The sequence below is a fragment of the Xenopus laevis genome, chromosome 5S (assembly GCF_017654675.1).
Source record: "Xenopus laevis strain J_2021 chromosome 5S, Xenopus_laevis_v10.1, whole genome shotgun sequence".
Classification (NCBI taxonomy): Eukaryota; Metazoa; Chordata; class Amphibia; order Anura; family Pipidae; genus Xenopus; species Xenopus laevis.
In genome coordinates, this window is record NC_054380.1 from 70,572,952 (window position 1) to 70,645,040 (window position 72,089).

Sequence of the window (72,089 nt, forward strand, 5' to 3'; positions counted from 1 at the left end):
TTTGTTATAGTTCTACAAGAGCAGTGACCAGCTCGATGTTGTAGCTCCCACCCCCTCCAACTATAGTCAGGTGATCCCACTGGTGTCTAATAAAAGGGCAGCCAAGTTTGGGAGTTTTACTTTGAAAGCAGCTAGTAAGTTGCAGGTAAAACGTATTCGTCCCTTTTATAAAATGTATAATTAAACCATAGAATTCTTAATGAATCAGATGAAAATTGAGCATAGGACTGGCCAGATATGGGATGACTTTGACGTAGTTGGCCAGCTTAAATATATTGCAATATATGGACAAACAATCCCTGTTTTGTTTAAAGGGTAAGGCATTTTTCAGTAGCAGTATGCACAAAATGTCTCTGTCTTAAATATATTGATAATGGGTTGAGTGCAGAGGAATCTTGTATTTGTCTATATGTATTTTGTGGTCACACCCTCATTGCACCCCCGCCTAATGTTTTTAAAAACTAGTGGTGAGCACAACTTTCCCTTGTTTGTTATAGTTCTACAAGAGCAGTGACCAGCTCGATGTTGTAGCTCCCACCCCCTCCAACTATAGTCAGGTGATCCCACTGGTGTCTAATAAAAGGGCAGCCAAGTTTGGGAGTTTTACTTTGAAAGCAGCTAGTAAGTTGCAGGTAAAACGTATTCGTCCCTTTTATAAAATGTATAATTAAACCATAGAATTCTTAATGAATCAGATGAAAATTGAGCATAGGACTGGCCAGATATGGGATGACTTTGACGTAGTTGGCCAGCTTAAATATATTGCAATATATGGACAAACAATCCCTGTTTTGTTTAAAGGGTAAGGCATTTTTCAGTAGCAGTATGCACAAAATGTCTCTGTCTTAAATATATTGATAATGGGTTGAGTGCAGAGGAATCTTGTATTTGTCTATATGTATTTTGTGGTCACACCCTCATTGCACCCCCGCCTAATGTTTTTAAAAACTAGTGGTGAGCACAACTTTCCCTTGTTTGTTATAGTTCTACAAGAGCAGTGACCAGCTCGATGTTGTAGCTCCCACCCCCTCCAACTATAGTCAGGTGATCCCACTGGTGTCTAATAAAAGGGCAGCCAAGTTTGGGAGTTTTACTTTGAAAGCAGCTAGTAAGTTGCAGGTAAAACGTATTCGTCCCTTTTATAAAATGTATAATTAAACCATAGAATTCTTAATGAATCAGATGAAAATTGAGCATAGGACTGGCCAGATATGGGATGACTTTGACGTAGTTGGCCAGCTTAAATATATTGCAATATATGGACAAACAATCCCTGTTTTGTTTAAAGGGTAAGGCATTTTTCAGTAGCAGTATGCACAAAATGTCTCTGTCTTAAATATATTGATAATGGGTTGAGTGCAGAGGAATCTTGTATTTGTCTATATGTATTTTGTGGTCACACCCTCATTGCACCCCCGCCTAATGTTTTTAAAAACTAGTGGTGAGCACAACTTTCCCTTGTTTGTTATAGTTCTACAAGAGCAGTGACCAGCTCGATGTTGTAGCTCCCACCCCCTCCAACTATAGTCAGGTGATCCCACTGGTGTCTAATAAAAGGGCAGCCAAGTTTGGGAGTTTTACTTTGAAAGCAGCTAGTAAGTTGCAGGTAAAACGTATTCGTCCCTTTTATAAAATGTATAATTAAACCATAGAATTCTTAATGAATCAGATGAAAATTGAGCATAGGACTGGCCAGATATGGGATGACTTTGACGTAGTTGGCCAGCTTAAATATATTGCAATATATGGACAAACAATCCCTGTTTTGTTTAAAGGGTAAGGCATTTTTCAGTAGCAGTATGCACAAAATGTCTCTGTCTTAAATATATTGATAATGGGTTGAGTGCAGAGGAATCTTGTATTTGTCTATATGTATTTTGTGGTCACACCCTCATTGCACCCCCGCCTAATGTTTTTAAAAACTAGTGGTGAGCACAACTTTCCCTTGTTTTTTATATATATATATATATATATATATATATATATATATATATATATATATATATATATATAGTACACATAAATAAATAAATGACATTTTAACTGTAAATCTTAAGATTATTGCTGCTTTAGATATTATGATTATCCAGTAGGTCATACAAGCCACTTATAAAGGAATTATTCCATAACCTCACTATGAAGAACAAGTGAAATTCAACTTCTCAAGACCTTTTTTCTTTTCTAAATGAAGAAAGTTCATCTGCTATCTGTCTATAATGCCCACATATTTGTAAAGAATAATTATATCCCCTCCAGAGAAAACAGCCCCAACTTTGATAGATTTTCCGCATAGTTTGATTGTTCTATTTCTCATAACAATCATATGCTTCTTAAGGACTGTGCATCAAAACTGTTGTGCATACTCAGGGTGTGACCTTAACAAGGATCTTTAAAGAAGAGAAATGTTTATGTGCTTTATTTAATAAAAAAAAAAAAACTTGCCAGCTCATAGCTCACCACTCTGGGAAAGGGAACTGTATGATCCTTCAGTGTTCCCAAATAGTGATGGGTGAATTTGACTCGTTTTGCTTTGCCAAAAATTCACACATTCGCAAATTCGCAAAACTGGAAAGATTGGCTGTAATGCATTAAAGTCTATGGGCAACAATTTTTTGGACATGTAAAAAAAAAATGGCAAAACTTAGTGAAAAATTTAGCTCATCACTATTCCCAAGCTCTCACACAGCAACCCATGGAATAAAAGTCAGGAGCACCATTCTCCATTAAAATCAAGATTCTTTACTTTGCTCTGCTAACGGAATAAAGTTCAGAGCCTTAAATGTTTGAAGTGCACCATCGGCTCACTTATTTCTCTCAAACTTTCTTCAGTCTGACCTTTGCTAGCTACTCTAAGCAATGTGTATTGTATCTCTAAAATACAAAAGTTATATTTTTAACACATTTTTTTAACTATACCAATGTTGGTACTTTTGATTGCTGTGTTCTATTTTTAAACCCCACATCAGGATTCATGATATAGCAATTACATTGTCTGAAGTTAACACAATTTCACACATCTATTTAAGTTTTATGTATGTATGTATCTATAGATAGGAAACTGTAGTACTACCCTGCAATTAGCTGCTTAGTATTATTTGCACGCTCTACATAGCCTATATAGAAATTCAGGTTATACCAGACAACGACCAAAGTCTTGAACTCAATTAAATCCCGAAGAAGGTGGGAGATGAGTTTGGTGCTATTGGAGCATTGTGACATGGAAAACTGCCTTTGCAGTAGTTAGGAACCTATTCATGTGCTTTAATTCCATTTAATAAGCAAGCACTTAGTTAACCTTACTCCTTCTTTTACCTAGTGGTAATGCATTTTGCCACACAACTAATGCCAACAGGTACATTTAATTGGATCGTTACAGATCTAGAGAAGGTGTACTGTAGCGGTCTAACCTCAATCAACTTAGATGGAAATTGAACACAGGTTGCTATGTGTTGAAGGCAGTTGCTGTAACTACTACTCTGCCCGCTGGCCTCCCTTTTGTTGAGACTTATAGAGATTTAATAGTGTAGTGATTAGATGGGCAGTTTTTTAACAAGAATGTTTACAGTGTTGTTTATAAGGGTGAACATTAAGCAGGTGTGGAGGGTTCAGGTCCAGCTTCTTCCTTTGTCAAAGGTTTGGTTACAGTTGTATTGGTTCTTCATGAAGAACTACTTGCCAGCAAATTTACCAAGCCAAGCATAGGACTTCAACAGTGTTGTGCTTAGGGGAACTATTTTTTAAGGTAGAGGGTTCAGTTCCAGCATCTTCCTTTGTCACAGGTTTAGTTACAGTTGCCTTAATTCTTTTTGAAGGATCACCACCAAAGTTGACTACCCAAGCATACATTTTTTACAGTATAGTGGTTAGAGGAATGCTTTATAAGAAGAAGAAGAAGAATGTCAAAATGTCACTTGCAGCATCTGGCATTTTTGATTGGATTTCAATAGTGACAATTCTCACTCCTTTTTACATTTATTTAGCTTGGTTTCCTTAAAGAGCCTTGGTTAACAATGAAGTGCCATCTGCCTCCAAATTTGTTTCTTCAGATGTAGTAAGAAAAATCAGAGAGCCTTACAGGGACTGATAGGGATTGATACGGTGGTATTGATTGTATGTTTCAAAAATTAAACACCCTCCTACTAACACTTTTGAAAATGTGGTTTGCTTTTACCCCTAGCATTCTGGAACTCTCTCCCCACCACCTGTATCTTTCCTTGAGTAACTTCTCCTGTTCTTACAGTCCCCAACTTTGTTCTACCACAGCTTCATACAGGGGGTACTTGATTTCTTCACACCAACTTGAATGAACTACTCTCCCAGGCCTCTACTTAGCACCCATTCCCTGTTCTGCTCATTGTCAGATGAGAAAGCTTTGCCTGCTTTTGGAGTCTCCCCTCATCAGCCACTTATTCAATTCAGCATATGTTTCTCAAATGCTTTAACACTTTTTACTTGCGTTATTTTCTCCCCCTAATGCTCAACGATCTCCCTACTTTCCATGGATCGGAACTGCAAGAACAACATCACACTTACTGTACTCCTGTAGAATTGGGTAGTGAGTCTGACTGCCTGGATTTGCAAGGAATTTTAGAAACATATCAGAATATTTAAAAACAGTTGGTAGGCATGGAAAATAATATTTTATATTAAAAACAAAATACATTTTTAGCAAAATGAAAACACATTTAGAATATTCAAAATATGCATTTGCATCCCATTCTTAATACTACATTAAGGGGCACATTTACTTAGCTCGAGTGAAGGAATAGAAGAAAAAATACTAAGAATTTCGATTCGTTCGATTCGAAGGATTTAATTGCTCGATCAAACGATTTTTCCTTTGATCGTTTGATCTTAGGAAATGCGGTAAATCCTTCGACTTCGATATTCCAAGACGAAGGATTTTACTTTGACAGTCGAAGATATTCGACCCTAAGTAAATGTGCCCCTTATGTGTGCATTTTAGTTCAGTAGTCTTATGTACTAAAGGCAGTAGAGTTTAAGTTAGAAAGCTACTGACCTTTTTAGCATTAAAATAAAATTCTATAAACAATTAGATTACTTCATCTGCTTCAGATATAGTCCATGAAACAGTGAAGTAAAGGAATTCAATAAACTCATATCCTCTGCAGGCATTTTTACATTTTAGTCTGTCAGGAAACCATACAGTAGATGTATGTTTGTATAAAATGAACTCATTTTGTTATTGATTTAAAAAAAAAGTTTTACTCACAATATTTCTTTATATTACTTATGACAATAAAATGAAAACTTTTGCTAACTTTTAAGTATTCATTTTTAGCAAATATTTTTCTCACTATATTCTGTAAAATATGTTTTATTCACTGCCTCTTTTTTTTTTAAGCACAATCTACAAACAAATTTGGCTAATGGCTCAGTGGCAATCATCTGAATAATGATCATCAGTCATTTGGGCAGAAATCTCATCTTGGAAGAGGCTCCTCTTACAGGTGGTGAACTGATAGTCCTGGTGAGCTATTGTAAAGCTTTACAGTATCAAGCAATGTTGCTTAAAGATTTAAACTCTGATGTTGCTGGATTAAAGGTCCTAGATGCTTTAAGCCTAGATAATTGTTGGTGTATGTAAAGAGTTGTAGCCTAAATAAACCAGCGTAAAGGAACACTCTTTAGAAACAATGAAGAGGCTTGTGCAGAATGGGCCCATCCTTTTCTGCCCTATTAGGAACAAACAGCTCTATTATTTCAGTATTTAGAAAGATGATCTGAAAACACATACAAGTCCCACCATTGGTCACTGCAGGAAGTTATACCTTCTTACCTTGGGGCGGTAGAACAACTTTGAACTGGCGCTTGCTTTATAATGTACATTAGCATATTGGAAAATCCTCTCCATTGTCAGTATTCTGACAATCACAAAGTACATTCTACTAATATCTGTTTCATCCTGTACTTTGTTTCAGACTGCGCTGGTGTCAGGTTTGGCCAAAGGTGAATGACTGGCAGGTAGGAGCTTGTGTACTTTGTAACAAGGGCAATACAAGAATGGGGCTTGAAGATAAGCAGATTACATATTATAAAGAAAGATGATTTATTAGTAAAGCGGGTTCAATGCAAGGTAACAAAATACACAAGTCCTCATACCAGGTCAGTGGTCAGAGGCAGGGGCTAACAAGAGTCTGTTAAACAGGCTGAAGGTCTGGACAGGCAGCAAACAAGGAAAGTCCAATAGGCAGGCCAAGGTCAGGGGCGACCTGAAGACAAAGGATAGTAAAGAAAACAGGCTGAGGTCATTAGCAGGAGGATCAGGAACAAAGGCACAGGAACATGGCAAGGACTAGGAGCTCAGGAACAGGAATCAAGGCAGGAACAAAACAGGACCATGTGGGGAACAGGCAGGAACATATAGCAGGTTGGATCTGGCTTGTGAGCATCTGTGAAGTTGGAGGAAGTTGGAGGAAGCAGGCTTATAAAGCCAGGTAGGCAAAATTGAGAGTGCAGCAAGGTGAGGTAACAAAGCCATCAAGATGACTGACCCATAAAAAATTCAGAAAGCCCCCAGTGGCTCAGTGGATTAGTGAAGGTACGACTCAAGACAAAGGGGTATATTTATCAAAAGGTGACGTTAGAGGTTGCCCTTGTTCTCTAGAGTGAAATTCCGCCACTCTCCATTAATTTCTATGGGATTTTTAAAAGAGTATTTATCAATGGGTGAAAGTGAAATTTATCCTTTGATAAATAGAGTGACGGAATTTCACTCTAGAGGACTGTGGCGACCTCTAACTTCACTCTTTAAATAAATGTACCCCAAAGGCAGGAATTCAATTCTAGACTGTTCCTGATGCCAGAAGACTGGTTCCTTTCTACCTGTCAGGGCATTAGTCCCCAGGGCTGTGCATTAATGCATGGAAATGCGTTGTTCTGAAGAATGACATTATGTCAGACATACTTGATTGATTTTTATGATGAGTCTAGTAAGAAGTTGGACAGTAGGGTTGCAATAGATGTGATCTATTCAGATTTTGCCAAAGCATTTGAAACACTGGCCCGCAAACCACTGCTTTCTAAACTAAGGGCTGTTGGGCTTAAAAAGGACTTTTGCACATGGATAGGAAATTGGCTACAGGATTAGGTACAGAGGGTGGTTATTAATGGTACATTATTTACTTGGATTAAGGTTTTTAGTGGAGTCCGAGAGTCTGACTAGGAGAATAGAGGTTGAGTGAGGAGGAATAATAGTACTGGAAGTGGGCCATTTTCTGCACCAAATATGAAAATAAAAACCATTGCTTGGTCCATTTTCTTTTGCCAAGCCAGTGTTGTTCCTTTATAAACTCTTGTTCCTGTTTTGATCTCCTGGTTACTGACTCTGTGTCTGTTTCCTGCCCATGATTGTTTCCTGCCTGCCGTGAATATGATTTTTTTTAATCCTTGTCTGTACTGTGCATTAGATCAAACTTAACCACATTCAGGTTATCCCTGTTGGCTTTGTACAACTAGAAGCTCAATAATGTTATATCCAACCTGCTAATCTCTTTCTCCCTATATGTTTTTTAAAAAAAATATTAATCTTAAACATTTAATATGTTTTACATTACATTAAGATATGTGACTTGCATATATGCATAACCTTGCTTTCTGTGATCAACAAGTTTGTGTGGCTCACACAAGAAAGACACGTGAGTAATTAAAATTGGCTCCTTTCAGTTTGGGAAATTTCGACAAATATATACAGGTGTGGGATCTATTAATTAGAACTGGGAACTGGGAATAAATTATCTTTCTGTAACTTGGATTACAATATCTAAGTCTTTAAAAATAAATTTGAACATTAAATAAACCCAGTAGGATTATTTGCTGCCAATATGGATCATGCAGCTTAGTTGCCATAAGGTACAAGGTTCTGTTATATTATTACAGTGAAAAAAGGAAATCATTTATAGGAATTGGAATTATTTGCTTAAAATCAACCCCATGGGAGATGGCCTTCTCATAACTCAGTGCTTTCCATATAACAGGTTTCCAAATAAGGAATTTAATTGTTGAATTTTTTTATTGTTTACATAACTCCCAACTGGTCATATGAACTGCAAGCGTCATACAGCCCTCCCACATTTAAACTATGCAACAGAATTGCCAAGTAACCTGCTCTACACATAAGCCTTTGATAAAGTTGTAGACAAATAAAAAATGTATGTTAGCAAGGGTTTAGGCAATTTCTGTTAATATAGATGACGCCAAAAGAAAAATTTACAGCTCTGCTGGACTATAAAAGGGGTGTTATTTGGAATATTGTGTTGTTTTTTGACTTTGGATTTCCGCAGTCCTGATTTTCTTAACACATTTACAAAGAAAGAAATTACTGCGTTACTTGAGAAGTGGAAAGACACAGGCCATGCGTACTTAAAAAAAAAAAAAAAAATGTTCTATACTAAAAAAAACAATTCTCAAACAAAACAAAAATAATAAAAAGAGATAGAAAAATATGTATAAAATCTGTGCTTATAAACAATACATATGTAAAACAAATAATTAATTAATTAGTCAGGTGCACAAGTTTAAAATGAATTTGCACCCATCAATCAAAAATATATATATATAAAAAAAACCATCCCACCTTTGGTCTGTTCAAGATTAATTAGCACACTCCTTTGTTAGTTAACACAGCCAGTAATCACCCTGTTAATGAGTTTCTCGATCTCACAACTTTTCCTCTGTAGCAGTTACTCTTGATTTGCAGCGGCACACACCTACAGTACCAATTTCCCTTAAAGCAAAAGATAGCACCAATGCTACCAATGACACAAACCAAATTGCACTTTCAGATTATACTTAGAAGTGCATCATAAGTCTATGCCTTTAAAGTTGTTCCACTTTCCCTTGTCCATACCCCCCAATTTAGACCAATGCTGCCTCCTGTTCTGTGGTCCTGTAGGGTTTCTGTTGCTTTCTTCTTCCTCATCCATGTTGCCTCTACTGGTCCCCTCACTGGATACACACAAAGGCAATCACTGCAGGCTTGCTCCTGCCAGGGCTGGATTTACAAAGTGGGCGCCCCTAGGCCCACTGCTGTTCGTCGCCCCTCTCCCCTCCAGGGGGACAGGAGCAATGGGGATTGGCGCATGGGAAATTTAAAAAATGGTTGTATCTCCAGCGCATCCCCAGTGTTTTTGAACCAATGTGGGTGTGGTTGGGCAGCATGCCGCCCCCCTAAAATCCTGCCACCCTAGGCCCGGGCCTAGGTGGCCTTTCCACAAATCCGGGCCTGGCTCCTGCTCCAAACACCACCAGACAGTACAAATATGGAAATGTTTTTAAGTTTATACTACAGTAAACTTCTGCCTCCACCTATTATTTTAAGTAGGGTTGATCTATATATATAATATGCTTATAACCATATAATTGTTACCTGAAGTAGGGTTAGACTACAAGCCCCTATCTTAACCTATTTGGAGTATAAGACTTTGCCTCCACCTAATTATCTAAAGTCAGGTTAAACTATAAAACTCCACTTTGATCCATTTAACTAATTGTTATCCTAAGTAGCGTTGAACTATAAAACTCTGTTTCAACCCAGTTATTTAAAGAGGGTTTAATTAAAGGACCTCCGTTTATTGAATTGTTACCTGAATTTGGTTTGGACTATAAGACTCTGCCTCTGCCTCCACCTATTTATTGATTTATGGTTGTCTAATTTCTATATTTTTCATGAAGTAAACATTCCCATTTTTGTACTGCCTGCCTATTCTGTGGTGTATGGAGCAGAAGCAAGCTTGCAGTGATTGCCTTGGGGTGTGTCTAGTAGGGGACCAGTAGAGGCAACGTGGGAAAAAGAAGTAGCAAGCAGCAGGAATCATATAGGACCACAGAACAGGAGACAGCATTGGTCTGAATTGGGGAGTGTGGCCAGAGGAGACAAGAACAACTGAAATCACAATTTGGTGTCATTGGTAACACACACTTGGTGCTATCTTTTGCTTTAAGGGCCAGTGCTAGGTGTGTGCTGCTGCAAACCAGTAACTACAACAGAGCAGAAGTTCTGAGATTTGAGTAATTTGACTTACTACCATTAAGCGGGTGATTACTGACTGTGTTCATTAACCAAGGAGCGTGCCAATTAATCCTAAACAGACTAAAAGCGGGTGAATGTCTAGGAGTGTTGTAGGAGTGTAGTTGTTTTGTTTTTTTATATTTTGAGAGAGAAAAAAAGACTTAACATCTTAATCTATGTATAAAGATTGTTTCAGTTTACTTTAAAGAAAATAAAGGCTTCTCTGCTACTTTTCAATAGACATGCATTTTTTATACCATTATAAACATTTAAGGGGTAATTAACAAAGGCCCGGGGAAGAAGGGCAAGAGCACTAAGTGATAAATTTGGATAGAGGGACTCTTACATGGCTCCTCATAAATACAGCACTGCCAAATGTAGGCATGTATTCATGGGAGCAGCCTCAGGTCTCTGTGCCCTGAAACACTGTGCAGAGAGCAGTGGGAACGAGAAAAACAGTGTTATAAGTGGACACAACCTGCCATAGACCTCTATACTCTTTTGTATTTGCATCTGTCTGTCCCATCTGCAATCCTCTTGAAATCCACACTTGCTCCTTTTTGCAATGGGATCCCACTGGAAAAAGAATACATGGCACATAAGATAACTGTGGGTGCTTGTTTCTGTGTGTGTGTGTATCTGATCAAAACACTCTTTTTCTAATGCCTGTGTTATGTGATTGTACGTATTTATGTTTGTATTCTTTAATAGAGATCAAATGTATTAAATATCAGTGTAGGCAACTACTTTACGCAATTGTATCATTCAAGAAAAAAATATATAATCCTGAAGATGTATCTCTACTGAATATTCCTTACTTTTGTAGAAGTCAGTTTTGTAATTTTGTTTAAAAGACTCTGCAAATTAAAAGAAACACATCAATGTATTATTAGCACCTTGAATGCCAAAACAGAGCTGCCTCAAAACAATAAATCAGTATAGGCTGAAATATTTTGGATCAGTTTGCTGCAGATACTGTATTAGGCAAAGCGTGTTGCTTCTTAAATGCGAACATCATAAAATGAGAATAACCTTGCTTGTGAAAAGCAGGACATTGCTGAAGGAGGTCACAAAGACACAGTGCAGACGAAAAAACAATAAGTAGTAGGTCAAAGAACCCAATTAATAAATCCAAATGAGGTGGCAGATTTCAATATATAGTAGTGATAATGTGAAACAGGAAGGAATGTACTGGAATAACACGAAAGTTGATAATGGAATGCAGCTAAAAAGAGAAGAGTAACAAAACAATTGTAAAATAGAATAAATAAATCCTAACCCTTTTCACCAGCACCCTGAATTATCACCTCTTCTTTAGTTTCTCATTTTGTTTTTCTAATTCTAATCCATAATGAGCTGAAACTTATGGGCACACATTCTCTACACAGAATGCTCTCATTAATTCCCTTTTTAGCTCTCAGCATCTCATCTTTTGTAACACAGCAGGCGTCTTTAGAACAGTTAACCATGAACTGAACACCCAGAACAGCCTTTTTATGTATTTAACATATATTAGTTTAGGAGTCACCACTGTTCTTGAATCTGTCTTTGATCAATGAGTGAATTTCAGTGGAAATACAAGTTTACAAGAGATGGGATTGTGATGAACTATGAGAAAACATTTTACATTAAAATTTGCTATATAGATATTTAACCCTTCTCTGGTACTATTTACCAACACAGAATTACATCCCAGCATGCACAAGGTGCCTACCTGCTAGAGATCAGATAAATCAGCAAACTCTTGCAGTAGTGGCGGAAAAGACTGGGAAACCTTGTTCTAATAGGTGCAGGGCAGCATGAAGAGATGGCTGGAAAGTAACCAGAAATAAGGATCCCATATGACCCCTTACATATTATAGATAGAGGATTATTTATCAACATTCTCATTTTAGTGGTTTTAGAGGTTTTTAAAACCATGACTCAACTCGCAGTCTCTAAAAATGTATAAAATAAAATATAAAATGCAGCTAAAACTTCTCCTTGACTTCAATGCATTTTAAGTGAACAAAAACCTTCTAATTGCATTTTTATCTGTTCCCATCAACACAATGTCCCTGTAAATACAGATTTTTTTATATTTTATTTTGAAATCTTACATGGAGCTAGACATCGATTAACCCCTACCGTGTCCCCTCCAGAAGCCATACAACAGAACAATGGGAAGGTAACCCAATAACAGCTCCCTGACACAAGATAACAACACCCTGGTAGATTTAAGAACAGCACTCAATAGTAAAAATCCAAGTCCAACTGTGACTCCTTCAATTACATTGTCTAGGAGTAACAATAGCCTGCCTGAAAACAGCTCCATCATGAAGTGCTGACTCTTATAATTAATTTGTTGGTTCAGGAATTACATTTAATATGGTACAATGAGTGATTTGCAGTATAAACATTGTAATTTAGAAATAAAAACTACACCATAAAAAGTATGACAAAATCCCTTTAAAGACTCACTAAAATCAGAAAAGCATATGGAGAAAGAGAGATTAAATGTTATAAGACACAGCTGTTCACAATTAAACTGAGCTTGTGCTCAAAAACTGACAATACATTTTATATTCTGAATAATATAACCTAAAACATTGTCCATGTAATATGCAACCTATTATGCTATGGCCAAACTACTATAACCGGCATCTTCTTCAAACTACACTTTCATGTCGTTTGGAGTTGTAGACAAATCTGAATGCTGCCCAGCAGAGACAGAGAATGTGCAAAAGATATCATCTTTGAGGTTTTCTTTGAAATATCCAAGAAATAATGTTCTATTTCTTATGTTGGTATTAAAGGCCTAGGTACATGCTGTTAAAAAAAAAGAATAACATTGTCAATTAATTGTGCAGTTTTGTTTCAAATAGTGTCAACAACGGAATTTATCTAAGAAACGTGTCAGGCAATAGCGGGTGCATTTGCTTAAGAGTTTTTGCCATAACTCTATAGGTTGTAATTTAGGGAAGAGTTGGATCAATCCCACTTCTGTCCACTCAGAACACAAGCTGAGTAACAACAACAGAAGGTATTAAGGAGATTTCCATTTGTAATAGTCCACATTAATCAATATGATAATTATAAGCATATAAAGTAAACAATATCTTTATTTCATAAATGTGTATACATATAATTTATTCAGTACAATACTTGCTGATTGACAATAATATTACAAACTAGTATCTCTATTGTAATACTAATTCAGCTTGAAAAACAACCCAAATGCATAAAGGCAATTCGAATTCTGCCAGCAAAATTAAAGTCACTGGAGTTGTAGTGCAAATGAATTGTTTCTGGGTCTCTATGAGGTCATAAAAACCTGTACAGTACATCACTACATGCATGACCCAGCCACACTTTGCTTCTCAAAGATCAACTCAGTAAGGTTACCCTGGGACATATTAGTGGCAGGAAGGTTTACAAGACGTTAAAGATAAACGTACCATATATCTGATTTTATAGATCACATTTGTGTGCCAAAACTAACAGAGGCAATTAAAGACAAATTTAAAGTACAATGTCAGTGTAAATGTACCCTTTCATTTGTCACCGTTAAAATGAAATTACAGAAAATGATTACACCTTTATTCAGTTGTCCATTTAGCATCAACGTTATATTGTTAATATATCAAAAATAAATAGCAACAAATGAAATCAAATCCAAATATATTTGACATCTACTGCATATATTGATAAAAATAGGACATGGGGGCGTATTTATCTAAATCCAAATTTCCCTGATTATTTTAATTACAAAAAAATCTAACCAAACTCGTATCCACGGTTGGAGATTATTTATTGTTAAAAAGCACGATTAAATTGGATCAGGGACAAACGTGAAAAACATGAGCGAAAATCCAAATCACGATAAAGCCCAAATTTTTTAAATTTTTTGCCCAAAAAGTCAGAAATAGTCGCAGCGTAGACCACAGAAACTTCCAAATAGGATAGGGACCTCTCCCATTGACTTATGTACAAGCTCGGTAGGTCTGAGATGACGGTTTTTGGGTTTGGACTTTTTCCATCTAAGGGGTATACTAAATCTTAAAAAATCTGAGTTTTTTTCGACTAAAAATTCTAATTTTATACTAAAAAATACTCAAATTATTTGAGTGTTCGGCATTCAGACTTTAATAAATAACCGCCTTAGCATTTATCAGTATAAAACTTGTAAATGGGACAATTCAGTATTATATCTGACCCATTAAAAAGACTATTTGAGTACTTAATGAAGCCCGTGGAATGTAAATGTAAACGTATTTTAGCACCCTGGAAAATAAGATGTCAAACTCTTATACAAGTTTTTTTAGCTGTACGTTCCAATATTTATTATTTTTACTGATATCTTCAAAACTAACTTAGTGAAAGAGAAGCTTTATTTCAGTCATAAAGCAGGCAGAATTTTGTGTACATACATATAAAGCGAGAGAAGATTGTTAGGTCGAGTGCTAAATGGCTGGAGGCATGTGAGACTAATTCAACATATTTCTTCTCTAAAGAGACAGGATATTCTAGTAAAAATCCCTGCTTCGTTTCAGCTCTGCTAGTAAAAGCACTGCATAACTCTATTGAAATTTCACACTGCCTTGGCTTCAAATAAATTGCTGCATACTTCTAAAGCTCATGCATAGGGCTGTAAATGACTTTTGCCAGATATGGTTATATAGATATATATTTTTTTCTTTTTGTTAGAAACTCTAGCAGCTCTCCTTTTGCCTTAGCACTACTTAAGTGTCAGGGACGCCTGCAATCCATGACAAAGTAATGTTCTGTAGGTCTCTCTAGGGCGGAAGTAGCTGGGAAGGGTTTTAAATTATCCCCTTTGTGGAAGGTAAATGTCTGCAGGTTCAGCAGAGGAAAGTGATATGTTGGAGTTCCAGTAAGTGTAAGACTCAGCAAGATTACAAATATCCTTTTTTTTATAATATAATTATAATAATATCAAGTCCTTACCATGGGCGTCTGTAGAAAATTTTCCTGGAGGGGGCAAGGAAGAAAACACATTACTAGCGGTAAGTAAAATTTTTCGCCAAGTTTCTCCAAGAAATTGATGCCCATAGACTCTAATGGGTTAAAAAAAATGGTTGCGCGTCAAAAATTTATTGCGCAATTTGTTGTGCATCAAAAAAAAAATTGACGGCTTTAGACTTCAAGGCATTTTGGCTATTCTTTTTGTGGTCCCACCAATATATAATGCACAATACATTTCCCTGATTTTACACCATTTTTTCTAGTCCCTTGAAAAATGTAAAATTGGGGTTCTACTGTACATAAAGTAGAGTAACAACAAGGCTAAAAGCCAGAATCCACAAATATGCCATCCATTCTGAATTTTCGGAAGTCAAATTCGAATAATTTGCACAATTCTAGTTTCACAATTTTATTGAGTCTTTTCCCACACCCAGTTATTTTATTGATATATAAGGTAAAAGTGTGGATGGGAGTTTGGTCGAATTTGTTTTAATAAAATAAGTTTCGAGTTCGAGTTTTAGTAAATAACCCCATAAGAGTACATTGAATAGATCAGAAGGGCAGGGAACTGTAGGGGTTAATGTGCTTTGTGGCAAATGCAGTGGGAGAATGGTTGTAGGCAAAACCCACTGCCAACCTGTTTTGTATGATAATCCTAACATTTCTGGCTTTTCTGCCGATTTCACAAAAAAAAAAACAAAAAAAAACGACTTTTCTGGTGTCAAATCTGAAAAATTCTGATGTTTCGCGCCACAATCCTAAAAAGTTTTGGTTTTGGTAGAACAATCCAAAAAAGTTGCGGTTTCTGTCTTTCCGATTTTTTTTGTGTTTTTTTTATTATAATAAGGGTAAATTGTGGATTCTAGTTTGGTCAGATTTTTTTTAATTAATCCGAAAAATTTGGATTTTAGTAAATAACCCCCACAGAGTTTGTCAGACCTTTTTTTAACACAGCTGCCCTTACAAACACACATTAAAACTAAAAGTTGATTTTACACATAGACCTAGATTCACACAAAGACACACACAGACATACACATACATTAGCATTGGCACACACATACACTGGCATTTACACTCTAAGATAAACACAACAGATTCACACTCACCTGCCCTGGGAAAGAAGCTGATTCATTAGGACAAGATTCTCTACTTTGATTCTCTCATTCCTCACTCAGTTGAGGAACAGAAAGCTTCTCATAGAGGGAAAAGGCAGAGCATTGGGATGGTCTATTATTTGAAGGACCATAAGATGTAAGCCTTTTATAAATTTATTGCAGGTTCATAATAGTAATTTTAAAAAATGTGTTCATATAAAAAAAACAAATCAATATATATATATATATATATATACATATGGCAAGAGCATATAATTTATTATGAAGTACAAGTCCAGGGACCCATGGTCCTTACCATAATGTAATAATGTAAACAACTTTTTGTGCTATAAATTCTGTTGACTAGTGATGGGCGAATTTGCGCCGTTTCGCTTCGCCGAAAAATGAAACGGCGCCGGCGTCTCTTTTTTGACGCCGGCACCGTTTTTTGACGCGAATTTTTGCGGCCGTTTCACGAATTTATTCCCTGGTGGCGAATCGCGCAAATTCGCCGCAAATTCGCCCATCACTACTATTGACTATAAAAATTGAATATATTGTGCCCATAAATGCTTCTGAAACTCATAAACTACAATGCCACCATTTTCTCAAAGCATTCTTAAGCGATAAGTAATTTTAATTTTTAATTAATTAATTGATTTAAATTTAAATTAATTGAATTAAATGAAGGAACTGATAGTTTTTAAGGCATTAGATACAATATGCTCAGTAGATTTAGATTTCTAGATTTAGTCTAGAAAGTCTATTGTTGCTGTACAAATTTTGTATATGTCCCAATGAAATGGATGATCAAATTACTATAAAATATTCATGCGTTATGGCTTACAAATTCCGCTGCATACATCAGGCTTTATTGGAATCCAGGCATCCATATAGAATGTAACTTAAATACAATAATAAACGATACTGAGCAATGTCATATTTGCAAGTGAACTATTTTACATTGCGAGCAGTGCTAAACATTTGCAAAAATGCCATTTTAATGTTAAAATGTTAATTACATTCACCATTTAGAGGCCTAAGGTCTAATTTTAGTGGTTTTAGAACCCAAAACTAAACTCACTTTCTCTAAAACCACGATTGTCATGAAATGTATTGAAAGATCCAAATTTAAAAAGTATGAATTAAAAAAAATGTTCAATATGCATACCTCTAAAATCTCAAAAAATTTGCATTTTTGAACTATGTCTAAGAAAAAAAAAATCTCTAAAAGTCCAAATTGATTAAAAACGGTCCAACAAGATAGCTTCCATTGACTTCTATAGGACTCAACTCAACTCAACTTTTACTTGGCAAATTTTTGTATTAGAGGTTTTCATGGGTTTTACACTTAATAATTATCACATTTTTAGAGCTTGGCTGAAATATAGAAAAACCAAAAAAAAATAGAAATTCAATTGTTAATCAGTTGGTATGTCTTATATTGTTTCAAAAGTCTGAGCCATCAGGGCACAAAATAGAAAGGGAAACATTGCTTAGAATTGCTTAGAATTATGTTTTCTTTTATTAGGTAATCATTATTTTTTTGGGTTGATTTATAGTAGATGTGGGGTATATTGATCTAAACTACAGAAATACCCAAGTCCTTAGCATTTCAGAAAACACATGCCATACAGTACAGCATCTTTTCACATATACTCAAATACCTGCATATGCACACAGGCCAATACTGCCTTATAGGGATGGGCGAATTTGACCTGTTTTGTCAAAAATTTCAAAATGTCGTCGACGTCCATTAAAGACTATGGGCATCAAAATAATTTTGTCGCGTGGCGAAATTTTTTTGACGCACGTCGCCATACAAGTCTATGGGTGTCATTTTTTCGGCGAAACAAGGCGAAAAAATTTGCCCATCCCTACTGCCTTATTTTTATGAATAAAATATCGGATACCGTAGATTTTCTTTATATTATTATAGTGAAGCTGTGTAATGCTCTTTCTAAAGAGGTTGTTTTGTCAGATTATTTTAAGAAGGGTGGAATGACTTTATTAGCAAATAAAAATAAAGAAACAGGATTATAGTAATAGTATAAAAATAAGAAAATATAGAGTTGATGCCAACCTGGGTACTATGTGAAGAGTTTTGTCGAAGTATGGGTATTCACAAGCTGTAGGCAGAATAACTGCATTTAGGATTTATTAAATTTCCACACAACATGTTTCGGGCACCAAGGCCCTTTATCACTTGATAAAGGGCCTTGGTGCCCGAAACATGTTGTGTGGAAATTTAATAAATCCTAAATGCAGTTATTCTGCCTACAGCGTGTGATTCCCATACTTCGACAAAACTGTGATTTATAAGAAGAGGCCAGGGACGGAGCTTCCAGGGAAACACATAGTCTGGCTATACTAAAAGTGCGGCTAATGAGTGTAAACCTATTATAGAGAGATATGTGAAGAGTTTGTTTGCGCTCCCCTTGTCTGTGAGGGCTTCAAAAAAGTCCTCACAGAAAACATAGTATAAATGTAGTTTTCTTAAGAAACACATGAGTTATGAGGGAACTATAAAACTAAGTTATGGGGGAAAAACAGTATGATTGCTCATGTTTTTAAAAGCTTTTCACTGCTGTCTAAAGCACTGTGCCTTCTCCCATTAGTAATATTTTATATGCTCATCAATAAATCTATTTCTGCTGAAAGCATTTAGTATGCTTTTTAAAATGCTAAAGAAACATTTTTTATATTGTTGCTTGAATTATGTCATGTTTTCCATCTGTATAAATTTGGTCATAATCAACCCAGCAATAAAACTTCATTATTGTTTATAAGATTTCAGAATAAGTACTGTATCAAATATTTTCATAGAAATGATCTGCCATTATTAAAAAAATATCAGAACAAAATAGATTGACAGAATGTACTTTATGACCTAATTAATTTTTGTAGAATTATTAATTTATAGAGTTGATACTCCAACCACATCTGCCGGGTGAAACCATAGATTAATATTACGGTACAAGAAAGCACTCTGCAGAGGTATTTAATTAATAAAAGAGAGTAAAAGATTAGTATATATATATATATATAGTGTATATCATACAGCACCAACACACTGTAGGTCTCACAGTGCACAGTTTATATGACTGGGGCAAATGGAGTCTTGCCATTTCAGTGAATGAGTGTAATTTAGCAACACCCCTCACAAATCATATCATATAGGGCAGGCTCACTGGGCCTTTATTTGCCTTTTGTGCCTGGTTGGATGTTTCCTCTCTAAGAGCATTGGTCTCTGGGAGGTGTTATGTTACATTGAGATACCTGGGTCATAGCATGCATTTTGGCGTACCCACCATGCTGGAGAACACAAGGGATGGTGGCTGCTACATTGGATCGTGTAAGTGTTACATGGATCACATTTATGTTACAGTGGCCCATGGTTGGATGTTTCCTTTCTAAGAGCGCTGGTCTCTGGGAGGTGTTTTGTTACATTGAGATACCTGAGTCAAAGCATACAATCTGGTGTACCCACCTTGCTGGAGAACACAAGCAGCTTGTAGCATGGTACTAGGGTCTTGCATATGTTATGCTACCCTGGTTGGAATAAGCTGGTAACATAGTACAGCAGCTAACACATTAAGAGGCCACATCTAAGGTAAGGTTAATTCATAGTTGGAAATTTGTTACAACACATATCTAACTACCAGAAGTAATTTTTGCACTTAGGGTTACTACCACTCTGATGGAATTAATAGATAGGTTTTAGGTCTTGGTGTACCAGAAAAGCTCAGGTTATATGGGGGGGGGGAGCAAATGAGGGTACATACAAGCGAGAAATGAATAGCCCCCATCCCAGTCATGACAGGTGTTTCACTTATTCTTTATGATTAGTTGTCACTACAGTGACGATAGTATCTAGAATTTAGAAAATTGTTTGGGTTATATTATCTTCTATGCTGAGCCCTCTAAACTGGGTTCTTGTGGCTGGAGGGAGGTCTCTATAGCTGGGATGGGTTGCTAAGGAAGCATCATGGGAAAGAGGTTGGTTGACCCCACTATGCTGGGACCTCTGAGCTGGACAACGTGGTTGGAGGTAGGCCACTACAGATTGAAGGGGCTTCTAGGGAAGCGACACAGCAAGGTGGTTTGGTGACTTTACCCTCTGAAGGTCGAAGGGTCAAACTGAGGACCCCCCTTGTCATGGGGTACACTATAAGATGAGATAGAGGATATAGTTGTGCAGTGCGCAAGTGGAAAAATGTAAAAGTGTGAAAAAAGAAAAGAGTGAAGTTGGGGTTGTTTTTGCAAACAGTGAAGTAAACATCTTCTGGGTTGTTAGAATTCACATGGGTGTATGGTTTGCAATGTCCAATGTACCTGGAATAGCGGACTTGAAGCACACAAGCACCTGCTGCATGGAGGGCAAAGGTAGTCCCACAAATTTCCCAGAACAGCAACTCCTCTTTATAGCATTGCTATGTCTGGGTGTGGTGTTTAAGTAATAACCTTTGACTGGTTGTGATGAGCTAATAGAGGATAATGATAGAATGCATTAGGAGGTTGAGCTTTAGAGGGTAACAAGAAGTTATTTTCCGCATGAAAAAATTAAAAAGTTATGAGCTTGACATGTGTTGTATCTATGCAATTGTAAATGGAGGTAGAATTTTGCAATCTAAGTTGCGGTGTGATTTGCGATAAAAAGCTTGATAACTGTTTATGCACAAAACAGGAGTCAAAAATGGAAATCGCAATATCGCAGTAACATCACTAAATTCCATATCTCAATGAATTGAATTATATATAATATTTTCTTTATCGCACATTTAGCACATTAAATTGAATTGAGCTCAAAGCTCGAAAACTGTTTTATTGAGTTGTATAAATGCTTTAAGAATCTGTGCTTTAAAGGGGTTGTTCACCTTCCAAACACTTTTTTCAATTCAGTTGTTTTTAGATTGTTCCCCAGAAATAAAGACTTTTTCCAATAACTTTCCATTATTTATTTTTTACTGTTTTTGCAAAATCTAAGTTTAAAGTTGAATGTTCCTGTCTCAGGTGTTTCAGTCTGGCAGCTCAGTAATTCAGGCGCAGACTCTGAACTGTTACAATTTTGCAACATTTAGTTGATACATTTCTCAACAGCATTTCTGGAATATTAGCAACAATTGTATCAATTCTAACAGCTGCCTGTAATAAAACCCAGAGATTCTGCTCAGCAGGGACAAAGATAAGAAATGTATCAACTAAATGTATCAATTTAGAATAGTTTACAGGATCACTGACCCCCCCCCCCAGAGCTGCTTCAGAAGATGAAAAATGACAAATGACACTTCAATATTAGAAAAACGGTGACACATAGAAAATAGAAAGTCATTGGAAAAAGTAATTATTTCTGGTGATCTATCTGAAAACAACTAGGGGCAAATTCACTAAGATCCGAAGTTGCGACAGCTTCGCCGCCCTTCGCCAGCGCTACGCAAATTCACTAAAATCTGAAGTTGCGCTCAGGGAGGCAAACGGTAGCGAATTTGCGCTAGCGTTAATTCGTCAAGCAAAGTTATGCTAGCGATGCCTAATTTGCATACGGCGCCAAGTTAAAGTTGAATGGACGTATATATAGCAGCAAATACATTACACTACACAAGCCTGGGAAAGCTACATAAAATAAAATAGAGTTGTTATTTTGCCCTATACATGTGCCCACTGTATAATTTAGATGCCATATGTTAGGAAATGTAGGGGGAAAAAAGGATACCCCCAAAAAAAATTTCGATCTTTTTCAGCCTATCACCCTTAAAGAAGGAAAAGATGCCAGCGTTTTTTGGGACTTAGAAAAAATGTCAACTTTTTTTGAAGCAATCCCTATCTATGCTATTGCACTTCCACTGGTCTGAGGTGGCGAAGGCAAGTCTGGCGCAAGAGGTAATGTTCAGTAAAATGCGCAAGTTAGTGAATTAGCGTAGTTACGTCCCATCGCCATAGCGCTTCGCCTGGCGTAAGGGTGCAAAGTAGCGCTAGAGTAGGTCCACTTAGCTAGCGAATTTGCGCCAGCGCCCGTTAGTAAATCGGCGAAGTAACGAAATGACGTCACGCTGGCGAATTTGCACTAGCGTTAGCCGCTTCACACTTTAGTGAATTTGTCCCCTAGTTGTTTGAAGGTGAACCACCCCTTTAAGTTACTAGAGTACAAGTTGACATCCAGGAACATTTCAGTGGACCAAAACTGCTGTGGAAGTTTACATCTTTTTAAGATATTACGGAAGTTTAATTAGACTTACAATGGACATTAACATTTGCCCTATGCTTATGTAAGGGATACATTTATTAAAATCTCACATTAGTCTATAAGACTTGCAACTTCACACTGACTCTGGCTATTTAAAAACTAGGCATCGAACATATTTATCACTAAGATCTAACTTCACTCCATTGTGTCCCTGGTCCCTTGCTGATGACTTTCAGTCTCATGCAGCCACAATTGCTTTGTTTATGCACAGTTGGTATCATAAATCTATTGAGTTACGGTATCTTTAAATCAATGACAATAATAATAATAATTGCGTCTCAGTTTGGGTTTTTGAAATGCAAACAAAAGCTAATTTTGACAGGAAGAATTCTAAATTCTAAATATGTTAGACATGTAGAAGAACAAAATAATTAGAAATGAATATACTAAGCTTTGCTACTGAATGTGTGTGACATAATATGCAAACATTCTACTTGCAATTCAAATAAATGCACAAGCAAAACCATCAGCATGTCTTCAAACATTCAATGATTAGCGTAAACACTATACATCAGCAATCCCCAAATTTTATACAAAAGTGACACAGACTGAAGATGTGAGGAGGGAATTAATTATGCTTATTCTTTTTTATACATTGTGGGGCTAGGAAAGCTGCAAACTGAAGGTAGACCAGAGGAAAGAGAAAAGAAGCAGTAAAATGTATTTGCTCCATCAGCAAACTACATTATTTACCTCTTTGTTTTTTTTGTTACATCAGGTAACTAAAACTAAATGTACCCTGACCTGAAATTATCTGACAACTTTATCATAAAATTCAAATCAAAAAGGTAAAAATGGCTGAAAAGATACGACCACTAAAAAGTTATAAATTAGTGGATATTTTTTTTAAAATTGTGGTAGTACTTCAATTTCTATTTCATTGGAACCCAAAACCAATATGTATGTAGCTGTATGATCTGGCACTGCAGAAAATACAATCTCCAAGTATCTGCCAATGAAAATGAGCAATTATAAAATAACAGCAGAAAATCATATGTATTCATTATTTTCTTTCTCATGGCAAACTGTGGCCTTTAAACCAGATATTGGGTTGAAGAACTGACTGTGCAGTACTGTAGTGGTTCAAATTGTAGTGGATCAAAAAAGTTACAGGGCACAGTCATTTAGATAAATTCATTATCCTGCATTATACATCACCAACAAGAAAAGACATTGCCCAGTGTTTCTGTTCTTGCAAAAAAAAATATTTTGGAACCAGAACACCATCACCCATTCTACCAAGGAGGTGGCAAAAACAAGAAGGTTGAAAACTGAAGTGGCATGAAATCACTACTGCCAATCTGTCAATGCATATCCTCAAGTAGTCATAATGGGATGGGATTAGAAGTATGTTCCCTCCAAAATAAAGACAATCAATACAAAAGTATTGTACAGTATGTGCCTCAAGCTTGCAAACAGTATAGATAGTGCATCTATATATGTAATACAATTCAGTTAACCTCAATTCAAGGTCCCCATACACAGGCTGATATAAACTACTGCCAGAATAAATCAGTATCTTATTAGGCAGTGTATCTGGCCCTCCGACGGGCCAGATTTTGATCAAGCAGGAAGGGTTGCTTCAATAAGCAGGCAAAAGAGGCAACTGCCCAGGGTTCTCTTATTTTGGGGGCTCACTGACAATTTTTTTTTTGCTGGGAAAAGTTCCCGGGTTGTGATCTGCTTGCAGCAACCCCCCCGGAGTGGAAGCACATGTACACATATAAATTAGGCGCATGTGCTCTTGCCCAGATGGAGAGGAAGTACCGCAGCAAAGAAACAGAGTGTCGCATTGGAGCGCCACCACCAGCTGCTACTCAGGCACCACACCCACCATCACAGTACCACTCAGACAGGGATTCCAGTTCTCCCAGGCCCCTTCTCTGGATCTTCCTAGGTGAGTGGCCGTTCATTGCCAATGTGCTCTACTTGTCACTTCTCCTGCTCTGGGTTCTGGGGAGTATTTGTACATGAAATTGCCCAATTGCCAACCTGCTATGGGTTCTGGGGGTATTTATACATGAATTGCTCCTTTGCCATCCTGCTATGGGGGCATTTATACATGGGATTGCCCCTGTGCCACCCTACTATGAATTCTGGGTGTATTTATACAAGGCATTGTCACTGTGCCATCCTGCTATGAGTTATGGGGGTATTTGTATATGGAATTGCCACTGTGCCATCCTGCTATGGGTTCTTGGGGGGAATTTATACATGAATTACCCCTTTGCCATCTTGCTATGGGGGCATTTATACATGGAATTACCCCTGTGCCATCCTATTATGAATTCCGGGTGAATTTATACATGAAATTGCCACTGTGCCATTCTACTGTGAATTCTGGGGGTATATATACATGGAATTGCCACTGTACCATCCTGCTGTGAATTCTGGGGGTATTTATACATGGAATTGCCACTGTACCATCCTGCTGTGAATTCTGGGGGTATTTATACATAGAATTGCCACTGTGCCATCCTGCTGTGAATTCTGGGGATATTTATACATGGAACTGCTACTGTGTTTATCCTTCAATTTATTTACCTTTTCCTTCTGACCTGGCTTTAAAACAAGCAAATCTCTGAAAGTACGGCCAGTGATAGTCTGGGGCATTCTTAATCGCAGGGGTTCATATTGATCTAATCAGTGCTGTAGTGGAGACAAAATAAAAAGTAAATTTTAAAGTCCTTGCATTCTTATGATACACATTTACGTATAATCTCTTTACATATAAAGAGGGAACTGTACTATATGTACCTGAATTTAATTTTAATTGGGTTCAGACAGAGTATTTCTTTGCTATTACTGCATATACAAGCCATAACCGTTAAAGAGCATGATAAAATATTACACAGAAATATGAATACATGAATTTTAATAGATATCTAAGTAGAAAAGAAAACTGGAGTCATTGGTGGTTCTTTTCTGACCTCATTTTCTGTTTCTCTGACCTGGTTTCAGGTATGTGATATTACTGAAAGTTCTATCATTTTTTCATACAGTTATTGGACATTCCTGGTTTATCACATCTTTTTCACAAGAATACATAGAATACAGACTGACCATGCCATCATTTCAAATATTCACAGAAATGAGTAGGTTAGACAAATTCTGGAAAAAGATAATCAGAAAAGAGGGTAGGTTAAATAACATGAATATAATTTAATAATAAAATCGTTATCTATCCTGGATGATAGAATTATATAAATATAATTTAGACATGATAGTTTTGAATGTACATTGCTTATGCACTGAAAAAATGTAAAAAAACAAATACCCAAATGCCCTAATTTTAAAGGGGCAGGATACACCTTGTTCAACACGAGTTCAATTAACATGTCTTGGGTTGGTCATACTTTTGCCTATTGTTTTAATTAAGAAAAAGCAAGATAAATTGAAGCTACTCCATGTTTCTACATTCTTTGGTCTTTCAAGGTAGCTAAATATATTACTAGTGCAAATATAAACCTCCTATATAAGGGACTTCTGCTTATCTAGTGCAACATATATGTGTGAATGTACAGGGTTGTTTATACAGAGCTCATTGTCAATAGTTAAACTAATAGCTAATTACAGTGGAGGCCTTAAGTGTGAGACTGAAATAAAACTTTTATGGCTTAAAAAAAGAGAGAATAAAGATTTGTTTAAACCTGAAAGAATAAACAGAATGTATTTTCTGCAAAGGTTCTATTGATTTTAGGTTAAATAGAAAAAAATGGGTATATAGGATTATCCAACAAAAAATTATACAGTTCAACAAAAATGTCAGAATGTTTGGACTATAAATAACAGACAATAGTATTTTCTAAACACCTTAAAAACTGACAGTGAGTACAAACAGGTTGTGGATCATCTGTATATGCAGCACTGACAGTTCTATTGCTTGTGTGTTGGAATAGTTAATGAGATCTACCAAATGATAATAGGAAAAATATTCATATAATAGTATCCTGAATGAATAGCAATAATATAGATGGTTTATAGACCTTTCCATGGTAGCTTAAGTAAGATGTATATATAAATCCAAAGAAGGTGGGAGCTGTTCAAGGTTAATTAAAGTATAAGCAATGTATAACAGAAGTGCCTCTAACCTGGCCACATTTTCTTCAAGCATACAAAAAAGGAGAGAGATAAATGCACATTCCCTGGCCCCATGTTTTATCATATATTAATTATGAGCAAATGCAGTCATATTCATAATTTCAGAATTTACCCATAATTCTAGCGATATTTCAGATGCAACGGGGTGATTCGTTTGATGAAACAGGCAAATCCAGCAAGTGCCAACTGTATGCGATGCTTTAGACGCAATTGTGCTGCGACTATTAAAAAAGGGAGTGAAGGGAACCCTGTAGCTATTGTCTGGTTAGCAGCTGGCTTTAGCTCCAGGGTGCCCATGTATCAAGAGTCACAGCAGCACTCCAGTTAGAATGGAAGACAGGACTGAACAGACCAAGCAAAACTATGTAGAAGTGTGAAGAGTCCAAATTGGTTTTAGATGCAACACCCTGCAGGGAAAAGCTTAAATTGAGACTTGTGCTTTGAACATACATGACCCCTTTAGAGTCGCTGACACTCTGGTCCTTCAAAGAGATCTGTTGAGCCAAGTCTGTCACGCAGTATTATACTGTCTAAAACCGTGATTGGGGGGGAACACGTGGTGCGATTGGGCCAGGGCCCGCACCCCCTCAGGGCCCCCGGCAGCTCGCGCGCCACTGACTTCAGGTGATCCCGGGCGGTTTCCAGGCGTACAGAGGGGGCGGGGGGCTGCACGTCCTGCGCCAGGGCCTGTCCCCCTCTAGTTACATTGCTGAGGATATATATGTTTTGCTTTATCAAAATCTATATACAGGGACTGATTTATTAATACAGTTATATTGGTGGAATGTAATAAATAGTAATCAGTGGCCTTCTATGTGGCACTGTGTCAAATGCTTTAGCAAAGTCTAAGTACATCACATCCACTTCCATGCCAGAATCTATGTTCCTGCTTACCTCCTAAAAAAAGCAATTAAATGAATCAGCCTTAGAAAAAAATACTTAATTGGTTGCTATTAGCAACTAAATATGTGCCAGTTAGTTAATGAACCCTATAGATTTTAATTTATAACTTATACCCACCCACTTATACCCTTGTTTTTTGTCCCTGTCTTTTTTGGGGGGTTTTTCTCTGTTTTGAAAATAAGTAAATAGGCATATTTAAGGGGTGTATATTTTCATGCTGTGTAAAAAAAATGGACACCACACATCACCTGAATAGGTGGATACTTATCACATTTTTGTTGTTTTTTTACTTGAAAAATCCAGCATAAATAGTGGCAGCTGCTTTAAAATACAATGTAAAAAACAATCCTCCAATATAAAAAAAAAATCTGTTTCTCCTGCAATAGGAGGTCTTGATCCTAAAAAACATAATATTTTTCTGAATCTTATACCCAGGGATTCCTTTAATAGTGGCTCACCCTTCTGGGAAGTACCAATTCAGGGGGCAACACAATCTGGATGTAAATTCTACAACATCATTAAAGTTTCTTTCTTATTTTACGCCACTGTTATTTTACATTGCTTCCAGTGGAAGTTACTTTATACATAGCGAAGCCTGGTGATGTGTGGTATATTATCTGGCCATTTTTTTACACCACATAATAAATATGCCCCTTATATTGCTATCCACTTTATGTAAAAGGTATTGCCCTGTCTGTCAAAGGTATTGCCCTTTCTATGGAGTGAACCTCCACAATCTAATATATACACAACTTTTTTCAACATGAGCAAAATAAATAGAACTAAATAAAAAAATACATTCCAATTCTTTTCTTTCAAAATATTGTTATAAATATAAAACCACAATGGCACTTATCACCTCTACTCTGCTTAGTTTAAATAGTTTCTAATAGAAATAATGAACACTGTATGATAAGTCAGAGTTTATTTACTCTCTAAAATCTTGTACATTAATTGAGAAATGAATTAATTGAAAATTTGAAAATGTAAGGAATGTGGCAGTGCTATTCCCACAAACTGATGTCCCAGGGAACTCCCCTCGTGGCTGGCTTACAGGCAAGCAGAAGTCTATTGTGCAAGGGGAATGTAGTGCTACTTGTAAAATTGTACTTTAATAAATAACCCCCTTAAATGATGATGACGCTAGTTGCACTGATTTCTGTTCTGCCATGTAGTTATTATCAACCTTATGTTGGGACATTTATATTCTATGGTGTTATTTACTAAACTGATTTTTTTCTGATCAGAGTTTTAAAGGGGAAAACCACAATTTTTTTGTAGAAAAAACTTGAAATTTATTAAACCCCTATGGTGTTAAAAGTCAGAATAAAAAATACTCCATCTCAAACCTGCTAAGGTCATGTAAAAGTCAATGGCAGATGTCCCATTTACAATTAGAAGATATGATCTGGGTTTTGTACAAAAATCCACTTAGTGTTTTTTGGTGATAATCTGAAAGAATCAAAATTTCCAGGCATCAAATCTGAAAAAATCATTGGATTTATGCTAGCAATTTTAGCAATCTAGAAATTATTGATGTGTCGGCCTGATACCTGTGGGGCTGGTTCGGGTTGACCTCGCACCCCCATTTGCGGGTTGAGCTCTTTTTCCTGGTCTCCCCCCACCACCACCACCTGGCACTGCCGGCTTCCTGTTTTATAGACACGCGCACCTTGTGATGTCATTGGTGGGGCGAGCGGGGGTCTATAAAAAGAACCCAGAATTCAGGCGTGGGTGGAGCTGAGGGAGGACAGGTTAGGGTCGGGATGTGCCCGCCTTGTGATGTCATTGGTGGGGCAGGCACGGGCGGAGCTGAGGGAGGGCAGGTTAGGGACGGGTGCGGGTCAGATTTTACTACTACGGACATGACTACTAGACATGTGACATATGTAACATAAGGACACAACACATAAACTATAAAACCCATTTCACCAAACTAAAATAAAACAGTAACAATACTGCAACACATTGTAAGGGGCCCATTTACTAAGGGTCAAAGTGAATTTTCGTATTCAAAAAACGTCGAATTTCAAAGTCATTTTTGGTTACTTCGACCATCGAATAGGCCAAAATTCGATTCGAATTGAAAATACTTCACAAATTCGATCATTAGAAAATCGAATTGCTGTCTAGCCTATGGGGGAACCTCCTATAACCTATTTGAGCCGTTGGCTAAGTTTTGAGAAGTTGAAGGTTTTTTTTGTAAAATCGTACAATCGTAAATTCAAGAATTTCATCGTACCATCATACTATATTAATTTAGCGGCAAAAACCTTTGACTATCGTACTACACCTATTCGATGGTCGGATTTCGAAGTTTTTCACTTCGAAATTCGACCCTTGATAAATCTGCCCCTTAAGGTTCCAAATAGAAGAGTTAAATATCCTCCCTACAATATATACACTAACTATATTAATAATGATAAATCAAGTGGAAAGGAAGATTGCAGAGCTTGCTTGTGTTTGATAAATGGCACTCTGCTTGTATCCCCCCCTTGCTTTATACAATCACTGCTGCATATGGAAGAGAATTTTATTAAAGATTAAACCACAGTGGTGATAGTGACTGGTTCACAGTAATTTTCCTACAAAGTAGTTTAATCCATCTCAGGGCAGACAGTGCATCGTCTTACCATGTATCATGTCTGCCTATTGAGTAAGTGCTATCCAAATCCAATTTCTTTTTATTTTTGGAATCTATGATGCAGATTTAAGATACAGAACATTCCCCTTTGCCTTGATAACTTAAATAAACTACTACAATCTCTGTAAAAAGGTTACTAGTGGAAAGTGGTTTAGTGGATGTTATTTATTACCTTACTGCTGTATATCAATCTAAAAAGGCCATTCAGATAATATAAAACACATCTTTATAATGCTCATTTGATTAAATCTGATAGCTAGCCAGTCAGAAGACAGAATTTACCATATTAATAATCATTTTATATTTTTTGCTTAAATGTTTGACACCCATTACTACCCAGTAAAGTACAGGTATGGGACCAGTTATCCAGAATGTCAAGGACCTGAGGTTTCCCTGATAAGGGATCTTTTCATAATTTAGATCTTAACTTGTGTCTAAGTCTAATAATTTATATATCAATTAAACCCAACAGACTGGCTTTGCGTCCAACGATTACATTTATCTTAGTTTTGATCAAGCACAAGGTACTGTTTTATTATTACAGGGAAAAAGGAAATCATTTTGAAAAATTTGATTATAGTGTTCTAAATGTACTTGTAAAGTGCAATCATGTCCCCTCGCAAGAACCTTTTTTCCAGAGAAAACAACCCCAACCTTGACAGTCTAACCTCATAATTTAAGTCTTCCATCCCTCTAACCAATTTAGTTGCACGTCTCTGCACTCTCTCCAGCTCATTTATATCCCTCTTAAGGACTGGAGTACAAAACTGTACTGCATACTCCAGATGAGGCCTTACCAGGGACCTATAAAGAGGCATAATTATGTTTTCATCCCTTGAGTTAATGCCATTTTTATGCAAGACAGAACTTTATTTGCTTTAGTAGCCACAGAATGACACTGCCCGGAATTAGACAACTTGTTATCTACAAAAACCCCTAGATCCTTCTCATTTAAGGAAACTCCCAACACACAGCAATTTAGTGTATAACTTGCATTTATATGGGACATAGCTGTTCAGTGAGCTTGAAATTGATACTTCGCATTCAGCTCAGATTCAAAAGCAACAGTTATGGCCCATATGGCGCCCATCAAGTCACTGATTTGTTACTGTCTGGTTACCAATCAGTGGAAACCAAGGGGAAAATTTACTTACCTCCGAAGTTGCGCAAGCGCTGGCTTTGCCGGACTTCAACAGGAGTAGATTCGCCAGGGCTACGCAAATTCACGAAGATCTGAAGTTGCGCACTAGTTACAGATCGTTTGCGGAGTTGCGCTAGCGATGTTACAATCAGCAGTTCGAAGTTTCGCTAGTGATGCCTAATTTGCATACAGCGCAAAGTTAAAGTACTTAGAAAAAATTTCTATCTGCACTTCGCCTGGTCTGAGGTGGGCGAAGTAAAGTCTGGCGCAAGAGGTAACGTTCACGAAAATCCGCAACTTAGTGAATTAGTGTAGATTTACTAACGGGTGCTGGTGTAAGGGTGCGAAGTAGCGCTAGAGTAGGTCCACTTCGCTAGCTAATTTACGCCAGCACCTGTTAGTAAATCGGTGAAGTGGCAAAATGATGTCACGCTGGAGAATTTTCGCTAGCGTTAGCCACTTCGCCCTTTAGTAAATTTGCCCCCAAGAGAGCTGCAAAGCAGGAAGTAGTGGTCTGGCTATTATGTTAGACATCCAGTCACTCCAGTATTTATACATTACATTTTTGGCTAACTAACTATATTAGAAACATTTTTATTTTGCTATTTACCCAGTTTTTATACCAAACAATTCCTTTAATATGACAACTTTTTTCACATATGAGTGATAAATGACATCCCTGCAGCGAGCACCAATCATTTAGTCTTTTGGTGTGCTACCACCATTAATGTGGACATGGTCTTGTGGTAACATGGGTGTGGATTAAAGTGGGTGTGGTTTATAAACAGGGAGTTGTCATCACTGGCTTCCATTATCGGCCCTACACCATGTAAGACAGAAAATTTCCGGCCCTTGGTACCACAGAAGTTGGACAGCACTGATATACAATTTACCTGAATAAATATATATATAAAGGGGAACTATCGCGAAAATGAAACTATAATCTAAGCTTTAGAATAATGAAATAAGAAACTTTGTAGATACAAGAAATTAATGGGGTTTTTAATTTATGTGTTTTACTAAAAAAGGTTATTTTTATAGGCATAAATATATGTCTAGATTGCTAACATAAAATAATGCTTTAAATGACCCCTGGATGGCACTGGTAGTTAATATTTTTAAGTATAAGCAAAATGCATAATAAGAAAAAAATGTATACAATACCTATTTTTGTTTTATGGAATTACCATGTAATTGAAGACTAAAGGGCACATTTACTTAGCTTGAGTGAAGGAATAGAAGAAAAAATACTACTTTTTCTTTTGGCTACTTCGACCATCGAATTGCCTACTTCGACCTTCGACTACGACTTCGACTTCGAAACGAACGTTTCAAACTAATACATCGTTCGACTATTCGACCATTCGATAGTCGAAGTACTGTCTCTTTAAAAAAAACTTCGACCAAACTACTTCACCACCTACCAAACATCAATGTTAGGAAGGTCTCCATAGGCTTTCTAACAAATTTCTGATAGAAGGAAAGTCGTTTGATCGATGGATTAAAATCCTTCGAATCGTTCGATTTTTCCTTCGAAATGCGGTAAATCCTTCGACTTTGATATTCGAAGTCGAAGGATTTTACTTTGACGGTCGAATATCGATGGTTAATTAACCCTCGATATTCGACCATTAGTAAATGTGCCCTTTAAAGTGGAACTATCGTGAAAATGAAAATGTAATATAAGCTTCACTATACTGAAATAAGAAACTTTGTAAACAGTACAGAATATTAAATTAATTGTATTTAGAAAGTTTCTTATTTCATTATGCTGAAGCTTATTTAAATTTAAATTTTTGCAATAGTTCCCCTTTAAGATTGCAATAGCTTTGTATATTATGCTTGTTTAAGACGTTGTCCAAGCCACACTTTGATAGTGAATCCGACATCATAGTCTTTCCCCATAGTGTAATACTTTTATTCCTCTATCAGTCTAGCTGTTCGTCTCTGCATTACTACCCTTCTTAAAATCTGGCGCAAAAGAAAAATCTGCACTGTCTACTCAAGGTTAGGCCTTACCAGGGATCCGGTAAAAATGTATGTTTTCATACCTCTAGTTAATGCCCTTTTATATGCAAGTCAGCACTGAGTGGCACTGCCTAGAGTTACACATTTTGTTATCCCCAAAAATCCCCAAATCCTTCTCAAAATGCTTGATAAAAGCTCTCCACCAACAGAGCAAACAGATTTTTTTATATTTAAATTTGAAATTTGATATGGGGCTAGACATGCTGTCAGTTTGCAGGTGCACCCTATCATGTGACTTGTGCTCCTTGCTGCACTGCAAGTTGAAGTGATTTCACCCCCCCCCCCAAAAATCAATGGGAAGGTAACCAGATAACAGCTTTCTGACAACTGCAATGCTAAAAAAGCTTCTATGCCCCGCCTAGTGATAGATATGAGAACACTTTTTGCGACAATAAGTCATCCATACCCCTACAATCTAGTATCATCAGCAAATATAAAAAATAGATGCATTTTACTGTTGCAAGAAAAGCCTGCCCTGAAGTAACCACTATGGTTAATGTTTTTGTTAATGTAAGAAGAGGAAAAATATTCATGATTTTAAAAAAATGATGCATCATTATGGCAACTTTCTTTATGAAAAATAATACAGAGCAAATAAACCCTTTGCAAACTGGTGATTTTAACCAGATTAGAGCACTTTGGGTAATCCACATTCCTGCTTATTTCCATACTAATTATTTCTGAAGAAGCCATGTTAACCTTTTTCCACCATAGGGGTCATTGTTGAATAAACAATCACCATCCCACTGATAGCACTGGTAGCAATCTGCAAGGTTTTACTCCTGTTTCATATGCAATTTTATCATTTGCAAAGATGGAGCTAGCATCATTGCCAGAAGGCACCTCATCCTGCATTAAACAAATGAAAGAAATTATTTTTTTTCTGTCATCCAGAGGCAATGGATATCACTGTGTTCATTGTATAGATAATTGCTTTAGAATTTGAGCTTTCTAGAAAAGTATTAGTGTAGTGGATGTAGATGGCTTTTAAACCACTCGATGCCTCATTATAAGAAACGATCTTCTAAATACATTTTTTGGGTCCCTAAACTGGAAACTTTGTAGAAAAAAAAAATACAATTTGTCAGAGTGAACTGCTTCACTTAGTTGGGAAATTAGTCCCCTAGCTTCCTACTGGCACAATTAGTATTCTTTTCCTGCACCCATGCTCTGCAAAGCAGTCCTTGCCTATCTTATGTCACAGATATAACAAGCATTCTTGTTAGCAGCAGAATATATCCTTGTCCTTGGCAGATAGCAGAACAATCACTTGGCTACATTAGGGTTTTAAAGAAATAAAACTACTCCTAATAATTAATTGGGTGTACCTGTTTGGATAGGGTTATGTTTAAAAATTATAAAAGAATTATAGAATTATGCTTTATAGTGCTTATGCTTGCTTGACTATGTTAGCATTGGAACTGTTACATGGTCACTAAGTTTAGCAGAATTGGAGACATCTTAAAAACTCTTAACTCACAAGCAATGTGTTTTCTGGTTGGTTGTGTACCAGAAACTCAACACGAGTTTTAGGGTGAAGAAATGTTGAACAGAAATACAAGCAAATTAAACATGTTGATAAAAGGCTGTAGTTGTAGACTAGTACTAGTCGCTTATTAAAAGCAAATAATCAAATGTATTATATTAAATATAATGTATTAAACAGCTATGGTATATATTATACCAGTAAACCCCCGATTCTCTAAAGAATCGTTAATGAAAGAATGGTAACAACAGTGAGGCAGCAAAATGCGATGGGTGCTGATTCACTCTCCATCCCCAGGCAGCAACTGGCGACGCTAATTTGTGGGGATGTAGAGTGAATCTGTGCCGATTGCTTGTTGTTACCTATCTGCTATTAGAATTCTTAAATTTTGAGTTTATTGGTAGTAAAGTGTTACTGAAAAATTTCTTTATAAATAACATTTTTGGTGAAAATGTTCTCCTGTCCTTGAATGAGTTCTCCCTGGTGAGCTGTACTTAAAATCTTGACTTTAACATCAGATGAACGCTGCACTCTTGAAAATGCAACATAAAGTTGACCATGACCAAACACAGGCTCAGATAGGTAAATGCCGACTTTATCCAATGTTTGTCCTTGTGATTTGTTGATTGTCATGGCAAATGCAGCCTTAATGGGGAATTGTCGTCGTTTAAGTTTAAAAGGTAATTCCTGGTCAGAACTGGTAAGGTCAATTCTGGGAATCAAAATGGTATCACCGCTATGGGATCCTGTAAGCACTTCTGCCTTGATAACATTTTGTCTCATGGTCTTCACAACCAACCGTGTACCGTTACATAAACCTTGCTTAGTGTTAAGGTTTCTTAACAGCATGACTATTGTTCCTACTTTGAGTATTAGATTGTGTTGTGGTAATCCAGCAGGGTTGATAGTGTTTAAATATTCTAATGGGAAATTAAGTTTCTCACTTTCGTCTTCAGAATCAATACAGTCTGTACTCAGAAAGACACAGCTTTGTCCAGGAAGTAATGCAATCACTTGGTTGTTTATCATGTCAACATCAATATTTTTTGGAGATAATATAGCCCGTTTTGCTAATAATGGTATCTGGTCTAATGACAGTTTATTAACTGGTGTGACAGAGGCAGTGGAGTAGCTGCCGGCACTGGTGACAGAGGCAGTGGAGTAGCTGCTGGCAGTCGGCACTGGTGACAGAGGCAGTGGAGTAGCTGCCGGCACTGGTGACAGAGGCAGACAGTTTATTAACTGGTGTGACAGAGGCAGAGGAGTAGCTGGTGGCACTGGTGACAGCGGCAGTGGAGTAGCTGCTGGCAGTCGGCTGGTGACAGAGGCAGTGGAGTAGCTGCTGGCAGTCGGCACTGGTGACAGAGGCAGTGGAGTAGCTGCCAGCACTGGTGACAGAGGCAGACAGCTTATTAACTGGTGTGACAGAGGCAGTGGAGTAGCTGCCGGCACTGGTGGTGTGACAGAGGCAGAGGAGCGCCGCCATTACACAAACTCACAGAGGAGTAGCAACATGGCCGATGGTGCGTGCTGATTGGGCAGTGCGGTGCCGCCCACTCTCCCAGCAAAGAAGAGGTGGCGGGAGGCAGAAGGAGACAGCGGTAAGAGTGAGGGGGACGGTGTCTGGGGAGCCTGAATCTGCCGCCAGCACAGCGCATATGCCTCCTTCCTAACCTATGTCCGGCGTGTCTTTCAGCTGACACGCCGGGCACTCACAGAGGAGTAGCAACATGGCCGCCCAGCAAAGAAGAGGCGGCGGGAGGCAGAAGGAGACAGCGGTAAGAGTGAGGGGGATGATCTTATGCCAGCAACCTATGTCCGGCGTGTCTTTCTGCGCGCGCATCTTTCCTAGCCTTTCAGCTGAAGATGCGCGCGCCGGGCATGAGTGAGGGGCCTCCCCGACACGCCGGGCATGAGTGAGGGGGACGGTGTCTGCCTGAATCTTCTGGCAGCAACCTATGTCCGGCGTGTCTTTCTGCGCGCGCATCTTTGCTAACCTTTCAGCTGAAGATGCGCGCACATCTGCCTCCCCGACACGCCGGGCATAGAAACAACCTTCGTTTAGTATATAGGATATCCTACGCTATGTGTGAGCATCACTTGAAATGCATAACAAATGCATAATAAGGCATGAACAAGAAAGGTAAATTAGGCTTTCCTTGTATGTAGTTGTGAATTGCATCTACTTGTTCCATTGCATCATATTGTATGAGAATGAAATACAGTTGATATGGGCTTCCTATTTAAGATTTTTTTCATGCCTTTAGCAGAGCACTCAATGAATTTCAACAACAGAAAAAACAAACCGAATATGTGTGCCAGTATACTGTATCTCTATACTGTACATTACTGCATGTATACTGTAAATCTTCAGTACACAGGAAAAATATTTAATAAAAAATAAATATATACAAAGATTGCTTTATGTGTTAAGAAAAAAAAGGAAGAAGGAGATCCTGGCTCCCTAGAGCTTACAATCTAAGTGGGTAGGCAAATTAAAGACACAAAATGTGGTAATAAATACAGCCATTTACATTGGATAAGGCATTGGGCCAAATGTCAAGACTGCAGTAGATAATTTATATCAAGATGTAGTACTGTATTTGAGTTTAGTTTAAAGATGTAAAAGGAGAGTTCCCTATGAACCAATTAAGCAATGGAATCCATAGGTAAATATCGGCTATAGTACACATGCAAAGACACAGTGTAACTGCATGCAATTCAAAAAACGGAATATGCGAGTAGCATGAGAGGGTATGAGAGAAAGTGAGGCTCATTCTGGGAGAGCCAGATTTCCGTTATGGCAAATAGATTAATTTAAAATAAAAGTGTACTGAGCCTAAATAAAAATAAATAAAAAGCAAGATATGTGGACGCCATGGTGGGAATCTAAATAAGTTTAGATAAGGTACAGGTGCAAAAGAGAATGAACCAAAGGGAATTATTATGAAGCCAAAAGATAGTGCCTGGGATGAGCAGTAATAAAGAGGGAAGAAATGGATAGGTGTTGCAAAGTATTTAAAATGGACATGCTTTCATAAAGAGGTGATACTGTAGCTGCAAATGTACAGTAAGTTTTTGCAGAAAGTGTTGGGAGAAGTGATAAAGTAGTGATTTGAATAAAATAGTGCACAACTAGGGGCTGTATCAAAAATGTAATTTCATATCACAATATTTTTGCCAGCAGGAAATTTGTGTAGGAAATTGTGTAGGAATTTTTTTTCAGTTCTTTTTCTTGCCATTTTTTACTGAAGAATTTGGAACCTTAAGTCTGCCAATGTGTATTAAAAACCAATGGCCACAGCAGAATCTGTTTTAAGGAATATATTCTATCATTCAATTTTCTCAGTTACTTTTACAATTGACAAAATTCAGGCAACAAATGATAAAATATACTGTATACAAGATTTGTATAAGATTTGGTAAGAAGCATAGAGCATCATTAAAGGACAGGTATCAGTAAATATATAAAGAAATCATTTAAAATGGCATACACGTTGTTAGTGTACTTTAAATAGCAATGCACAAACTTTTTTCATCTGTTACAGTTTCGCAAGGGAAACCCAAGTTTTGCCAGCAAGAACAACTTTTCACTAATCCATGTTAGAATTTCACCATGTGGTCTGCTTCACAAGGAAAAAAGTGGCTTGTTGCACCAAAAAAACAAAACAAAACCCAACATCATTATTATCTGCCCCTTGCCTTTAACTAATGGATAGTAGGACACTCCAGCCCCACCCCTGTTTGTCCAAGTTGCTGTCTGGTGCCGTGTTTGGAATATGGAACGATAACACGGGAGCCTTTTGTTCTAGAAAGAACAGTTGTAGTATAGTGGGAAGGAGCTTCTCTAACTATGTAGGACAATGTTTATCCTATTGCACAGCTAAAAACACCTTAACCACAATGTTATTGACTTCAGTGCATTTTGACAAGATTTCAGCATTTTGTGATTAATATGTTTTGCAAATTTTTCAGCAGTTTGCCAGTTTCACTCATCACTACCTACAAATGTAAAACGTGTAATGCCATTGCTGTCTCTTCTGCAGACATTTTAAATGTTTCAGAAATATTCATTCTATCTCAGTTTCACTCTTTTCAGAAGAATACTGTACATATTCATGGAAGAAAACCATATAAAAGTTAAAATAAATTATATTAGACAAATGCTTTATAGACATTATGCAGGCTAAGTTAACTTTACATGTACACAAATATAGGTCCTTTACCACTTATTAATTAAAGGAGAATACTCAGTACAAATGAGCAGAAATACACCATTATGAGCAGCAGTAAAACCAGTCTTCACGTCAGTAGAGGTTTCTTTTACGTTATTAAGAATTGGTTGCTCAACATGCTCTCCACATAAACCACCTGCATAAATGTCACCTTTATTAATCTAGAAAAAAAGAATTGCTTTAAAGAAATTATTCAGTATAAAAATAAAAACTGGGTAAATGGATAGGCTGTACAAATAAAAAATGTTTCTAATTTAGTTAGTTAGCCAAAAATGTAATGTATAAAGGCTGGAGTGACTGAATGTCTAACATAATAGCCAGAACACTACTTCCTGCTTTGCAGCTCTCTTGGGGGCAAATTTACTAAAGGGCGAAGTGGCTAATGCTAGCGAAAATTTGCCAGTGTGACGTCATTTCGCCACTTCACCGATTTACTAACGGGTGCTTTTCAGCTCTCTTGGTTTCCACTAATTGGTTACCAGACAGTAACCAATCAGTGACTTCAGGGGGGGTTCACATGTTGCTTTTGAATCTGAGCTGAATGCTGAGGATCAATTGCAAACTCACTGAACAGTTCTGTCTCTTGTGGCGCCCCTTCAAGTTGGTGACTAACTGAGAGTTAAAGAGCTGGTTGTTAAGTTAGACAACTGTTCACTTCAGCCTTTATACATAAAATCTTTGGCTAACTAACTATATTAGAAACATTTTTTATTTTGCACAGTCTATCGATTTAGCCAGTTTTCATTTTTACACTGAACTGTTCCTTTAAAGAACATCCTGTTAAAGATCAACAGAGAAAATTAATTCCAATCAAAAATATTTTTTCTTAAAAAAAACCCAGAAAAAGGGTTCATCACATTTTTAATAGCAAGCTATTTTTCCATTTACCCAAACCCCGCTACACCTGCATCCAGTGTTTGGTACTTAATTTTCTTCACCACATTTTTAAGACAGGTCTTTTAGTTTTCATGTGAAAGATTACACAACCTATTTAAAGGAGAAGGAAAGGTTCAAACTAAGTAAGCCTTATCAGAAAGGACAACCTAAATATACCAGTAAACCCTCAAAGTAGTGCTGCTCCCCTGTCTAAAGAAACACTTCAATTCTTTCCTTCTATTGTGTACACATGGGCTTCTGTATCAGACTTCCTGCCTTCAGCTTAAACCTCCTTGTCCCAGGCATGAGCATGCTCAGTTTGCTCCTCTTCCTCCCCCCTCCCTTCTCTGCTGTAATCTGAGACCAGAGCTATAAGTGAGCAGGGAGAGACTCAGGAGGGAAGTGATGTCACACCAAGCTAATACTGAACAAACAGAGAGCTTTTAGATTTTTTTACTCAGGTATGGTAAAACATTCTGAAGAATAAATATTGCATTCTAGCTTTCACTATTGCAGCTAATCTATTGGCAATAAAATGCCTCTGTTCCTTCTCCTCTAATTGCCTTCATCAAGCATAAAAGCGAGTACTTTTGAAAATGAGAGCTATCTTTTAAGTTTATACAGCCAATGTTTACTTTTTATAGGAAAATAATTCAACTGATTTAACATTTATATTTATTGATTCTTTTTTTGCTCCTCAAAGTTGTACTTAAGTTTTGCACTTGATAATGACTCAAAAATATTTATAAAGCAACATTTGCAGACCTTATCTCTTATGTATATGATTTAGATAAAATTAGAAACTTGTTATCAAAATACAATATGAACATAGATGCAGACTGTGAATAAAGGTAGTACATTATAATGAATTTAACAAGATGCACTCAGCAGTTGGTTGGCATGCACTCTCTGTGCTTCCCTAACACGCGGAGATCAAGCAGACTGAATGAAACTAAGGTGTTCTCTTCAATATTAGAGAAGCAAAATCACTAAATTCTTTGCAGATTAACCAAATATTTTAAAAAGATCTGCTTTGTATAAGTAGATCATTCAATGTTAAAGCACTTGAGTTAAGTTAGGTAGGTTAATCTATAGAGACATCTGCATTCTAAAGACAGAGTGCAGGGTGTTACAAATACCCAGAAGGCTTTGCATTGAACATATATATGATAGTAATTTGTACAGGTTGTCTGAGGCATCCACGCACTGCATAGGGCTGTAAATTAAATTCCATATTTAATCTGTATTTGACAAGGAAGCTTGCACAGTCAAAACAACATTTTCAAAATCATCAAAATCAGTATTGTGTATGTCTGTAATTATGTTTACTCTAAAGTGTATTTTAATTGAAAAATGTTTAAACAGAGATTTTCCAAGGAATAAAATTTGCTCTTTTTATTCTGCTCCTTTTGACAGTATATATACAGTATACAGGTATGGGACCTGTTATCCAGAATGCTTCCCTTAAGTCTACCAGGAAATCAAGTAAACAAACCTGATAGGCTGGTTCTGCTAAGTTTGGATCAAGTACAAGCTACTGTTTTATTAGAACAGAGAAAAAAGCAAATACTTTTAAAAAATGTGGATTATATAAAATAAAATGGAGTCTATGGGAGATGGCCTTTCCGTACTTTGTAGCTTTCTGGATAACTGGCGACCAGATAATGGATCCCATACCTGTATACAGTTGTTACATAGTTAGTTAGTTACATAGTTAAATTGGGTTGAAAAAAGACAAAGTTCATCAAGTTCAACCCCTCCAAATGAAAACCCAGCATCCATACACATACCCCTCCCTACTTTTAATTAAATTCTATATACCCATACCTATACTAGCTATAGAGCTTAGTATCACAATAGCCTTTGATATTATGTCTGTCCAAGAAAACATCCAAGCCACTCTTAAAGGCATTAACTGAATCAGCCATCACAACATCACCCGGCAGTGCATTCCACAACCTTACTGTCCTGACTGTGAAGAACCCTCTACGTTGCTTCAAATGAAAGTTCTTTTCTTCTAGTCTAAAGGGGTGGCCTCTGGTAAGGTGATCCTCTTTATGGGTAAAAAGGTCCCCTGCTATTTGTCTATAATGTCCTCTAATGTACTTGTAAAGTGTAATCATGTCCCCTCGCAAGTGCCTTTTTTCCAGAGAAAACAACCCCAACCTTGACAGTCTACCCTCATAATTTAAGACTTCCACCCCTCTAACCAATTTAGTGGGAATAATAGCAGTCCAACATCACTAACCTGATCAATCACTATTTTTGGTAGAAATGATATTTCTGCATGGCAAATAATTTACTAGTAATAGAAAACCATCAGACCCAACAGTCATGACATGCATGAAGCTGATTCTGAAGCAGTGTTGAAAATAATAATAGCGTGTACCAGATAATAACAGTGTGGAGTTGTTATTATATAGTAATTATTGAGGCCATTCATTCTGTGACAAAAAAGTGTCAATTACAGTCCTTATGTAAAGACGGAAGTCAGCATGCTGGTTATAGTGACTTTCTCTCTGAAAATGGGTCATTCCAGACATTGTTCAGAAGAACAGCGTACTTTGATTAAAAATACTTGAAAAGGCCATGTTGCCTTATGCTGAAGAGGAAATGCCCTTAAAATGGATGTTTCAACAAGACAACAACCCCAAAAACACCAGTTAATGAGCAACATATTGATTCCAAGTCAACAAGATTGACGTTATGGAGTGGCCAGCCCAATCCCCGGATATGAAGCCAATAGAAAACTTGTGGGGTGACATAAAAAAATGCTGTTTGTGAGGCAAAACCAAGAAATGCAGAAGAATTGTGGAATGTAACAGGTGCCAGAAGTTGGTTGACTCCATGCAACACAGATATGCAGCAGTTTCCAGAAACAGTTCTTATACAACTAAATATTAGTTCAGTGATTCAAAGGAAAGCAAAATCTTGAAACATTCTTCAGTTTATACAGTGAATATTTGAATTTGTAAAGAATGCAGACACTGTTATTTTTGGAACAACTTAATATTCCCCACTTTCTGTACAGGACCAACACAAATTTGATATATTTTTCTTCATATTGTGATTTGGAATAGTATGTGCAGTGTTCCCAATGCATTTGCATGTATGGAAATAAAAGCTCTTTTAAGGATTTTGAGCTTTGTTCCCTTTTTAAAATACACTGCTATTATTCTGAACTCAACTGTATATATATATATATATATATATATATATATATATATATATATATATATATATATTTGTTTAGATTATTCATATTCTCTTGAAAGTGCCTTTCTGAAACATTATAAACCTAGTGTGAATATGTGAATAGTCTTTCTTTGACAACATAAATTCTGTAGCGCTTTAAAGGGAATATAACATTAAAAACACATAGATCTGCTTCAGTGGAGCAGGCTTGGAAGTTTGCCAAGGGACTGTAGCATTTCAAGTAAAAGCAGAAAGGCAGGTCTCAAGACTAAATTCTCAAAGTCCCATAACAGCTCTCTAAAGTCAAAATGTGGGACAGACAAGAGATTGTACTAATCAGCCCCATATAAACTGAATAAACAATTTCTAGTTATGGGAGTTACAGATATCCTTTAATACTTACATGCCCCTTTCTAGTTCTTGAAGTTCTTGATACAGGTATCTACGGCTGCATTTATCAGTCTTAAACTGATATATCTTTTTCAACTTTAAAGGAGAAGGAAACCCCCTAGGCGCAAAAGCCCTACTCCCTACCCTGTGTTGCCCCCCTCCCTCCTCCCCCTTGGCCTACCTGTCCCCCCGGGCAAATGCCCCTAACTTGTTACTCACCCCTCTGCGCAGGTCCTGTCCACGGAGTTCACAGGCGCCATCTTCTCCCGAGCGGTCTTCTTCCTGCTTTGACCAGCATTTTTCGCGCATGCGCAGTAGGAGCATTTACCGGTACGGATCTACTACGCATGCGCCGAAAGTCACAAAGTTTTTCCAGAAGTTGCCGATTAATCCAGGAAGAAGATTGCTCGGGAGAAGATGGCACCTGTGAACTCCGTGGACAGGACCTGCGCAGAGCGGTGAGTAACAAGTTAAGGGCATTTTCCCGGGGGGACAGGTAGGCCAGGGGGGAGGAGGGAGAGGGGGAAACACAGGGCAGGGGGGGAGGGCTTTTGCACTTAGGGGGGTTCCTTCTCCTTTAACTAGGGAAAGTCTACCTGATCTGTTAAATCTGCAGTCAAAGGTGATGTAAACAGAAAAGGAAATGTATTTCTAACCAACTTTCAATTACACATTCATTCAAAATTAGTTACAGTTTGCAAATGTAATTGAAAACACTTTTTTTTTGTCTCTTTCTGCTGCTGGTTCTGTATTTTGAAACAATGCAGCAGAAGTCAGCCTTGCATGCTTCTTCATGGGTCTGTTATCAGCTGCCGTCTGCTACATTGTTTAAAAAATCAGAACCTCTAGAGCAGATAATAGAATGGAGCAGACAGAGACTGCTTGCAATGGCAATTATATTTACAAATTATATGAATATAATTGAAAAGTAGTTTTGGAGATCTGCTTAGAATTGCAATGTCTTTCTTTACACAATTTTTTTTTTTTTAAAGTTTCATTTTCCTTTAAAAATGTTAATGTAAGGTAACTGTGTTTTTAAAAAGCCCAAGAAACACACGCTGCAGCACTCCAAATCCTGTGACAGTGGTTTATTGTGCCAACAAACTAGGCAATGTTTCTGAAGGCTTGCAGCCTGTGTTTCTTGGAGTTATACGTGGGGCCCCTGGCAGGGGGAACAGCAGCTTACACCTGATGCTACAACAAGTGGTGAGTTATAGTTGAGCATCGCCTTCATTTGATTGTGTTTTTAAGAAGAATTTAAATAAAACCACCATACAAAATAATTTTTGCAAAACCTCACCCTACCATTTAAAGGAGATGTAAAAAAACCTGACCTGTAAATGCAGAAGAGCAGATCTCCCAGTCACAATCATCAGCCGTTTTGTATCCTCTTCAGGTCTCAACGCTGACATGAAGCCTGAGGGAGCATGCTCAGGAATCAGCATCAACTGCAATTTCCCAAGCCAGGCCAACCTTCCCCTCTCTATTTATAGACCTGTACCTGACCCGCAGTGTTGTCAAAAAAGGGGTGAAGCGGGCAGGGATCTAGAAATAGAGGGGGAACGGTGGGCCGGTCTGAGTGTGGGTTGGGAGGGGGTGGGTCGAGAATTTCTCTGACCCAGAAGTAACTTTGTGGTATTTTATACTGGAAGCCTTTGTGGCTACAAGTGATAATTCATAATCATTTTGTGATCCGATGCGATGTGGTAGAGGCGGGTCTCTACAAATGAGGTATACTGTGTAGTGCAGGTTCACGAAACAGGAAAGTGGTCAGGGCAGGCAGCATATGCCACAATGGCAGAGGAAACAAGCAAGCCCTGGGCTTCTTCCAGTATATCCCCATCTGTACAGTTCTAAGCTTATTTCTACAAGAGAAAAAGGTTTAACCTGCTCTGGAAAATATGAGAAGTTGAAAGGTCTAACATGATACAGAATGAACAATATATGTTTGTGCAAGGTGAACAAGAGAGCATGGCAGAGGAAGGGGAAATGCACCGGGAAAAAAGGAAAGACATAGTATAATCTGCAAGGAAAGGAAGAACATGAAGATACTTAAAGGGGTAGTTAAAGGGAAGAAGAGGCATGACAACGTATTTATAATGTTATAACAATGCTACAGTATCTCTATCTAAAAAGTAAAAATGTATTTTATGTCAACACAACTCACCTAATCTGCAAAATTGGGCATTGTAGCTGTTTGCAGGTTTTTATTTGGAAATGTCAGTTTTCTGGGGTATGATCTCACCACCATTTCTTCAGTCAAGGGCAAGGACTCACATCCTCTGACCCTGGAAAGTGGTACTTCAGGTAAATAAAGGTTATAATTATGTTTAACTCCAGTGAAGCTACATTTACACAGATCTACATTTACACGGATTAAATAATCTGCAATGCAAACTGCAAACTGTATGGATTTCAAATGAAATCAGAAATTTTAGACACACACATATAAATGTGAATATACCCATATCAGACTGTGCTCATTTACAGTATATGGAGTATATGGGATTTCTTTTTTACCAGTCATTAGTGATGGACGAATTTATTCGCCAGGCGCGAATTCGCGGCGAATTTGCGCGATTCGCGGCAGGCGAATAAATTCGCAAAACGCCCGCGAAAATTCGCCGAAAAAATTCGCCGACGTCAAAAATTTTTTTCGAAAAAACGGACGCCGGCGCAAAAAACGGGCGCCGGCGTCGGGAAAACGGGCGCCGGCGTCAAAAACGGGCGCCGGCGTCAAAAACGGGCGCCGGCGTTTCGCGAATTTCGCGCGAAATTCGCAAATTTTTCGGTGAAGCGAAACGCCGCAAATTCGCCCATCACTACCAGTCATGAATAAAAGACATCAATTCAGAAAATAAATACCTTCAGTATCAAATCACTGTGTTCTGTTGTTATGTATTGTTTAGGATGAGATTCAAAGCTGTAGTAATTCTTTTTGCAGGCAGAGGAGTTTTGTTTGTACAAAGCTGTGCAGCAGCATAAATTGCCAGGGGGTAAGGAAGAACATGCCTTCTATGCAGGGACAGTACACATCTTTCTCTCTTTTTGTGTGTTGGAAATTCCCAAGGGACAGTGTATTTCTGTCAGTTTAGAATATCAGTGAAAAGTGGTACACAAGGGGATGCAATTTGATGACTCTCCTGAGATAGCAAGAAGAACAGACAAAAACACATTCAGGATTTTTATTTTGTAATAATGCTGTTGTTGGAACAGCTGCAGATGAAAACACAGTCATTCATCAGTATTCTGCACTGCTGTTCCAAAAATGGCAAAGAAGACTAATCTATTTCAAAGTGGTAACAGTTTAGAATAAAAGATGGTGATTAAGACATATAATAATTATTTAATTTGCTTCTCTGGGTTTTGCCATTAAAATGGTTATCCTTTTTGTGAGAATGTCAATGTAAATTTAGATGAGACCCTTTTAATTTCATTACTTACAAATCTGCTTCAACCAAGCTATCACAGATTAAACTAAAAACCAATCTGAACTGCCCACCATCGCAAATAAAACGTAATCATGTAAATACATATATTGTGAATGCTTTATGTATGGCTTGTATTTGGAAATAAAGAGGTATGTACAGTAAGCATGTATGATTAATAATAGATCCTATTGGTTTGATTATTAATAAAATTAGTGAAAATGAGCTTGGTCTCTGTAATATCTTACTGATTTTCCAAAGGATAATACATCAATTATACAACAAAGGTAATATACAGATTTTGTACTAATAAACAAAACAACAAAACATTACTTGTTTAGCTTGTATAACTAGGCTATATTTATAGTTACTCTTTCACGTCTAACCCAAGACATATTGGAAAAATTTCACAATAAATGGTACTGTGAACTATACATGGCAAAAGCTGGCCAAACAGATCCTACTTATTAGGCTTTTTGGAATTTTGTTCAGGGGATTCAAAATAATGCTGCTCTGGGCAAATGGTTGGCAGATTATAATATTGCAGCTATAGTACATGTGCAAGTCTGGAAAATAAAGTTATTTAAACTCAACATATAATTTTCTTGACATTTCTTCACATAACACCACTCTCTGGGTGAGAACAGAAATTGGTATCAATTGTGACAAGCCTAGGAAACAATTCTGGGGTTAGAGTTTAGTAAGCTTTGCAAAAAGTTATGCGACATGGAAACAATAATATGATAACAGAAGTATGTATGCCAGAAATATTTAATACAATTGATCAACCTCATTATCGACACCTGACAGACACCTAAAGCAGGCAAAGGCCAATTTAAGCCATAATATCCAACTTTCTGGGAATGTATGGCCAGTCATAAGGCCAGTCAGATCTATAATCTTGTGATCCTGATGATGGAAAATTTCCAGTATGAAAAAAGGAGGAACTGCACCACTTCTAGCTGTTCTGGTCAGTCAGATGGAATGCAAAGGTGGCGATGAACATGTATGGCCCTTCATATTGTATAAATCTGTACAGCATCAGGGAATAATGGTCTGAATTTGTGGGGACCTTGCAGCCGTTTCCTTTACGCACAAAAAGCAAAATTAAAAATCCCCTTTAATTCTGTATACTGTACAGCAACTACTGAACATATGAGCATGATATCAGTGACTGAAACAATTTTCACCAATTTCAAAGTAGAATTCTGGACACCTATAAATATCCAGAGTGGAAACTGAGTCTCCGATTTTAATACAGGCCATGCCTGCAATTGACCACTTCCCTTTGGCCACACCCAATCAACGTCATGGCCACGTAGTTCTATTTAATTTGATATAGAAAATAAATCATTTGTGGCTGATATCACCACTGCTGTTACGTCAATATAAAAAGTGTCCCTACAGCAGAACCATGGGGAAGATGAGCCAAAACACTAGAACATTTTTGAGCCAAAAACTGCAGACAGGGACTCTGTACAGATGCAATTTTCCCTAAGGGCCAAAGTGCTAAAAATGAGGTCTGACAAAGGAAAACATGGACTGATGTGAACCCTATTAAAGAGGGTGTATAAAAGTACATTTGTTCTTAGTCTTATTCGGGGCATCTTGAATTAGGTACAAATCTTTGGACAGAGACAACTTTTTTTCTAATTTTGGATCTGTACATTACCACAATGAATTTTAAATGAAACAACTCAGATGCAGTTGAACTGCAGACTTTCAGCTTTAATTCAGTGGGTTGAACAAAAAGATTGTATAGAAATGTGAGGAACTAAAGCCTTTTTTTTTTAAACACAATCACTTGTTTTCATTTAATTGGACTATTGACTGAAAGGCTATTTCATGGGCAGGTGTGGGCAATTCCTTGGTTATGTCATTATCAATTAAGCAGTTAAAAGCCCTGGAATTGATTTGAGGGGGGTGCTTGTATGTGAAAGATTTTGCTGTAAACAGACAACATGTGGTCAAAGGAGCTCTCCATGAAAGTGAAACGTGCCATCCTTAAGCTGCAAAAACAGAAAATTGCTACAATATTAGGAGTGGCAAAATCTACAGTTTGGTATATCTTGAGAAAGAAAGAAAGCATTGGTGAACTCAGCAATGCAAAAAGATCTGGACATCCACGGAAGACAACAGTGGTGGGTGATTGCAGAATCATTTCCATGGTGAAGAGAAACCATTTCACAACAGCCAAACAAGTGAACAACACTCTCCAGGAGGTAGGTGTATCAATATCCAAGTCTACCATAATGAGAAGACTGCATGAAAGTAAATACAGAGGGTGCACTGCAAGGTGCAAGCCACTCATAAGCATCAAAAATAGAAAGGCTAGATTGGACTTTGCTAAAAAAACATCTAAAAAAGCCAGCACAGTTCTGGAAAAACATTCTTTGAACAGATGAAACCAAGATCAACCTCTATCAGAATGATGGCAAGAAAAAAGTATGGAGAAGGCGTGGAACAGCTCATGATCCAAAGCATAACACATCATCTATAAAACATGGCAGAGGCAGTGTAATGGTTTGGGCGTGCATGGCTGCCAGTGGCCCTGGGACACTAGTGTTTATCGATGATGTGACACAGGACAAAAGCAGCCGAATAAATTCTGAGGTGTTCAAATCCAGCTAAATGCAGTCAGATTGATTGGGAAGTGTCTTTATAATGACCCAAACATACAGCCAAAGCAACCCAGGAGTTTATTAAGGCAAAGAAGTGGAATATTCTTGAAAGGCCAAGTCAGTCACCTGATCTGAACCCAATTAAGCAAGCAATTCACTTTTTGAAGACTAAACTTTGGACAGAAAGACAGACAAACAACAACTGAAAGCCACTGTAGTAAAGGCCTAGCAGAGGAGGAAACTCAGAATCTGGTACTATCCATGAGTTCAAGACTTCAGTCTGTCATTGCCAGCAAAGGGTTTTCAACCAAGTATTAGTAATTAACATTTTATTTTCAGTTTTTTAATTTGTCTAATTTCTTTTGAGCCCCTGAAATGAAGTGATTGGGTTAAAAAAAGGCTTAAGTTCCTCACATTTGTATGTAATCTTTTTTTCAACCCATTGATTTAAAGCTGAAAGTTTGCAGTTCTACTGCATCTGAGTTGTTTCATTTAAAATTCATTGGGGTACAGAACCAAAATTAGAAAAAAAAGTTGTCTCTGTCCAAAGATTTATGGGTCTATAGTTATGTTAAAAGCTATAATAAGCTATAGTAAATCTAGGCCAGAGAAAAATATTTCCATCAAAAAGATGGATTATAGGCATCATTTGTGACTTACAATTACGGTTGTGGTCACGCACCTTCATTACTTGTGTCCAAAATCACTCCTAACACTTCTGTAGAAGTACTCATGCACTTTAAAGTTAGCCAGATATGTAGGTATTAATGTTTACATAACATGGAATCTATTCTCAATAAAATTCTCTTTCTCATAAGGAATATTGTAACAAGATACAATATTCAACAAGAAACAAGCAGCTACATGTTGTTAAAAGCTGGTTAATTATTTAAGCTGACAGATAATTCATCCTTCAGGGGTGTTAGGCATGAAACATGCAGAGGTCCTTAATATATCTGACTTGACAATGTAGCCTACTCCATCTTTTAATGCTAACGCTATTTATATTCATTTTAGAACCTGAGAGAAATATGAAGTCTTTAGTACTGACCTTCGCAAAATGGGCATTCCAGTGCCTTCAAGATTCTTCTGTAATCTGGTAAATAAATGTTCAGCTTGTCATATTATTCCATATTCCAACAATAGAGCCTAAATGAATTCCAAAATATATGCATAGTTACATTTTCTTTAAATTCACTGGTGCTCATGATCTCTAAGTTGTATTTGCATGATGAATTTACTTTCGCCTTTTTTCAGTTCTGTACAGGTATGAGATCCATTATCCAGAAATCCATTATCCCGAAAGCCCTAAATTATGGAAAGACCATCTCCCATAGACACCATTTTATCCGAAATTTTAAAAATGATTTATTTTTTAAAACAGTAGCCTGTACTTGATCCAAACTAAGATGTAATGAATCCGAATTGGAAGCAAACCAAACCTATTGGATTTATTTAATGGTTACAATATTTTCAATTAGACGTAAGCTATGGAGATCCAAGTTGCCCTAAGAAGAAAGAACACACAGACCAAAAACTTATCTTCGTCTCGACTTATAATTCAAATAGCAACAAGATGGAGAAGGTTATTAAAAGATACTGGCCTCTTTTGCAAACTGACAGACAATTTGGCCATTTATTTGGTGCTCTCCCTCTCTTTTGCTATAAACGAGGTCGCACTCTTAAAGATATATTATGTCCATCAGATACACGCCAAAAGAAATCTTTATTCCATGGTAAGAAAAAGAAGGGAACGTATCCATGTCTGAGCTGTAACTGTTGCTCTTCCATAATAAAAGGCAGCAAAATTAACCATCCCAAAAAAGGACATGAGATTGATTTAAACGTATATGCCACTTGTAAATCAACTCATGTTGTATATCTTCTTAAATGTCCTTGTGGCTTGGGCTGTGTTGGGCAGACTTCCAGAGAGGTGAAACAAAGGATTCAAGAACATAAAAATAATATTAGAAATTATAAAGAAAACACACAAACAGATACTTCGGTCTCCAAACATTTTTTTGAATGTAAACATAACCCCATGCAACTGCGCTGGTGCGTCCTTGAGGAAGCCGCCCTTGATAGGTGAGGTGATAATAGAATTAAAAGACTCTTGCAAAAAGAAGGTAAATGAATCAAGAAACTGAGCACACATCCTGATGGTTTAAATGATTCTTGGAGTTTAAAACCGTATCTATAAAAGTGTTAATTTAACTTATTTACTTTGCAGACCATGAAAGTTGAATAATATGCTACAATAACGACAGAAATAGGGTAAGATTTTATAGTTCAAGTTTAATAGCCTCAAGTATTGTGATTTTCGTGTTTTTAAACTGATTGAGCTGGGGTAGACGTTTAAAAGTAGTGCCCCTCTTTTTGATCTTTTCTATGAATTTTGTTTTTAACAGGTTGGTGAATATTTGCACAATTGATACGATGTATTTATTTCATTGGATAATTTTAACATTGCATACAATGTATTTAATTGATTGGACATGTCCTGCACAAAATATTCAAGCACTTTGAAGATATTTTCTCTTTTACTTCAATCACCTGTGGACACAAAATTGAACATTTTTTGAATTTGCATATTACTCCTGATTGGATGATGGGAATGAAGTAAAATAAATATTAATCACAAGCAGTTAATCTGCGTTTGAGTGCTCTCCTCTTTCCTACTGAAGGTTACGGGAAGATCAGTTATCTGGAAAAACCCAGGCCCTAAGTAATCTGGATAACAGGTCCTATACCTCTACAAGCAAGATTCTACTATATCTGCCCCCATTACTGAGCATCTACCAATGACTTCTTGTGATGAAATAATACATATATTTGAATGATGTACTATAAAACTTAATGTACAGATGCAGCCACTTTGGTTTGTCTGTTTGACACAGAATAACTAAACACAGATATCCCATTTATCTCATTTAACACAGAAAACTGTGTCACAACAACCCATCTAATTAAAGCATTCACCATTGTGAACAATGGTGCTTTGGTATGCTAATGAAAAGGTTAAATGCATTAAATGAGTTAAGATGACTTAAGATAACACAGTTTCTTCAATTACCCCTGAGTCATGACGCATTTAACTCACAAATCCAAGTGGCTTCATCTGTAACTGTACCAATTGATACAATATTAGATATGTTTTAATCCCCTTTTTTTCTGTAATAAACCTGAGTATTTGCAAAGTCTTCACTGGCCCATACCATTTACCCTAAACTGCATAGAAAACTTAACAAACAACTAGGCTGTGCATTTCTGGAACAATGACAAATGAGACTAAACTATTAAAAGGAACTAGCATAAAGAAGCTGGGCCAATGCCAGTTTATAGACACTATATTGATTTATGGATAGATGACTGAAATAGTATACAGAGGATAATGTACCCCCTTTTATTAGATGTAGTATAGCTGGGTTCTAGCATTAACACCGGTTGCCAGCATCCATAATAAATCTGTGTCATTGGAGCATGCCATTAATAAGGAAATCATTTTCAGTATTACTCATAGGAAAATGTAGAGTATAATAGATTATAATATAATAATAAATATACAAAATACAATAAAAATAAAATCTAAATCAAAAATCCATGCAACACCTTTAACATACAAAATAAGCATAAACACTATCAATAATTATCAAAACTGGTGCTAGTATCCAAAAACTTTGTGTTGAATATAAAAGGTGGGATATACTGTGAAATGTTCTAATCTGCATGTATTTTATTTCTATCATGTAAACATGTATTTTATTACTTTGAAGATATATTTACTCATGCTGATTTCAGCTGGGTAAACATTTTCTGACCACAAGCATGCCCCTTAATCTTCCTACACCTTGCACAGCTCAGTAAATGCTTCTGTGCTGTAAATTACACAACACACAACATGCTGTAATGTGTATATAATTAGTAACTGCATAAGAACAAGCATAATAGTATAGCAATATTCATCTCCACAGAGAACTAGCATATTATTATAAATCTCAGTGGGGTCCACTCTTTAGAAACTAACTTTAGAGAACACTTGAAAAGCAAACCACAAAACTCAGCTGATGTATGCAGCCCACGAGATATGAGTCCCTCTTGGGATTCCAAGCAAACAGCCTGCAAGGGATATAAATGTAGTAAATGTCACTAAATATATATACATGGTGCACAGTAAAAGCTGCTGGATAGTAATACATGTGTGCATGTGTCTAATTATAGTATTGTTTAAATACAGAGACACAAAAAACTGCAAATTAAATGTCCAAAATGAATTTCTGCTAACAATTCAGCTGCAAGTTTTGATGATTTGTTACATAGAGTATATACTGTAAGCGAAACCCTGTATCCCCTGGGCACTTAAATTCTGAATATATTTTTATATAAAACAGTGTATCTATATATAAAACAAATACAGAACATATCACAATTCCAGTCTGAAGCAGAAAATGGGTCCTGCAACAGTGCTTGTCATCAACATACAATGCTGCTTTGACATCCTCACCCCAGAGGTTTCACAAAAATTAACACCTACCTCAATGAGATTCATGGTAGCACTGTGACTGGATCACAGTTACATACATCTGTGAGTTCCATCTTACAACTGAATAAGTTCAATGTAACCATTGTGATTGAATGATGGTGACTGTATTACTCTTAGGGGTTTACATGCTGTTGTAATTCCCTATCTGAACTGAATAATAGTGAAACATTTTCAGGAAAACTCAGAAAGTCCAGTTGCTTTAGACTTAATTTTACTAGACACTGTATATCAACACCTGAATGAATTAAAAAACTTCATAAACATAGTGGCTGTAATCTGTAAATGTTAGCATTTGTGAGTTCTTAAAAATATTTATAACCCTAATTTGGTTACTGGCTCTTTAAATAGCAATTAGCCCTTGGCATTCCTGGGCCCTGAGTCCCTTTTGCATATGAAAAGTACTGGGAACTGGGAGTTACAGCACAGTGCCTGCCTAGAGAACACTGAGGAACACACCTCAGGGGGTTCCACTAGGAAAAATAAAACAAGTTTGCAAATGAAACAAATGTATCTTTATGTAAAACAGTAGTGAAAGAACTTGGGCAATCTAATACACAATGCACTCCTGCACTCGGGACACGTGGGACCTACCTAACTCACTATTAGGTTTCTCCAAAACAGTCCTTTTTATTTTGAAACTCCCAATCCTCTGGAAGGGGTTAATAACAACACAGTTCAGTCAAATGGATTGTCCCTTCCCCAGAGCTCTTATACCCCATGTAGTACTACCTCTCCCAAAAGTACCTCTCCCTTTCGGAACTTAACAGCTGCTCCCACATAGCAGGTAAATGTACAAGACCTGTCCTCAAATTGGGGCCCCACACTTGTATCCTTGCCAATATCCTCTCTTGGGTGGCTCACTAACTGGGGTGCTCTCTAGTCACACTGGAGATTACAGGCAGCTCTGCAACAGGATCAATCTCACCAGTGGCATCTTTCAACTCTTGAATCTCCAGCAACTTGGCAGAGCACAGGATGGTTTCTCTCTGTGCTTCTAGATAATTGCAGAACTCTCAAGCTAAACTGCACAGCATGAAACAGCAGCTTCTCTGCTCCCTTGGACTGTATTACACCTACTGGTTGTAGCTGGATGCTGCAGCAGGGGCGGTTTTATAACTTCTCTCTCGTAACCCCTTGCAATTGGCTCCAAACCCAGACTCTTCCTAGATCCTCCTCTTTTTCCCAGACGGTCTCTGGGGCTTCCAGTCACTCCCATGCCTGTAACCAGGCTCAGTGATGTCACAGGCAGAACTGAGGGAAGGCGTGTCTGATCCCCTACATATTATTCGACCAAATCAGTTATAAGGGGGCTTATCACTCACTCATTGAACAGTGTTTCTAAGTCATCATAAATGAACTTTCATGGTTCGCAGAAATACTATATTATTACAGTGTTTTTGAAAGGAACTCTTCAGTGTATAGCCATGTTTTATCGGTTGTCCAAGCAAAGACCTACCGAGACTGTTGTTTTTAATTGAGCATATTCATTCAACTGCCCAAAAGACTTTTGAACTTTTTTTTAGAAATGACACTGTTTTAGTCACATTGTATATATGTCTATTTGAATTTACAGCCTTGTACTGGCATTGCCATAAGCATTGTCATGTGTCCACCAGCTGTGGGCACCAGTTATTCTTTTAGTAGAAAGAACTGATGGTAACAGAGAAAATGCAAGATTTAATAATGGGCTTTCCTTTTAGAATAAAATACACAATGTAACAAATATAACTGATATAGCAAAACAGTTGTTTACGGTTGTGCTGGGAAATGGGAGTGTGCTGTAAAAGACAGCTTGGCAAGAATCCAATCTCTATATTTTAATCACAACTATAAAATGAAATATTGAACTACAGGTAAAGGATCCTCATTCAAAATCTCTTATACAGCTAAGATTTATGAGAATGTAATCTTTCATAAAAGAAGAAACAATTTTCTTTTTCTCTGTAATAATGAAACAGTACATTGTACTAAAGGATAACTAAGTTGCATGCAGGCAGGAAGTGATGTCACAGCAAGCTAATATGGCAGAAGCTATCCTAAACATATAATTTCTTTTTTCTGTTAAAATTCCACTGAGGATTATGTTGTTTTTTTTTCTTGGTACCCACAGATCATTTAAAATATAAGTAAGGTTGCAACATGTCCAATTTTGATCCAAACAGCCTGGTTTTGATGGAGCTGTCTGCTTCAAAACCTGTGCCCATTTTCTGTAGATTTAAAAAATGGACAAGTGTGGTGCATGACTTCATAACCTGGTCCCATATGTTATCACCCGGTCCCTCACTCAGTTGTCCTGGCCATATGAATTGCTAGCCTGAGCAACCTACAATTAATTTTTGCATTCAAAGGCAAATAAGTGAATTTGGTAACATTCATCAGAATATCATATATTGTTATTCAGCCGAATTCACACATTAAGACATTTCTGGGAAAAAACAGTTTAACATAATTAAATAACCACTATGGTTTAATATAACAATAAAGTGGTGTATATATTTTTATAATAACTTGAGTTATTTTCCCACAGAGAGTTGTGTTTGTGCATGGCAACACAATAATCTTGACATGAGATCCATGTACTATGGATACTAATCAGTTCAAAGATTAGGTCTGCTTGAAAATATTATCTGCCAATGATGCCGATAAAGAAGGGAAGAGGAACCACAACTGTTTATATTATGATATGTATATTGCATTAAAAAACTATAAAAAAAAACAATGTTCACATCTATTTAAACACTATCTGATGAGTATACAGTTTGATCTTAAATGATTAATATGTTGTATCTTTCCTAGTTTAAAATATTTCAAATTACTAGTTTAATATACCATTTAGTCTGTACTGACCCCTGCTGGCAAAGGCTTAAAACCATATCAGTGTTTTAGCATTTGTAGATCCTTATATTTCTCAAAGGAAATTTTTAAAAAAAAAAAAAAAAGCACAGTAATTATCGAGTTAGAAAAGACCAAGGAAAGATTTGCTGTTTAAATATTCCTTCTCTGGAGAGTGCTGCTGGAATGTCACATTACATTGTAATGCAGTACTTCTCTATAGCAGCGTTCCTGAATAGTTTATTGATTATATTGCAAAGTGTTAAATCACCTTGTTTTCGCCATTCACTGCCTGAGCACCTAAGAGCAAATATACATGCACTGACAAAGAAACAACATGCACTTCTATTTTTTATTAAAAAACTGGTCATTAAAAATGAATACTTCAACATAGACTATGTATTTATTTTATATTTGCTTATTTTATTATAGAACATCAGTATGGAGCTGTATTTTATTTTGTTCTATGTGGTTTTCCTTAAACAAAAGAAATCAAAGTCATGTCGTTTATATATAAATGTCATTTATATAATGTCATCTACGTATTTATCTACTTTAGTGCTGCATGGGACATGGAACTTTTTGATTAAAAGGCTTTTAGATCATTTGCAGCAGCATGCCTTCAATCTAGTAAAACAAATATAATCAGAAAGAAAACAACAGAAGGAAAGGGAAAATCACTGGGAGGTGCCAAGTTGTGCCAAGTTGTGTAAATGACTTCTAGTCATTTACCTGTTTCCCTGGAGCAGTTCTCTTCTTCTTCAAAGAAGCCCTTGGCTTATAGAGTGACGCACCAACATCTTTTTCAAGTTCTCCCAGGTTTCCTTTTGGCAATTCTGCTGGATGCATGTGATGTACAGATATCTCTGTACTACATATTTCTTCTTTTTGAAAGGTATAGTTCAACTTAAAAATAACTTTTAGTACACTATAGTAGTATTCTTAGACAATTTGCATTTAATATTCATAGTTTGTGTTTATTGAATTATATACATTTTTGTTTTGCAGCTCTTCATAGAACGAATAACATTTATGTTGCTGGCATAGATTCTATATAGCTGGCAGGTAAGAATAAATGGTAAGAATAAATTATTGCAGCATTTTGCTTAGAAATAGTCTCATCATTTCTGCCATCTACAATTTGTAGCCCAATTTGTAGCCCAATATTTCTAAATAGGACACGGGCTATAACTACCTAATCTTTGAAAATACTTTTCTTATACCCAAGCATAGAAGTCTTAAACATTAAGTTCATGTGTTTGAGTCTACCAATCTGTAATCATTAGCCAACTATCTGACCACATTCGCTGGTGCTCTGTGTGACAGCAACCTTCATCTTAAGAGTAGAACTACTAAATATGGCTAATTTTGGACACTTTATGCTTAACTCAATGATGATGTTTTTTGCTTTCCTTTTTTTCTGGTAGGATATATTGATGGGCGAATTTATTCGACAGATGAAAATTTTTTGATGACGGCGACGGATTCAAAGCCGGAGACAATTTAGATGCCGTCGGCGATTAATGGACGATGGATGACATTGCCTTTAATGGGCGCCGGTGTAAACTTTGCTGCCAGTGCCTATTTTGACGCCGGCGAATTGTGGTCGGCGTCAAAATTGGCGTTCGCAAATTTTCCGTCCGTTTCTTGAATTTCGAGGGGAATTCGCAAAATTCGTGGCGTATCTAAGTGGGACAAATTCAACCATCATTAGTAGCAAATACAACAATATTTATTTACTTAAATTAGAATAAAATGTTTCATATGTTCAAACAGAGTTTTTCCAGTGTGTATTTGTGAATACATATTATATTTCACTTTTGCACAGTAGGTTCTCTCTTCCTATAAATGTTATTTAAAACATTGAATTTTAATGCAACAATGGCTCTTTCTGAATGTTTGTCCCTGCTCTCATCAGGCAGATCAATCACAGTAAATAAATTAAGAAATTATCATGAAGGGTTTCTGCAGTTTTCATTGCTCAAAATTATATAAAAACGTATGTATGGGAATTTGCATCTCATTATGACTCTCGCTACTTTCTCTGCCCTAGAATCAGGAATCACTGCTCCGTTCATACATTTTAAAAGTCAAACCTCTGAATCCCTATTTTAATTTTTTCAAAATGAAATTGATGAGGGCAGAGGTTCGACTCCCAGTATATTTTATGTCATTTCTCACATACATATGTCTGTGGACTTCCATATCCTCTTGTTAGCAAACATTTACCAAATCCATAATTTCCAGATCAAATATCATATTAAACACAAAATAGGCTGAACCAAACAATTTACATTAATCCATATACATTCATATTTAAGCAATATCCAAACAATTTGAATCATCCAACGAAAAAAAAAACTGTTTTCCAGTGCTTTAAAGTCCTATGAGATGTAGGGGTAGGTCTAAATCTATAAACAAATTATGTATGATTACAGCAAAAACAGTGAACTCAACAGAAAATACCTGAATTAGACTGCTGAAATCTCTCAAATCAATTCTGAAGAACTGTCCAATTTTGTAAAGCCATAAGGTAGGATAAATGTGCCAATTCATTAAAACATGCTCCTGACATTGAAAAAATATAAACTGCTGCAAATTCATCTTAAATTGAAAGTTAAAATGTATCTCTAATCTGCCTCTTATCTTTGCTGGCATATTGCATTTTCAAGTTTAAAAATATTAGCATTTTTTATGGGGCATCAGTTGAATTAACTGGGAACCAAATAAGGAGATGGCGCCTACATGGCCTGTAAGCTATTTGGCATATACGCTAAGAAAACCTAACAGTGATGTCTCCCCGTCATCCTCTTTCCAGTACATAACTTTAATCTTTCAGAGTGAAGTGCTTGCACATAATGATTCTGACAATGCTGTGATGTTAAGCTTAAGATGAACACTAGAGTTTAAAATCTACTAAATGTGGAGTGTACTCTGCCGTAACAAGGTATACTGTTTGAATAACTGGGTAGTGTGAGGAATAAATTATAACCATCTAAGAAAGATTAATTATTGATCAACCAAGGTTGATAGATCAAACCTATTCACTTCATGTAATTTGATGGATGAATCTTATGTCAGTCTGATGTGAAAATGAAACTCTATATTTAAAAGACATATTAGTGAGAAATGTATGCAACACTGCATGCTTGAAGCTTCTAGAGCTTGTAGGATGGGTGGAGCAGAGCCATTTAAAACATGTATAGTAGGCACAAAGCCAAATAGAAAAGAGAAATAGGAATTGTAAATAGCAAGGTGTGAGTATAAGACCATTTAGGGTTTACATGGTCAAATGTCTAGTTCTACAATCTACAGCTACAAATTAGCCACAAGCTTTTCCTGACCTGAGTAATGAAATCAAATATCCAGTTTGTTGCTATGGTTTACTAGACCAGTAAAACATCTGTTCATTTGTACTACAGAACTTTGTAAATACGTAAATACAACCTTTTCTGGATTTCAAAAATCTGACAATTGTAGGCTTTTCCAGAAAAAGCACAAAAAAAATCAAGCGATTTGGGTAAAAAAACTCAGAAAGAAATTGTACGATTCGAGTTTTAGCTCGATTTTTTGGGGGGTTTTACCCAAACTGGGTAATTTAATTTTAATAACAAATAAGGTCAAATCGTGGATTCTAGTTTGGTCTGACTTTTTTATTTAAATAATCAGAAAAATTCAGATTTTATTACATCACCCTCCCCGTATTGTCTGACTGAGAACATGACAACATGGCTTCAATTCGGGGAAAATGTAAAATCTGGGGATGTAAAATTTATGTTGTACTGTGGTCACATTAACATTTAGTCACAAGAATAATTTTCAAAGTCCCTGAAAACTTGAATGTTTAATGAACTGGGAAAATAAACAACATTTTAGAGAATATTCCTATTAACTTCTATCTCATGTCAACAATTTTTACTTGCCAAGGTTTTTCAGAAAATACTTGCATGACTATTCAAGTTTTTTTCCATGTTTTTCTCAGCTCAAGTAAAAAACAATTTCATTTTTGTTAAAAATCTGCACCAAAGACTGTAGAGTAAAATTTTACATACGAGTATACTCTGTGAGCAATAAGTAGTAATAAACTACATCAAGAAAATAATAAGTAGCTAAATATATAAATCCACGGTAGTGATGGGCGAATTTATTCACCAGCAAATAAATTCGTGAAACGCCCACGAAAATTCGCGGCAAAAAAAAAACGGGCACCGGCGTCAAAAACGAGATGCCGGTGCCGTTTCGTGGATTTTTCGGCGTTTCGCGAATTTCGTGCGAAATTCGCAAATTTTTCGGCGAAGCGAAACGGCGCAAATTCGCCCATCACTAATCCAGGGACAATAAATGCATGTTTGCAAGGCTGTCCCTGAATTTTGAAGTGATTTAGTAGCCTTACGCTAGACTTAAAATATCTGTGCCAAACAAGTAAAAAAAGCAATTAAGAGCAGCAAGAGGCAGAAAATTATCTGGCCCAAACACTGTATAATGATCCAAAAAATATAATAGCCAATGAGTTATCTATTCATATAAATAATAAGTGTCTGGAAGTGGTTCAATTACCATAATCATGTCAATAATCAATGCTCAAAGTTCTCTAAGCCAAGTTAAACTTGTACTGGAACACCTTAAATATCAAGTATAACCATTATAGGTATACCCATTATGCAATGAAAGGCATTTAAAAACTACAAGTCTGTGGGGACAGAAGCTGCATTTAATGAATATAAAAACTATAATAAATGTTGTAAAACCGCAATCCGGAAGGCAAAGATAGGAAATGATGAGTGCTTTGGAGCTGAGGATAAGACTAACCCCAAAAAGTTTAAGTATATTAATAGTAAATAGATGCTGGTTGAGAGTGTTTCTCCTTTCAATAATGGTATCAGTATGGTTGTAACAGATACAGAAAAGGCAAATGTGCTAAATCAGTTATTTTCTTCAGTGTACACACAGTTTGTCTGGTTTTTCTTCACATCTCATATTTACTAAAGATTATAAATTACTGTTGTGAGAGAAATTTGGTAAGTTTTCTCTAGGTATAAAGTCTCTGTGTAAATTCACCAGTTTTCCTGATTAAACAAATATATTTATTGATTTAATAGAAAAGCAGAAGTTAGACAATTGACAGGTTGGTATTAGATTAAGTGAAAAATTCTAGTTTTCCTGATACAATTTTAAATGAAGAATGAACGCACAAAGAAATGATATTCAGTATATTAACATGGAGGTGATGATGTAGATAATGAGATCCAAAAGTGCTTCTTCTATCCTCATGGTGGTAGTCTGCCTGCCCAAATTTGGATACATTTTTTTTGGTGATAATTCATTCTCAGAAAAAATATGAATGTTCACCAAGCCAATGAGAATCTATTTTACCATTGTGCTGTTATTTGCTAAAGTATGTACTCTCAAGGCAAAGTCAGTCAGTGTCTGCTGCAGCTACGAACTTACACTCTATAAAAAGTTTTATTATTAAATGGATAAAAACATAAATTTTCCTCTGTCCAGGAGTGGCCCATCCTGGTCTCCCAATATCGTAAGACATAATTTGGGAAAGCAGCGCAAGGGTGAATCATTCCAAATTAAATCATTCACAAGAAATTCAACAAGCGGAGCAACAAGGGAGCCACAGCAGAAGATCCGGTAGATTTCCTGTCTTGTAAACTAGGATCTAATTTCAAGATATACTAGCAGAATGTTACTAGTCTTGCTAATATCATTCATCTTTGTGCTTCTAAGGAAGCTTTGGGTTCCAGCTTACTGTCCGCACTCTATCATCATATATCCCTCTCTGCACCATTCCACTCACTGCTGCTCCTATACCTTACATAGCTTTCTGGAAATCTTGCACCTCCAACTACTACTTTAAGAAATTTTAATGGGTTTGCCCCAGAAAGTGTTGCTATCAATCATCTACTCTATCTTAAATATGGCTGTAGAGGAACTCTTCCCTGAACATAAATATATGTTACAGTGGGAGAGAGAGCTTTCAATTACCCTCACATTAGAACAATGAGAAGATATTTGGGATAATGCCCGGAGAAGTGTTACCTGTGTAAGGCAGAAGGAAAGTATAAATAAGACAATGTTTTACTGGTACTAAACCTCAATAAAGTTTAGTGGAATATACCCAACTACTTCAGCAGTGTGCTGGAGGGGATGTGGTCATGAAGGCTCTCTCCCATATTTTGTGGTACTGTCAAAAGCTGTCGGAATTCTGGAAATATATTGGGGCTATGGTTACTAAGATTTTTTTGGGGGAAATACCTATTCAAACCTCCAATGCACTCCTTGGTTTACCCCATGAAGATATTTCTCACCCAGAGCAAAATCTCCTTAATTTCATATATACGGCCGCTAGACTGGCAATCACCTCTAACTGGAAAGCATTCAACGCTCAGAAAATAGGGGAGAATTATCACTCGTATTCGGGATATGAAATTAATGGAGGAGATGACAGCTAAACTTAAAGAGACTGTCCCTAGAAATGAGACAGTATTGTCGAAATGTGATTATTATGTGTCTCAGAACACCCAGCCCAGACAGGAGATGCATCCCCAGCTGAGTCTCTATATGTTACCTCATGGTTATTGTTGATTCTATTTCTTACTTTTCTTTGTGTTATGGAAAATACAAACATTATCAATACAAGCTTATACAATTGAATTACGAAACAATTCTGTGTAACAGTAAACATGACTACATATATCTGTATCCAGTAACGTAACTAGAAGGGGGCGGGCCCTGGCGTGGGTCGTGCAGCCGGGCCCCCCGCCCCCCTCCATACACCATTTTTTCTGCCGCCGGAGTCCCAGAATCAGTGGAGTCAGTGGCACGCAAGCTGCCGGGGGGCCCTGAGGGTGAAATGATGTAAAGCTTGGAAACGTAAAATGCTGAAACTGAATATAAATTTTAAGTTGTAAAAAAAAAAAAAAGTTTAAATCTTTCTCCCACCTGCTTTCACTCTTCTGCAGTTACTTGCTGCAAGCGATATCTCTCCTAATTCGGGCCCCTGCCATATACCTGCCATCGCCACATTATGGAACCCCTCTGTTCAAACCCACAAATGCTGCTAACCTTTCTAACCTTATTCAGATTTCCACTCTCCCTTCTGCTTATCTCCCATTCTTCTGTGTGCTTCTTAATACATGTTCTGTTACTTACAAATCCACTTTAATTCATGATGTCTTCTGCTCTAAGTCTCTTCAGCTCCTTGCCCTCACTGACACCTGACTCTCTCAGAATGACAATGTATTAAGGCAGCTCTCTCTTATATCTCTCCTCTCATACCTCCGCACTACTTGCCATCTCCTTCCTTCTTGTTTCCTTCTTTTGAGGTGCATGCAGTTCAACTTTTCTACCCTCACACTGCATGGGTATGTGTTGCTTACAGATCTGCACATTTCTCTCTTTTCCTGGCTGTCTTTTTCCTATGCTCTGACAGCCCTGCAATTATTCTGGGTGACTTCAATTGTAATATTGATGATCCCTCCCAGTCGTGGTCATCACAATTTGTCCATCTCAGCACCTCCTTTGTTCTCCAGCAGTGGACAAATACAGCAAACCATAATGATGGTCACTTCCTACATCTGGTCTTTACGAAAGACCTATTGTTTTTGCACCTAACAGTGATCCTTTTCCTCTTTCTGATCACCATCTTATCTCTTTTTCTCTTTGGAACATTCCCCCCTCTACTAAACCTCAACCAAAAATTCTGGATCGTAACTCCCCAACTGTTGACACAACTGCTCTGTCTGACTCTCTCAGTTCTAGCTTCTCCTTCAACGGTACTTCCTCTGATTCTGATTCACTGGTAAATACCTACAACTCAGTTCTGTCTGCTACTTTCAATACCCATGTCCATCTGCAGCAACAATGCAGTCAGGCTCGCAATCCCTGCCGGTGGGTGATCTCTCAGGCACAATTTCTGCATTCCTGGATGAAATCTTGTACAAAAGCATACTTCCTCTGCTATAAATTTCTTATGGCCTGATTCAGTACTGCCCTATTCCAAGCTAAACAAATTTACTATGGTACAGTAAATAATAATAAATACAAACTATGAAGCTTGTTTCCATATTCAACTCACTACTCCATCCCTCTACAAATTAAACATTAACATCTAAATATAACCCCCAGGGTTTTGCTGACTTCTTTAAAGTAAAGTTGATTCTATCTACAAACAATTTTCCCACCCTTCAGGTATCAATATCCTCACTCTTCCTAAATCTCTTCTTTCCCTTTTCAATTCTTTTGATCCTATAACTGACCCTGAAGTCTAAAAACGTATCCTGTCTTCTCCATCAACAACTTGCTCAGTTGATCTATCACCTATACTAAAACAGTGTGCCCCTGTCATTACTCCAGTACTCATATACAGTATTCAATTCCTCACTAACTTCTGGTACTTTCCCCTTGTTATTTAAACAGGCCTGTGTTAAGCCCATTCTGAAAAAGGCTACACTGGACCCACCCTGTTTGTCTTACTACCGCCCTGTCTCTCTCTTACCTCTATCCTCTGAACTGCTTGAACAGCTTGTTTTTTTCCCATATTACGAACATTATCTGCTCCAATAATCTGCTTGACCCTATGCAATCTGGGTTTTGACCTGCACACTCCACTGAGACTGCCTAATGTATAGTTGCAAATGATCTCAAGACTGCTAAGGACAAAGGACATTACTCTATTCTCATCCTCCTGGACTTATCTTCTGCTTTAGATACTGTTGACCATTCAGTTCTAATGCAAATTCTCCATTCAATTGGTATTTGGAATTGAGCTGCATCCTGCATCTTCCTACCTTTTGGATCACTCATTCATTGTTACTTTTGCTAACATCCTCTCTCATCGTAGTGTGGGGTGCCTCAGGATTATGTACCTATGTTGTTCTTCTTGTATGCTCACTCTTTAGGAGATCTTATATCTTCATTTGGCCTTAAATATCACCTGTATGCCGATGACTTCCAGATATATTTAGACACCCCTTGCCTAGTAGCTATCTTCTCCTGGATGAACAAACACCACCTCAAGTTCAACTTGGCCAAAACTAAGCTCATGGTCTTTCCACCCAAACCTAGCCCATCTCTTCCATTCACCATTACTATAGATAGCATGACCATTAAGCCTGTTAACTCAGCACACTGCTTGGGGGTCATCTTTGGCCAGTCTCTCTCCTTCTTTAACCATATTAATAATACTGGCAAAACATGTTGCTTCTTCCTCCCCCTTTCTTTTAAAACAACAGACAAAACACTAATCCATGTCCTTATAATGTGCTATCCCATTTAGACAATTGCAATCTCCTACTAACCAGTCTTTTTGACTACCATCTCTCTTTCCTTCAATCAATCTTAAACTCAGCTACCAGGATCCTCCTGCTCTCTCCCAAAAGGGAACCTGTTCAACCTCAACTAAAATCCTTAGTATGGCTACCTGTTAAACAAAGGATAGCATATAAAATCCTTCTGCAAACATTGAAAACCCTTCACTTCTCTGCTCCTCTTTTCACACCATCCACATCCACTGTCACCTCTTGTCTCAAACCTTTCTATCTTGCTGCTCCTTACCTCTGGAATTCCATTCCTGAATTCCTCCATAAGGAAATCTCAATCTCTTCAAGAAAAAACTAAAAGCTACCTTTTTTTAAGCACTAGAACATTATTGGGGTCCTGGTGCCTATTGGACAATGCCACAAGATGTGGAATTTATGGACTATTAAAATGAGGAAAGACTTTGGGAATTTGGGCTTGTTTTTGTTCTGGAAAATACATAACATTACTATTGATATTTAGTATTGTTTATTAAAAATGTAAGTTATAGTTGAGGAAAAAAATTGAATAAGCTTTGGAGGTGTAATATACCGGACTAAGCTACATTGTATAATGAATCACCTCTTCTGCTCTGTATGCTAAACTGTAGATTCAGACACAATGAATACATTTTATCGATTCAGCAGAAAAGCACAAATGTACCAATTATTTATTCCCTGCCCATCATGAAGTGCAAGGTTCAGTGTGTGTGTGAATATTCCACATAAAAATGTGCAAGTTTATTACCCTAAAACTTATTCCTTATATTTTAAACAGCAGGAAGAAATCTGATTGCTCAAACTGCATTAACGGTAATATATTAATTCTTGTGGATATATGTCATTATAAATAAAACACGAAAAAGCAGATGGTGTTTTTACTGAGACAACAATTAGGTCCAAATGTAAACACAAAAGTTTTCAGTATATTTGTCTAAATATTAAATATATGTTTAATTTTTTCTAGCAATATGAGAATATGTATACTGTAATTATTTTTGAATTTACTCTGGAGACAATATGAGTGATACAACAGTAATGTTTTAAGCAGCACTTTGTAGAACACACCCTCATATGAAATATTGTATATGTCAAAGGGAAAGACATTTTATTAAAATTTTGTCTAGGTGACCAGAGTTTCCTATCATTTGCTTCATTTTACTCTTTTTTAGTGGTATGAAAATAGAACAGAAATCTAATCATCTCTAGATAAATGGATTCAGAGGCTGCAAAATACAAAAGTTATTAAACCTTCCCCCATTCATTTTGTGATGTATTTATTAGGTTTTCAAAGTGCATATTATCACAATGATTTGTGTGATTTTCCACTTATTTAAAGATGATAATCAGTACTTATCAATCAACCGGTTCGAGTATGATTCATATAAAGTTCAGCATGTTTCTGCGTTCAGAAGACATTACCGTATGTTGATAATAGTTAATTGATTAATTCCTGGAGGGCCCAGTTTGTGAATGGATCTCTGCTTGAACCAAAGGTAGCATATAACATAATGATGCAGAATTGCTTTGCGAGCTGCCACCGCTAAGCGTTCTGCTAGGGCTGTTTCTGATTTGGTGAGTAGAAAAGGTTGAGTTAGTATGCAAAAGAGGGCCCATTTGAAGGATAAGTGTAATGGTTTTTTGTTAAGTGTATCCAGCACCTACTTGTGACCAAAATGTTTGTATTACAGGGAAGGTTCAAAGGCAGTGTTCCAGGTCTGCACAAGAGGTAACATACATAGTAACATAGTAACATAGTAAGTAAGGTTGAAAAAAGACACATGTCCATCGAGTTCAACCTTTTTTTTTTTTTTTTTTATTAACTACCTATCTGCCAGTTGATCCAGAGGAAGGCAAAAAACCCATCTGAAGCCTCTCCAATTTGCCTCAGAGGGCAATTCCTTCCTGACTCCAAAATGGCAATCAGACTAGTCCCTGGATCAACTTGGACTATGAGCTATTTCCCATAACCCTGTATTCCCTTACTTGCTAAAAAGCCATCCAGCCCCTTCTTAAAGCTATCTAATGTATCAGCCTGTACAACTGATTCAGGGAGAGAATTCCACATCTTCACAGCTCTCACTGTAAAAAACCCCTTCCGAATATTTAGGCGGAACCTCTTTTCTTCTAATCGGAATGGGTGTCCTCGTGTCAGCTGGAAAGACCTACTGGTAAATAAAGCATTAGAGAGATTATTATATGATCCCCTTATATATTTATACATAGTCATCATATCACCCCTTAAGCGCCTCTTCTCCAGCATGAACATCTCCAATTTGGCCAGTCTTTCCTCATAGCTAAGATTTTCAATACCTTTTACCAGCTTAGTTGCCCTTCTCTGTACCCTCTCTAATACAATAATGTCCTGTTTGAGTGATGGAGACCAAAACTGTACGGCATATTCTAGATGGGGCCTTACAAGTGCTCTATACAGTGGAAGAATGAACCCCTCCTCCCTTGACTCTATGCCCCTTTTAATACAGCTCAAGACCTTTTTTGCCCTTGATGCTGCTGACTGGCATTGCTTGCTACAGCCAAGTTTATCATCTACAAGGACTCCAAGGTCCTTTTCCATAATGGATTTGCCTAGTGAAGTCCCATTAAGGGTATAAGTGGCTTGGATATTTTTACATCCCAGGTGCAGGACTTTACATTTATCAACATTGAATCTCATTTGCCACTTAGCTGCCCAGATTGCCAGTTTGTCAAGATCATGTTGCAAGGATGCCACATCCTGGATGGAATTAATTGGGCTGGATAATTTTGTGTCATCTGCAAACACTGATACATTACTTACAACACCCTCCCCTAAGTCATTAATGAACAAGTTAAATAAAAGTGGACCCAATACTGAGCCCTGGGGGACCCCACTAAGAACCTTACTCCAAGTAGAGAATGTCCCATTAACAACCACCCTCTGTACCCGATCCTGTAGCCAGTTTCCTATCCACGTGCAAACGACTTCATTAAGCCCAACAGACCTTAGTTTAGAAAGCAGTCGTTTGTGTGGCAGCATAGACAATCGTTGTTGGGAAGGATATCCATTTTATGTTGTTTTAGTTGGGCTATAATAAGCAAGATTTGGAGTGCCATTTTTTGGTATTTGCTTTATGTTAGTAGTCGCATGGAATGGCTATGAAGCTTGAGTATGTCATGAGTTGTATCTGCGGGCATGCTCGGCCATTTAGCTATAGTTTTATCTTCCTCTTTATTGAAGATGGAGGTCCGTATTTAGTTATAAACTGTAATTGGGAGGTTCACCAAAGTGGTATTTTTCTACAGATGGTTAAGAGGGTTTTGTTTGTCTACTTCTGACAGATATTTTAGTACATTTATGTCAAGTGGCAGATGTTAGAGAAAAGATAGGGGTTTTGTGGGTTGAATGGGTACTTGGCCAATATAGTAGCTTGGGGGAGAAGTCTGCCCCTAGTAAAATTCTTATAATTGTCAAGCCATTTTGTTAACAAGAGTGCACTATGGGGTGGCGTGTGCCTGTTGGGAAGGCTTTGTTGTCGATCCTGTATTGGTAAATTGAATAATGGGGAGTTAGTTTAAGTCTGTGTTGGACCTAATGCCATGCTTTCTATGAGTATATGAATAGGGGATGTTCCCTCATTGTCTGTGGGATTTCCGTGTGGGTGTATGAAGTAGATGATTTAAAGAGAGGCTGGCTGCCGATTATTGGTCCAATGTTGTTGTTGTATATTGATCTCGGTGTCATAGCCATTCACCTGTGTATCTGAGGAGTTTTTCCCCAGTTTGAAGCTTATTTTGTAAAGAATTAGGTTTAATTTGTATAAGTCAGTGTGATATTTTGGGATGTTTATGCCACAGAATTTTATATGGTCATTTGCTTTTCAGAAGGTAAAATCTGTGAACCAATCCATTTTTAAGGTAGCACTTCTGATTATTCTAGGTTAACGTGAAAGCCAGCTATGGTGCCAAATCTTTCAATGTGCAGTATTAAGAATTTCCTGACGAGGGTTGTTGATAAATAACAAAATTTTCTGGGATGTTGGGCCCATTTGAATACCTAGAATTTGTGGGTGAAGTAGGATATGATGGATAAGGGGGTCTATGGCTACATTGAAGAAGAGGTGGGATAAGGGGCAACCTTATCTTGTCCACCTTTTGATTGAGAAGTAGTCTGAATTGAGGCAGTTTACTATAAATTGTGTAGTATGGGAGGTATATAATGTTTTAAAAAGATTGAGTTGTCTTCATTCTAGATTACTTTGGAATTGCTTTGTGATTAGTATCTAAAGGGCTCTGACTGGATGTCTGGTTTTGAGGAATCAATTGTAGCCTCTCCACCATTATTTTAGTAATAATCTGTATGTCCTAATTCAGTAGGGACATTGCAGGAGATCACTTTGATTTGTTCAATGGTGCATTTCTGATTATCCAAGGACATTATAATTTTGGTAATATGAAGTATCCGATTCCAGCTTTGGGGAATGTTGAGAAATTTGTTAGAGCATTTTGAGCACAATATCCATCCTAGCGAGCGGATCGTGTGATCCAGTATGGTCTCCTGGAAAATCGTGCCTTTGTTAAACAATTTTTAGATTGAGTCATTGATATATGAGTCATAAAACTGAGCCACATAGTGTTAGACATACCTTAGCATCTAAACTTCACTATATTGTTTATTTAAAAAAGAACCAAGATCATATGAGATATAGGGTGAGATCGGAAGAGACAGGAGAAGAAGGTCCCTTGAGTAAGTTGGCCTTGAGTGAAAGCAGGTTGAGAGAGGAAGAGAGGGGAAGACATTCAATATGGAAGTATGGATATAGAGTCAAGTCTTTGTTTTAAGGTAAATAGTCCATGGAAGAACTGAATCAAAGACTAGGACTTAAGTCCTTGTTATCTAAGTTGGTACGATTTCTGAGAAAGTTTATTGGCCCTACCAGGGGATTCCAGGGAGTTCCATGTAACTTTTTTTTGAGACAGAGCCCGCAAACAGAAGCAAAACTTTGTAACCTGAAGAGTAGAGGAATTTGCAAATGGGTGAGAATTCCTTATTTTTCCATACCTTGTAGAGGAGAGGGTCAGTAGTTAGAGGGAATGAAGGTGAGTTGTGTCTCTATTTGGCATTTGTCCTTTCCCTCTATTTTTGTTGGTGGCAGTTCTTGTGGTTCTCCTGTAGGCCCTTCCACCCCCCAGTGACCGTATGGGGTTCCCGATGTAGGCCGCTGATTTATTTAGGCGAATGGCTGCTGATCTTGTTCCAGTCCGGGTCTGTGGTAGTAGTGTATTGTCAGCAGTACATTAAAGGGATACTGTCATCGGAAAAAATTTTTTTTTCAAAATGAATCAGTTAATAGTGCTGCTCCAGCAGAATTCTGCACTGAAATCCATTTCTCAAAAGAGCAAACAGATTTTTTTATATTCAATTTGGAAATCTGACATGGGGCTAGACATTTCAATGGTTCTTTGTCAATTTCCCAGCTGCCCCAAGTCATGTGACTTGTGCTCTGATAAACTTCAATCACTCTTTACTGCTGTACTGCAAGTTGGAGTGATATCACCCCCCTCCCTATTCCCCTCCCCCAGCAGCCAAACAAAAGAACAATGGGAAGGTAACCAGATAACAGCTCCCTAACACAAGATAACCGCTGCCTGGTAGATCTAAGAACAGCACTCAATAGCAAAAACCCATGTCCCACTGAGACACATTCAGTTACATTGAGAAGGAAAAACAGCAGCCTGCCAGAAAGCATTTCTCTCTTAAAGTGAAGGCACAAGTCACATGACTGGGTCAGCTGGGAAATTGACAAAATGTCTAGCCCCATGTCAGATTTCAAAATTGAATATAAAAAAAACTGTTTGCTCTTTTGAGAAATGGATTCAGTGCAGAATTCTGCTGGAGCAGCACTATTAACTGATTAATTTTGAAAAAAATTTTTTTTCCCATGACAGTATCCCTTTAAAGGTAAAAGTCCACAGAGGTTGGGAGTATCAATGGGTGGTGGTTGGAGCGTTGTGTGCGTGTGTGTGCGGTGGTGTGCCGGCTTTTGGAGTT

The 72,089-nt window shown here is 37.2% G+C and overlaps 1 long non-coding RNA gene across 1 annotated transcript; it reads right to left on the reverse strand.

Annotated features, from left to right (window-relative positions):
• Window positions 1-12,326: 12,326 nt before the first annotated feature.
• LOC121394248 lies at window positions 12,327-50,671 on the reverse strand. Its single transcript, XR_005961582.1, has 5 exons — window positions 50,436-50,671; window positions 46,201-46,478; window positions 45,503-45,623; window positions 24,881-24,985; window positions 12,327-12,838 (listed from the first exon to the last, which is right to left on the reverse strand). It is a non-coding gene; the product is annotated as an uncharacterized LOC121394248 (long non-coding RNA).
• Window positions 50,672-72,089: the final 21,418 nt, after the last annotated feature.